Here is a 72,089-nt window from a genome sequence, read left to right as displayed (position 1 = left end):
TGATCGCCCCGACGCGGAGGGCCCGCCGCCGGATACGGGAGTCAAGATTGTCCCGTCTACAGAAGGCTCGAGGCCCCCGACCGCGGGAGAACAAAGAAGGGAAGAGATTTAACTTTTTTTTGCCTTCCATCACAGTGAGGAATGTGGAGGAGTCACTGTGGTGGATGTTTATGTTAAAATGTATTTTGTGTGTTCTGTTGCTTTTTATTTGTATGACTGACTTGGCAAATCAAATTCCTCATATGTTTCAAATCATACTTGGCTAATAAAGTATGATTATGATGATTATGAAAGTAAATTAATGCTGTTCTTTATTACAGAAAGGTTGGAAGAGAATCAAGATAGCAAGCTTTGGGAACATCATCGCTGGTGTGATGCATACAGTTCACATTTCCTTGGCTATGGAGGGACATGCAGCAGTTCAGCAGAATTATTCCTGAGATAGAAGTCTATTGCAGGTGGAGAGATGAATTGTGGAATAGACTAGTATTCTAGGGAGAGTGGGTATGATTTCATTGCAATTTAAACAATTCTCATTGCAGAGTAAATTGCAGAGTAAATACCGTGAGGTGGTTTCTCCTGCTTGCAGAATCTAAAACTAGGCAGTCAGTCTCACTAGAAATTCAGTCTCACTTTTTTAGCAAACTGTTGCAATAACTAGTCAAACTAATTTCATTATTATATTGCAATTTCAATGCCTCATAACTGTACTTGTTGACTCTTGGCAGACCAATTTCCTTCTGGGATCAATGAAGTCGTATCATAAACATATACTGCTACACTTTGTGAGATACTTATGAAACTGATTTTCAATGATTTCAGGTTACAAAGTCTTCCATTTATTTAGCGCTGTCACTTGGAAAGCCATCACCAGGATTCTCCTCAATTTCCTCCTTGCAGTGGTCAATACGATGTTCCCAAATCACCATGTGATTCAGTCCACATAGAAGCACAGTGAGTGTAATGGCTCCTTTCGTCTTTTTTTGGTTATTTTTAGTGTGTTTTAAAAGTGTGTTAATGTTCTCTGGTTTGAATGGCGCTGCTGGCTCGAAGGGCCGAATAGCCTCCTCCTGCACCTGTTTTCTATGTTTCCATGTTTCTATGTTTTTATGTTTCATCGTACTAGTTTTACCGTCATCCTGTTGAGTTCCAATGTCTGTAATAACTTGTTATCACCTATCCCACAGCCAAAAATGGACCCTGTGGGCTCTCTCCACACCGTTCATTCGCTTGTCTTAAGTAGCATCTATATCTCTCGTTCCCCTTTCCCCTTCTCTCAGTCTAAAGAAAGGTCTCGACCCAAAACGTCACCTATTCCTTTTCTCCAGAAATGCTGCCTGACCTGCTGAGTTACTCCAGCTACTTTTTGTCTGTTTTCTATAAAGCCACTGCTGCTTGGTTTCACATTTACACATCAAATTGTAACCACAATATTTCCAGCAATGACTAATGTTCACACCCTGCAGAACCATTTCAATCAAAGCTTATCTGAAAATGAAACTGACATGTACCAGGAATAGGCAACAGACACCTAAACCACAGAGGAGTCAAGGGTATAGGAACAGAGCAGATAGACAGACTTGAGACCAAGATTGGATGCCTGGAATTTCCTGAATGATAGTGCATGCTTGAGGCACCTTCTAGTCTACTCTTGCTGCTCGTTCTTATATTCTTAAGAGAGAGCTGCACATTTCACTAAATATGTGGGAGTTCACGAAAGCTGTTTGTTCGGACAATGGAAGAGAAACTTGGCAGAGTTATCCATTTTGCATCCTCCCCAATCCACCCACTAACTAAACAATCTTTTAATTGTTACTTTAATAGATTACAATAGTTCAACCTATTTTTAACAGACTTTCATATGCTGCACGCAGGACAAATGCTTTTACATTACGATACCAACAAGTAGAGCAGTAGGTGCGGGGGGGGGGGGGCAAATCCAGAATTAAATTATTTTCTTGCATTCAGCTCAGCAATGTATTGCCATACCCAAGCACAATCCCCAATTAGCAAAGTGTACATAGAAACATAGAAACATAGAAAATAGGTGCAGGAGTAGGCCATTCGGCCCTTCGAGCCTGCACCGCCATTCAATATGATCATGGCTGATCATCCAACTCAGTATCCTGTACCTGCCTTCTCTCCATACCCCCTGATACCTTTAGCCACAAGGGCCACATCTAACTCCCTCTTAAATATAGCCAATGAACTGGCCTCAACTACCTTCTGTGGCAGAGAATTCCACAGATTCACCACTCTCTGTGTGAAAAATGTTTTTCTCATCTCGGTCCTAAAAGACTTCCCTCTTATCCTTAAACTGTGACCCCTAGTTCTGGACTTCCCCAACATCGGGAATAATCTTCCTGCATCTAGCCTGTCCAACCCCTTAAGAATTTTGTAAGTTTCTATAAGATCCCCCCTCAATCTTCTAAATTCTAGCGAGTACAAGCCGAGTCTATCCAGTCTTTCTTCATATGAAAGTCCTGACATCCCAGGAATCAGTCTGGTGAACCTTCTCTGTACTCCCTCTATGGCAAGAATGTCTTTCCTCAGATTAAGAGACCAAAACTGTACACAATACTCCAGGTGTGGTCTCACCAAAACCCTGTACAACTGCAGTAGAACCTCCCTGCTCCTATACTCAAATCCTTTTGCTATGAATGCTAACATAAATAGACCACAGAGAACGCATGCAAGAGATGCCAGGTTCAAAGTCCAGTCTGAGCTCTAGGTCTTATGAGTGGCGTCCAATCCAGGCAATCCCCAGGCTGCTTCAGGGCCTCAAACCAACACCTCTCTTGGACGGTAGATAAAAATGCTGGAGAAACTCAGCATTTATGGAGCAAAGGAAATATGCAACGTTTCAGGCCGAAACTCTTCTTCAGACTGATGTGAGGGTGGGGAGGGTGGGGGGGGGGGGGGGGGGGGGGGGGGGGTGCTGGAAGAAGAAAGGAAGATGCTGCCTCACCCGCTGAGTTTCTCCAGCATTTTTGTCTACCTTCGATTTTCCAGCATCTGCAGTTCCTTCTTAAACACCTCTCTTGGATGTCTGGATCAACCAACAAACTGATATCCCTCTCCTCACCCTTCCACCTTTGTGGCCCGGGGGTTGCTTCCACAGCCGGCCTTGAGGGCCAGACCCTGGTTCCCTCTCCTACTGGCCTTGTTCCTCATGTCCTGGTGTCCATCGTTGCCAGCTCCATTCTCTCTTGTCTCCAGAGCACGAATAGGGACCAGCTTGGCAGCCCGCCGGGTGTGTGCGTTCAACCTAGTGGCCAAGCTGGGTCTTTGTAAAAGGGAAGGAGAGCACAGGAGAGGTTACTGATATCTCCAGAAAAAGTAATAGGACAAAGTTTAAGAAGGGATAAGAGTCTATGGTCAGGCAAAATGGGGACCAATTTGGGAAGGGGGTGGTGAATACTGAACTAAAGGTGGTATACTTGAATGCATGCAGGAACAAAGTAGATGAACGTACAGCAGAGAGTGGTTAGGAATTGATAGGTATAACACTGAGACGTGGCTGTCTGAGGATCAGAATAGGATCTGAACATCCAAGGATACTCATCCTATCAAAAAGACAGGCAAGGGGCAGAGGGGGTGAGGTGCGTCTGCTGGTAAAGAATGAAATTCAATCCTTAGCTAGGGATGACAGAGGATTGGATATAGATCTGAACGTCACCCATTTCTTCTCCCAGAGATGCTGACTGTCCCGCTGAGTTACTCCAGCTTTTTGAGTATCTTCAATCAGATATAGAATCCCTGTGGGTAAAGCTAAGAAACTCCAAGGGTAAAGATACTCCAAGTATACATAGGTCTTGTGTAATGAACCGGATTTGATTCGAGAGCTTGTAAAGGAACCCCTTGGATGCAGTGGCCATGACATGTTAAAATTCAACCTGCCGTTTGAGAGGGAGGAGATTAAATCAGATGTGAGTAAAGGTAACTACATGAGGGAGGAGCAGGCTAGAATCGATTGGAAAGGGACCCTAGCTGGAATGATGGTGGAGCAGCAATGGCAGGAGTATCTGGGAGTAATTCAGAAGACGCAGGATCTTTTCATCCCAAAGAAGAAAGATTCTAAGGGGAAAATGGGGCAATCGTGGCTGACAAAATAAATCAAAAACAGCATAAAATTAAAGAGACGGCATATAATATTCAAAGATTAGTGGGAAGCTAGTGGATCGGAAAGCTTTTAAAAACCAACAGAAGGCCTCTTAGTTGAGGAGGGATCTACTGGCATTGGAGAGGGTCCAGAGGAGATTTTCGAAAATGATCCTGGTGATGATTGGGTTAATGCATGATGAGCGTTTGATGGAACTGGGTCTTTTAGAAGGATGAGGCGGGGATCTCATTGAAACTTATTAAATAGGTATGTTACAATACTTACCTTCAGCGGCGCTGCAATTCTGCCACTGGCCGTGTGCGCGATTTTGGCGTCTTTGAGGGGGGGAGCGGGGTTAAAACGCGTTTTTTTTCCTACCTTGTCCTGGATTATATTTGGTTGGAGTGCAAGCTTTTGCTGAAGAATCGTTCCGACGGGCGTTCTGTCTATTTTTTTTTGTAAATCGCCCGACTCGTTCAGCACTGGAGTCATTTTAAAATCAGCTTCTAAAGCAGTCAACGCCGACAACGGGGACGGATTCCAGGTAGGTGACAGGTAAAAGAAAGCGGTTTATTTTTATGTATAAAAGTGGTCCTTAAGATACCTTTAGTTCACATTTTAACTTGCGAAACGGTGATTTACTCCCCATACCAACCGGCAGTGTTTTCCATGCAGATATGGGGATCTAAATCACTGCAAACCGCAACGTTCCAAATGGTCGCGTCCTAGAAAAACCCACTCGCAAGATGATTTAAATGGCCATTAATTTACAGGTATTAAACATTAAATTCCTTCCATTTGGCCTTTAAATCCATGACAATGAGATTTAAAAATTATGTTATATTGTGAATTCGTGTGTGAATGTTATTTGGACACTTAGGCTATTTAAAAATGTTAATCTATTCTTAAGAAATTGATAGATGTTTAGATCTAGTAATTGAATTTTGTAATTAGCTACAATTAGGTAACTAACTAATTATATGCTTTAATTTCGTCATCTAAGTAAGATTGTTTCAAATTTGTTTCAGAATGCTTCAATCTATAATAACTGAAAATTTCTTTTAGTTCTCTTAATTTTTAAGAAAGTTATGGGCTTTTGACTGTCCGCGATCACAGCTTTTGTGTTAAGTCAATGGAAAAGCAATAGGGAACAAGATGCTAATTTCCGAGTATGAAAATGGCCATAACTTTTTTAATACTGAAGATATGAAAGTGGATTAGGTGAGAAATTAAACTTCTTTTTATGCTTTATCTGATGGGATAAATTACAGACTTGATTTTTTAAATCTCAAAATTTTGTAATAATACTATAACAGTGAAAGGCTTGGATAGAGTGGAAGTGGCGAGGATGTTTCCACTAGTGGGAGAGTCTAGGACCAGAGGGCACAGCCTCAGAAAAAAGGACATACACCTTTCACACATTGCCTCTTCATAAAAAGTAAACATAGGAAGAACCCAGGATTATGTTCAGCTTTTTAAAAGATGAATGAACTAATACATTAACACTGGTTCACACTCCACAGATACTATTTGACCAGTCAATTGCTTTGCCGCAATTTCTGCTTTAATTTGGAAATTAGATCTGATGTTTTTCTAACAAAAACCAAGTCTCTTATTGACACTTACCTTCTTGGTTAACTTAGGAAAATGGGACAATGAAGCGTACTTTACTCCCCCTCCTGCTGTACTCACTCTATACTCATGACTGTGTAGCCGGACATAGTGCGAACTCCATCATCAAGTTCGCCGACGACGCCACTGTTGTGGGACGAATCACTGATGGGGACGAGTCAGAGTATAGAAGTGAGATCGACCGATTGACCAAATGGTGCCAGCACAACAACCTGGCTCTCAACATCAGCAAAACCAAGGATTGTGGATGTTGGAAAGGGTAGGATAGGGACCCACAATCCCGTTTATATCAATGGGACGATGATGGAAAGGGTCAAGAACTTCAAATTCCCGGGCGTGCATATATCTGAAGATCTTTCCTGGCACCAGCACACTGATGCAATTATAAAGAAAGCACATCAGCGCCTCTACTTCCTGAGAAGATTACAGAGAGTCGATATGTCAAAAAGGACTCTCTCGAACTTGTACAGGTGCACAGTAGAGAGCATGCTGACTGGTTGCATCGTGGCTTGGTTCGGCAACCTGAACGTCCAGGAGCGGAAAAGACTGCAGAAGGTTGTAACCACTGCCCAGTCCATTATCGGCTCTGACCTCCCCACCATCGAAGGGATCTATCACAGTCGCTGCCTCAAAAAGGCTGCCAACTTCATCAAGGACCCACACCATCCTGGCCACACACTCATAGAAACATAGAAACATAGAAATTAGGTGCAGGAGTAGGCCATTCGGCCCTTCGAGCCTGCACCGCCATTCAATATGATCATGGCTGATCATCCAACTCAGTATCCCTCCGCTGCCATCATCTCTCCGCTGCCATCAGGTAGAAGGTTCAGGAGCCTGACATCTGGTGTGTCCAGGTTCAGGAACAGCTACTTCCCCACAGCCATTGGGCTATTAAACTCGCCATCAAACAAACTCTGAACTATAACAGCCTATTGCACTTTATCTGTTTATTTATGTGTATATATATGATCTATGCTATACAGACACACTGAACTGTTCTGTATTTATGCTTACAATATTCTGTTGTGCTGCAGCAAGCAAGAATTTCATTGTCCTATCTGGGACACATGACAATAAACTCTCTTGACTTGACTTGACTTGACATGACATGATGTGACGGTGAGGAGTAAGGGTCAATAAATAGTGAGTGGTGGGTGGGTGGAGGGGAAGAGGAGAATTGATAGAAAAGACAAATATTTTTTAAACTTATTTTATTGCTTATTTACTTCCATGGAGAATTGATTCCCTACAAACATCATCTGTTGCAACAGCAAAGACACAAATCCTAACCAGGTGAGAGCAACTTAAAAAACTTACAACCCATGACAGGCAGGCTCCAAACAAAATCGATGTTTTGACAACATAATTATGAGGGTGTGGGGAGTATGATTCCAAAAAGAACAACTTGTTTGTTTTGGTTCCTTTCCAATTCGTCAGCCTCTATCTTTCAGCGAGTACTTGTAAATTATAAAATATCATTGCTTTTGGTAGAACATGTCAACTATTCTGCCAGATGTCACTAGGTTTCATATTTCTTGAGTAATAATCCCATCTTCATATCCTCCATCGTTTTGAGTGACGTATATTGGGCTGCACGGGCGAGACTGATCTGGTATCCCAAAAAATGGACATCCAAAAGGTACCAGACCACTGGCAGCACCGAGAATGCAGGCAACTGCACTTTGCAACCTCACAGAAGAACAAATCTTTCTATCAATCCAGGTAATGACCCTAGCTCAATACTGAGTGCAGAAAGGCATATTGGGAGCAGTACCTGGCCAATCTAAAATTGGTAATGATGCAACATAAGACTGCCTGCCTGCATGCTATATAGCAAGACTGCATGCGGTAGACAAAGCTAAGTAATCTCTTGACTAACAGATGTGATGAATGGTCTATGGTCCAGTCTCACCTAGTTGCAAATAGTAGTGGTCATCAAAACAGCTCCAGAAACATGCCGTCCACAATTCTGGCAAAGCCCAGATTGGAGAGCGAAATGGAAGACTCAACGACATTCAGTTAGAGGTTTCAAGTCTCAAGGTTGCCTCCTGAGAACCCCGCATTAAATAAGTTAGCCTTCAACAAATACAGTTCACAAGAAGATTTAAGCAATGGTTGAGAGCATAGGTTACAGCAAAAGTTAACAAACAAGCCAGCATTGGGTAAAATAGTGCCCAATCCTTCTAATCTGAATGATCAACAAAGTGGTGGAAGATATCATCAACATTGCTAGGAATTCAGCAAATGCTCATCAAAAATCTACTTACTGATGCTCAGTTTGCATTTCACCAGGACAACTTGGATTCAGGCCTCGTCGTAGTCTTGGTCAAAGCATAGGCTAAAGAGCTGAATACCTGACGTGAGGCGAGAGATGATGCTGGGCAAAGGGAAGCATTTGTCTAAATGTAGCATCAATGAATCGTGGTAACATTGAAGTCAATAGTGGAATACGCCAGTCATGGTTACTTAAAGCACACAGTATTGGGGGTTCAACTTAAAGCACACGGTATTGGGGGTTCAGTATTGATGTGGATAGAGAACTGGCTGGCAGACAGGAAGCAAAGAGTAGGAATAAACGGGTCCTTTTCACAATGGCAGGCAGTGACTAGTGGGGTACCGCAAGGCTCAGTGCTGGGACCCCAGCTATTTACAATATATATTATTAATTTGGACGAGGGAATTGAATGCAACATCTCCAAGTTTGCGGATGACACGAAGCTGGGGGGCAGTGTTAGCTGTGAGGAGGATGCTAGGAGGCTGTAAGGTGACTTGGATAGGCTGGGTGAGTGGGCAAATGCATGGCAGATGCAGTATAATGTGGATAAATGTGAGGTTATCCACTTTGGTGGCAAAAACAGGAAAGTAGACTATTATCTGAATGGTGGCCGATTAAGAAAAGTAGAGATGCAACGAGATCTGGGTGTCATGGTACACAAGTCATTGAAAGTAGGCATGCAGGTGCAGCAGGCAGTGAAGAAAGCAAATGGTATGTTAGCATTCATAGCAAAAGGATTTGAGTATAGGAGCAGGGAGTTTCTACTGCAGTTGTACAGGGTCTTGGTGAGACCACACCTGGAGTATTGTGTACAGTTTTGGTCTCCTAATCTGAGGAAAGACATTCTTGCCATAGAGGGAGTACAGAGAAGGTTCACCAGGCTGATTCCTGGGATGTCAGGACTTTCATATGAAGAAAGACTGGATAGACTCGGCTTGTACTCGCTAGAATTTAGAAGATTGAGGGGGGATCTTATAGAAACTTATAAAGTTCTTAAGGGGTTGGACAGGCTAGATGCAGGAAGATTGTTCCCGATGTTGGGGAAGTCCAGAACAAGGGGTCACAGTTTAAGGATAAGGGGGAAACCGAGATGAGAAAAACATTTTTCACACAGGGTGGTGAATCTGTGGAATTCTCTGCCACAGAAGGTAGTTGAGGCCAGTTCATTGGCTATAATTAAGAGGGAGTTAGATGTGGCCCTTGTGGCTAAAGGTATCAGGGGGTATGGAGAGAAGGCAGGTACGGGACACTGAGTTGGATGATTAGCCATGATCATATTGAATGGTGGTGCAGGCTCGAAGGGCCGAATGGCCTACTCCTGCACCTATTTTCTATGTTTCTATAAATGACACTGGGAAAGATGGTTGTGTAAACCAGCATTTGTAGTTCCTTATTTCCACAAGATGGTTGTGCTTGTTGGATATCAATACTCATCGCCTCAAGACATGACTGCAGGTATTTTGCAGAGCAATGTCATCGGCTCAGCCATCTTCCGCTGCATCATCAAGTTTTCAAACGATGGAAAGGGGGAGTATTTGCTGAGCAACACAATGTTCAATTTCAATTAGAAATCCTCAGAAAATGAAGAATCCACACCTGGTTGCAATAAACCCTTCACAACATTCAGACACAAGCTCATCGATGGAAAGTTGCATATACACCACAAACGAACGAGGCATGGACTATCTTCTTCAAGGTGGAATCTAATCGCCTGTCCCTGATATTTAATTGTATTACCATCAAATACCCCATCAAAGCAGAATGTAAAATAGTACAGCACAGGAAGAGGCCCTCCTGCACATTATGCTTGTGTTGACCATGATGACAAATTAAAATAATCCGATCTACCTACACATGATCCATTTGCCTATTTTCCCTGCGTATCCATGTGCCTATATAAATGCTTCTTGAACAGTGCTATCATATTTGCCACGTCTGGCAACACATTCAAGGCATTTGGCTCAAAAATCTCCATATCACCTTAAACCTGTGCCTACTTGTATTTGGCATTTCCTCCCTTAGAAAAAGACTCCGACTATCTACCCAAACGTATGGCTCACTTAATTGTACATGCTTTTATCAGATCGCCTCTCAGCCTCTGACACTTCTGAGAAAACAAGCCATGTTCGTCCAACCTCTCCTTTTGCTAACACTTTCTTATCTGATGAACCTCTTCTGCACTCGCTCCATAGCTTCCATATCCTTCCCATAACTCAGCACCAAAACCGCACATCAACGGCAACATGGCGTCTCAACTTTCATTGTCAAATGAAGGCAAGTATACTATACGCCTTCTTTATCACCCTTTTCATTTGTGTTCCTCAAGATTCAAGCAAATTCCTTGGGGCACAACCTGACACTCAACCAAACAAACCACATTGCAAGAGCATCCTGCAGCAAGTGGCTCACAATCAGACTCCTCAGGACTTTCAACCATCTGCAAGGCACAAGTTGAGAGTGCAATGGAATACTCTCTGCAGTAACTCACTTAAGGGCCTGTCCCACGAGCATGCGCCTGCATGCAGCAAGCGTGACCTAATGTGGTCGCTTGCGCTGTACGGCCTCGCGGGGCCGGTCCCACTTCGACCGCCGGAGTTGTGCAGAGCTGGTCCCGACATCGCGCGGGGCTCCGAAAAACTGACCGTGTTTAAAAATTCCGCGCTGCAACGGCCTGCCGGCCCACAGCCGCCTCGATGCCGTGTCACTCACTCGACCTCCGCGCGGCTCCCGCTTCTGGTTTAGTCGCGCTTGCTGCATGCCGTACGGCTCAAGCTGGTGGGACCGGCCCTTTAGGTCGCGCTTGCCACATGCAGGTCGCTTGCTCGTGGGACAGGCCCTTTAGGCTTTTGAAGCAGCACCTCCCAAACCAATAACTTCAACCAAAAATGGTATAAGAATACCACCCTCTTGTACATATCTACAAAGGCAAATGCCATTGTAACTGCAATGTATCACTAGTACTTCATCATCACCAAGTCCAAATCCTGGATTTCCATGCATTATGGGATTAACTTTGCCAAAAGGATTGCAGCATTCCAAATCCCAAGAGCAGAAGGGACAGATGGTGAATGTTGGTGATGCCCAGAAACTGAAACTGAACTAAATTAAGATTTTCATTTTGAAGATCAACACTTACGGGAAAGCTTGACTTGTTTTAACTTCAATAACAAAGAACATTGGATGCCAACATTAATAGCCCAGAGCAAAGGCAGATGCCATCAAACTTTGAGTTGACCTTTCGATTTACCTGGATGAATGCTTCTACAGTAAATAGACATGCCCTTTACTCAAAAGAAGAACTACATTGTTGTTGAAAATTTGAGTACAAATAAACATGCCAACATTAATTAAATGTCGCAACCTTAATTAAATTGCAATTTGCCTCATCTGATAGAACATGGCTCTATTTTTGGAGTGCTCATGTTGCCAGTTTTTTCAGCTCTGCTTTTCAAGGGGATCTTGTCAAAAAATTCAAAATGTCCTTTTTTAAAAAAAAGATAATTGGCAAAAGTTTTGTTCTTAATCTTTTTTTCCAATGTTCTCCCATTAGCCTGGAATCAGTCCATTACATCTAGAGGACCCAGAAAAACCGATGTGATTTTCTTTCGCCTTCCACTAGCTGAGCAAAAGCCAGGATAACCTCTCCCAAGTTTTATCATGGCTTAGGCACTTTCCTTTGTGTGGCAATGGCTTTAATGAGATATGCACCTAGAAGAAGAGTCATTAACAATGTTTTTTGTAATAATCAGAGTTTGGGACCTTGACTATTCAACATTTTATAATTAAACAACTCTTTATCCAGCACCAATTAAATTATATAAAACTTTCTTCCTTTAATCTAGAGAGTTTTCCAGTAGGACTATATCTTCTCCATTTCAGAATATTTCTCAAAAAGTTAGAGACATATTGAAAATGGACATGTCCGTACCACAACCCCCCCCCTCTCCCATATCAACTCCTGTTTGTCAGCTATAAAAACCTGGATGCAACATAATTTCCTCAAACTCAACAGCGATAAGACAGAATTCCTCCTCATAGGCTCCAAAGTCACACTCAGCAAAATCAATAACCCCACTCTCACCATCGACGGCACCACTGTCTCCCCATCTCCCCAGGCCCGCAACCTTGGCGTGATCTTTGATTCCACCCTCTCCCTTGAGCCTCACATCCGCCATGTCATTAAAACCTCCTTCTTTCATCTCCGCAACATCGCCAAACTCAGACCCTCTCTCACACCGCCTGCTGCTGAAAGACTCATCCATGCCTTCATCTCCTCCCGACTGGACTATTGCAACTCACTTCTCCTTGGCATCAGCTCCACCTACATCAACCGACTCCAACTGGTCCAGAACGCAGCCGCCCGACTCATCACCCACACCAAATCCTGGCATCACATCACTCCAGTCCTCAAAAAACTTCACTGGCTTCCCATCTCCCACCGGATCACCTACAAAATCCTGGTCCTCACCTACAAAGCCCTCCACCATCTGGCACCCCCATATCTCACTGACCTCCTCTCCCCCTACCAACCCTCACGGTCCCTCAGATCCACATCAGCCGGTCTCCTCTCCATCCACAAGTCCAACCTCCGCAGTTTTGGGGACAGAGCCTTCTCCAGGGCAGCTCCCAGGCTCTGGAACTCCCTCCCCCAACTGATCCTCAATTCCGTGTCCCTCACCATCTTCCAGTCCCGCCTCAAGACCCATCTCTTCACCTCTGCCTATCCTTAGCCCCACGTCCCCGTCCCTTTTCATCTGTGCATTAATTGCCTCATACTGTGTTTTGTATTGAATTCTGTCTTTACTTTGTGTACTAGTCATGTCTCTACTATTTATTTCATTCCCCTTACATGTTTTTCCTCTACATGCTCAATTTTTGTAAGGTGTCCTTGAGACTCTTGAAAGGCGCCCATAAATAAAATGTATTATTATTATTATTATTATTATTATTATTATATATCTAGCAAAGAAGAGGCCCAGATAATTCAAATGGAGGGACAATGTCATTCTATTTTTCTTGTTTACATGATATATGAACCTCATGTAACTCATGGAGGCTTTTGAAGCAGCATCTCCCTAGATCCTTAATACATCACCTTTCAAACTGCTGGTGGGAAACAACTACTTCATGATTCACCAGCAAGCTGGAATCAAGAATATTGTATTACGCATGTGAGAGTCGTCAATGTGTCAGAATCACTTAGCAAATCATTAGTTATAGCAGGACTATTCATATGGGGCTTACCAGGAATTGATTAGATTGGACCAATATGGACAGAGCAAGCAAGCAATGTCTGTGTTTTGTGTAATTCTTCATCACACATACTGATCAACACTAATAATGCATAATCAGAAAGGTACAGAGAGAAAAATTGAAAAAAGTTAGTAACCCCTTTAACGCCTTTAATTTTCCAACATCACAAATATAACCACTTGACAAGCTCCCCTTAGCTTCATTTCTAACCAAATACCCAGGAAAACCCCTACAAGTAGGGGAAAGAGTCTTCCAATTCCTCCATCTATGCCATATCGGCACCCAAGATGAGGTGTTCCATACCAGGACATCCAAGATGTCCTCATTATTTAATGTCCTCATTCTTTAGGGAACGGGAATTGTCCTCTTACAGTTCACAGCATTGGGTTATAAGCTACCCAAGTGGAATACAAATTGTTGTTCCTCCAGTTTGTGCATGACCTCACTCTGGCAGTACAATGCTGTAGAATCATCAGGTCAAAGACTGTGGCGATGAGATCATGAACAGTTTGGGAGATGATGGCCTGGTATTTGTCTATGGGTCATGGTCAAGGTTTGGGTAGGAGATGTCCTAGAGCTGGAGCCTGGCTTCAGTTTGGTTGAGGTCAGCCTGCCTGCCCTCAAATTCACCTGGACTATATCTGAAAACATCTTTCCTCTTTCTTGATCTTTCTGTCTCCATCACAGGGACAGACAATCGACTCACATATACTGTAAACCTACAGACTCCCACAGTTACCTGGACCACACTTCCTCTCACCCTGCCTCTTGCAAAGACAATATCCCCTACTCTCAATTCCATCATCTCCACTGCGTCTGCGCCCAAGATGAGATTTTCCATTCTAGGACATCTGAGATGTCCTTTTCCTTTACTAAACTTGGATTTTCCCCCTTCTGACAATGATGGGCACGCATATCCTCTGTGACCCATAGTTCTGCTCTTGCTACCCCTCCCCACAGAAGGAACAAGATAGATTTCCCCTTGTCCTCACCCATCACCCCATCAGTGGAATGGCCCCAGGGATATCCTGCAGTTTCTGCCTTCTCCCTTTCCTGGTGGCCCCTCATCTACTTCCTGCCTGTACCTTAGGTGTGACCTCCTCACTGTAACTCTTCTCTATGAAACTCACACAACCCCAAATAATCTAGACGTCATTACCTTAACCTTCTATGACCCTTTTCTCAGCTCTCGCATCACTCGGTCGGTGTGGGCGCTGCAAGCCGGCGCCCTGTCAGCAGCGTGTCCGTTTTTTTTCAACTTTTTTTGTTTTTTTAGTATGTTTTAAGTGTGTTTTTTGTGTTTCTTTGTGTGTCTTGTGTGGGGGGTGGTGTGGGGGGAAACCGTTTCGGTCACCTCCTCCATGGAGAGGCGACTTTTTCCAGGTCGCCTCCCCCGTGGCCTAACAACGAGGATCGGGCGGCCTTTCACGGAGACGCGCCCGGGGCTTCAGCGGCGGGCGCAGCGTGGACTCTCAGCGTGGAGCGGGTGAGCCCTCGCCGGAGGGGAGCGCTCCGTTTCGCTGGCCCGCGGCAGCCGGCAGCCTGTAGTCGCGGTCTACAGAGTTCCAGCTGGCGCGGCGTCTACAGCCCGGCATCCCTCGTGGGTGACCCGGGGGGAAGAAGAAGCTCCAAATGCCGGCCCGCGGCCAACTTCTACCACGGACCCGGCGTGGACTTACCATCACCCCTAGAGGGGAGCTTCGACCGCCGGTCCTGCGGTCTGCGGTGCTTCTGGCTGTGGCGGGGACTTTAAATATCGACCGCCGGCCTGCGGCCTACACCAACCTAAAGCCGCGGTCTCCAGTGAGGAAGAGCCGATCCTGGACTGACTCTGGACTCTGGTCCCGACCACGGGGGGGAAATGGAGGAGGACTGGCCAAATTTTGTGCCTTCCACCACAGTGATGAATGCTGTGGTGGATGTTTGTGTTACATTTTTATTGTGTATTGTGTGTTCTTTATCATTGTATCACTGCTGACAAATTCATTTCACTTGCACTTTATGTACAATGTGACGAATAAAACTGATTGTTGTTGATTGTTGAAAGCCGATTCAGTCACTAGCAAGTTGGAATTAGAAAGTTTTATTACGAATATACATGCGTCAGTGCACTAAAATCTCTCAATAAATCATGTTATTGAAGGACTATGGGTCTTACCAGAAATTAATTAGATTGGACAAATATTGACTTTTTGTTCACTTTACCGTAATAGCAAAATTGGATCAGAATGTATATATTTTTTAATTAATTCCCCTACATGAGCTCAGCTATATATGCACACTTTGTTTTATTACAACTTTGCAGCCATTACTCTATGTTGATCTTAGCTTCCTAACTGAATTTTCCCCATTAGTTTAAGAAAGAACTGCAGATGCTGGATAAATCTGCAGCTGGAAAAATCGAAGGTAGACAAAAAATGCTGGAGAAACTCTCGGGTGAGGCAGCATCTATGGCGAGAAGGAATAGGCAATGTTTTGGGTCGAGACCCTTCTTCAGACTGATGTCGGGGAGGGGGCAGGAAAAGGTACAGAAGAGGCAGAGACAATAGACTTTGTGGGAGAGCTGGGAAGGGGGAGGGGAAGGAGGGAGAAAGCAAGGGCTATCTAAAATTAGAGAAGTCAATGTTCATACTGCTGGGGTGTAAACTGCCTAAGTGAAATATGAGGTGCTGTTCCTCCAATTTGCACCTCCTCACTATGGCAATGGAGGAGGCCCAGGACAGAAAGGTCAGATTAGGAATGGGAGGGGGAGTGCTGAGCAATCGGTTAGTTAGTACGAACTGATCGAAGGTGTTGGGCGAAGCGATCGCCGAGCCTGCGCTTGGTCTCGCCGATGTGGAGAAGTTGACACCTAGAACAGCGGATGCAATAGATGAGGTTGGAGTAGGTGCAGGTGAACCTCTGCATCTCCTGGAAAGACTGCTTGAGTCCTTGGATGGAGTTGAGGAGGGAGGTAAAGCAACAAGTGTAGCATTTCCTTCTGTTGCAAGGGAAAGTACCAGGGGAGGGGGTGGTTTGGGTGGGAAGGGACAAATTGACCAGGGAGTTACGGAGGGAACAGTCTCTGTGGAAAGCAGAAAGGGGAGAAGATGGGAAGATGTGGCCAGTGGTGGGATCCCATTGGAGGTGGCGAAAATGTCAGAGGATTATATGTTGTAGACGACAGCTGATGGGGTGGAAGGTGAGGACAAGGGGACTCTGTCCTTGTTACGAGTGGGGGGATGGCAAGTAAGAGCGGAGCTGCGGGGATATAGAGGAGACCCTGGTGAGAGCCTCATCTAAAATAGAAGAGGGGAATAAAGAATGAGGACATCTCTGATGCCCTGGTATGGAACACCTCATCCTGGGTTCAGATGCGGCGTAGACAGAGGAATTGGGAGTAGGGGATCGAGTCCTTACAGGAAGCAGGATGGGAAGAAGCGTAGTCAAGATAGCTATGGGAGTCAGTGGGTTTGTAGTAGATGTTGGTCAGTGGTTTGTTACCTGCGATGGAGGTAGTGAGGTCTAGAAATGGTAAGGAGATGTCGGAAATGGTCCAAGTAAATTTGAGTGCCGGATAGAAATTGGTGGTGAAATGGATGAAGTCAGTGAGTTCTGCATGGGTGGAGGAGGTAGCACCAATGCAGTCATCAATGTAGCGGAGGTAGAGTTCGGGGATAGGGCCATGGTAGCCTCGAAAAGGGATTGTTCGACGTACCCTACAAAGAGGCAGGCATAGCATGGATTTGGAGGAAATGGGAGGGGTCAAAGGAAAGGGGTCAAAGGTTGTTGAGAGAGTTAGTTTGTTCACTCTTAAGAAATCTTTATTTTCCCAGTAAACCTAGCAATTATAGACCTGCTAGTTTGACGTCAGTGGTGGGCAAATGAATGGATAGGATACTTAGAGATAATATATATAAGCATCTGGATAAGCAGGGTCTGATTAGGAACAGTCAACATGGATTTGTGCCTGGAAGGTCATGTTTGACTAATCTTCTTGAATTTTTTGAAGAGGTTACTCGGGAAATTGATGAGGGTAAAGCAGTGGATGTTGTCTATATGGACTTCAGTAAGGCCTTTGACAAGGTTCCTCATGGAAGGTTGGTTAAGAATGTTCAATTGTTGGGTATTAATGGTGCAGTAGCAAGATGGATTCTACAGTGGCTGAATGGGAGATGCCAGAGAGTAATGGTGGATGGCTGTTTGTCAGGGTGGAGGCCAGTGACTAGTGGGGTGCCACAGGGATCTGTGTTGGGTCCACTGTTGTTTGTCATGTACATCAATGATCTGGATGATGGTGTGGTAAATTGGATTAGTAAGTATGCAGATGATACTAAGATAGGTGGTGTTGTGGATAATGAAGTAGATTTTCAAAGTCTACAGAGAGATTTAGGCCATTTGGAAGAGTGGGCTGAAAGATGGCAGGTGGAATTTAATGCTGATAAGTGTGAGGTGCTACATCTTGGCAGGACAAATCAAAATAGGATGTACATGGTAAATGTTAGTGAATTGAGGAATGCAGTTGAACAGAGGGATCTAGGAATAACTGTGCACAGTTCCCTGAAGGTGGAATCTCTTGTAGATAGGGTGGTAAAGAAAGCTTTTGGTATGCTGGCCTTTATAAATCAGAGCATTGAGTATAATAATAATAATAATAAACTTTATTTCGGACTCAAGGTCCAGACAAGGGGCAACATTACATTAAAAATGCATTGCATATCAAATATCATAAATACATATAAAATCATGGTATATCACATAAAAACATCATAATTTATATATTTTTTAAACCCACAATACTTAAGTTAAAAATCCAGATTAAAAGATGATCAATGTCCTACAACGAGACAACGATACCAGTGTCTCCACAGCTGGGATTCGTAGCGTGTAGTGCTAACCCTTATGTTTGTCAAGGCCACAATAAGCACATTTTTAGAGTCATTTATCCTGCAAATGAATTTATACATGTGGTGTCTTAGGATAGCTTCTAAAGTACTGACTCCTGCAGCCACAAACATATTACTGGCACTACACCATCTAGGTTGCCTTAGCAGTGTTCTCATGGCATCGTTATAAGCCACCTTTAGTCTCTGCATACTTGTCTTTAAATAGTTCGACCACAGGTGCGCAGTGTAGAGGGGTGTGCAGTATGCTCTAAATAGCGACATCTTCACCACATTTGCACACGCACCAAATTTACGCAAGAGGATATTCGCCTGTACATACAGCATGCGTCGTTGCCTATAAATATCCTCATCCTCCCTGCACGGGAGACCCGACCTTTTCTTTGTCGGGTCTCCGTTGTCGTTGGGGCTGCAACGAGGAGCGGCCTCCAACAGGAAGACCGGGGGCTCTGGTGCCGACTACTCACCTCACCGTCGCGGAGCTGGCCGAGTCCAGAGCGGGTGGAGCGGTGGTGGAGCGCTGCTGCGGCCCGACCTCCGGAGGTTCGGTGGCTGCAACTGTGGGTCTGCGGACGGCAGCGCCGGGAGCCCGCGGGTCCCTGGAGGGAGACCGCTTTTCAGGGCTCCCGCAACGGCGACTTCTCCCGCCCGAGTTGCGGGGTTGAAGAGCTCCTGGAGCGGGGCCTTACACCATCGCCCCGCGCGGCTTGGAATGGCCGCGGGACTCTGCGAGCGCACGCCGGGGGCTCTAACATCAAGAACCCGGTGTGCGACCTTGCATCACCCGGCGTGGCTTTAATGGCCGCGGGACAATTCGCCATCGCCCGCCGGGGGCTTTGACTTTGACTCTGACATCGGGGGGGAGAGTGCAGTGGAGAGATAAGTTTTTTTGGCCTTCCATCACAGCAATGTGATGGATGTTTATGTAAATTATGTTGTGTCTTGGGTCTATTTGTTTGTAATGTATGGCTGCAGAAACGACATTCCGTTTGGACCTCAAGGGGTCCAAATGACAAATAAATTGTATTGTATCGTATCGTATCGTATCATCTGTCATTTGTTCTGTGATAATATGCCCTAGATATTTTATCTTATTACAGACACCAAGATTATTGTCAGACAATTTAAAATCAGGATATTTTAGGCATTTATCCTCTTTGGTTCTACAGATCATAACAGCACTCTTACTAGCATTACATTTAATGTCATGTTCCACACCATACACAGAATATATAGTAAGGAGCTGCTGGAGACCAGCGCTAGATGGACTAAAGACCACAAGATCATCTACATACATAATATGGTTCACTAAAATATTACCAATCACGCACCCAGTGTTACAGGCTTTCAATTGTTTAGACAGATCATCAATATATAGATTAAAAAGGACTGGGGACAAAATTCCCCCTTGTCTAACACCATTGCTAACCCCAAACAGAAGTTGGGATGTAATGTTAAAATTGTACAAGGCATTGGTGAGGCCAATTCTGGAGTATGGTGTACAATTTTGGTCGCCTAATTATAGGAAGGATGTCAACAAAATAGAGAGAGTACAGAGGAGATTTACTAGAATGTTGCCTGGGTTTCAGCAACCAAGTTACAGAGAAAGGTTGAACAAGTTAGGTCTTTATTCTTTGGAGCGCAGAAGGTTAAGGGGGGACTTGATAGAGGTCTTTAAAATGATGAGAGGGATAGACAGAGTTGACATGGATAAGCTTTTCCCACTGAGAGTAGGGAAGATTCAAACAAGAGGACATGACATGAGAATTAAGGGACAGAGGTTTAGGGGGAACTTCTTTACTCAGAGAGTGGTAGCTGTGTGGAATGAGCTTCCAGTGGAGGTGGTGGAGGCAGGTTCGATTTTATCATTTAAAAATAAATTGGATAGTTATATGGACGGGAAAGGAATGGAGAGTTATGGTCTGAGTGCAGGTAGATGGGACTAGGGGAGAATAAGTGTTCGGCACAGACTAGAAGGGCCGAGTTGGCCTGCTTCCATGCTGTAATTGTTATATGGTTATATGGTTATAAACACAAAAAGCTGGAGTAACTCAGCGGGTCAGGCAGCATCTCTGGAGAGAAGGAATGGATGACATTTCGTCATGAGACCCTTCTTCAGCTGGTTATGGATAAAGGGAAACGAGAGATAGAGACGTGTCTGTCCTGCTGAGTTACTCCAGCTTTATGTGTCTATCATTGGTTTAAACCAGCATTTGCAGTTCCAGCGTACATATTTATTTTCCCAGTCCTGTTCTGAAAATGCATGTACCTAATTGTTTAGATTATTACAGACAATCTACCTTTGGGAGCGTCACCAATGGACAGATTCTCCAAGGGAACATTAATGGGTGTCTCATCAACTAGCTGTGACATAAACAGAAATAGATAAATAATATTAAAGAGCAAATTGAATGATAGTTTTATATTCAGAGATCTGGAATAAAGGTAGCTGTAAGGTACAGTATATAATGTCTGTGTGACTCCCTGGTTGAATCATGAGGGGGGATCTTATAGAAACATATAAAATTATAAAAGGACTGGACAAGCTAGATGCAGGAAATATGTTCCCAATGTGGGGCGAGTCCAGAACCAGGAGCCAGTCTTAGAATAAAAGGGAGGTCATTTAAGGCTGAGGTGAGAAAAATCTTTTTCACCCAGAGAGTTATGAATTTATGGAATTCCCTACCACAGAGGGCAGTGGAGGCCAAAACACTGGATGGATTTAAGAGAGTGTTAGATAGAGCTCTAGGGGCTAGTGGAGTCAAGGGATATGGGGAGAAGGCAGGCACGGGTTATTGATAGGGGACGATCAGCCATGATCACAATGAATGGCGGTGCTGGCTCGAAGGGCCGAATGGCCTCCTCCTGCACCTATTTTCTATGTTTCTAAATGTGAATTCCTGGTCCACCATTGCTACAATGTTATATACTTGCCTTTGTTTCCAAATCTCTCCATGTTTTTGTATGTCCATGATCAAGAAATTAATTTGTTTCCGAACAGGACCGTTTTACCGACATGTTCCTTTGAAAAGTTGTCTACGTATCCCCAATCACAATCCCAATGGCATTTCCAAGTGGCACGTCCTAAAATGCTGCCAAATTAATTTCATTCAAACGAACACTACTTCGCTGTACAACCACAACATTGTGGCTGCAGCAGTTAAAACAGCTGAAAAGACAAGGAAAAAGGCAGGCGACGAAAAGCTTCACTAGGGGAGACTTCAGTGCTTTTGTGGAGAGGGGGTCCTGTGTGGCACTGGTCAAATGGTGACCAACAGCCTGACACAGCTGGCAGCGGAGGCTGCACAGTGAAACTTTTTAAGCAAGACTCTCTAAAACTAGGGGCAATGCAGGCAATCCGCTAAAGTCATCAACAGCCAGAAACTACCTCCGCCCATGACACGCCGACAGTCAAAAATAGGCTGTCAATTATTTTTTTTGAAAGATACAATGTATTCTGCTTCTGTCACCCTGCCGCGGAGCGAATGCACACAGTGCGTTGACAGAAGATATATTTTCTTTAAGCCAGTAAAGCGTCCGTTATTCCACCGGTTTGTGTCATCATGCATCGTGCAAATACTAGTTGTCAAAGATCATAGAGCGGGTTGGTGTGTTCTTCCTCCCCTCGCCAGCACCAGCGGCCAGTGACTAGTTTTCATCTGCTGTCAATCAAGCTCCGCTCCGGAAGGCGGAACGTGGTTGTTTCGCCCGGGTCCCGTTCGAATTTGGAACGCAGGTAAGCAATGGTCTCAGCAGGTGAGCAGTGGTCTCAGCAGGTGAGCAGTGGTCTCAGCAGGTGAGCAGTGGTCTCCGCAGGTGAGCAGTGGTCTCAGCAGGTGAGCAGTGGTCTCAGCAGGTGAGCAGTGGTCTCCGCAGGTGAGCAGTGGTCTCCGCAGGTGAGCAGTGGTCTCAGCAGGTGAGCAGTGGTCTCAGCAGGTGAGCAGTGGTCTCCGCAGGTGAGCAGTGGTCTCCGCAGGTGAGCAGTGGTCTCCGCAGGTGAGCAGTGGTCTCCGCAGGTGAGCAGTGGTCTCCGCAGGTGAGCAGTGGTCTCCGCAGGTGAGCAGTGGTCTCCGCAGGTGAGCAGTGGTCTCAGCAGGTGAGCAGTGGTCTCAGCAGGTGAGCAGTGGTCTCAGCAGGTGAGCAGTGGTCTCAGCAGGTGAGCAGTGGTCTCAGCAGGTGAGCAGTGGTCTCAGCAGGTGAGCAGTGGTCTCCGCAGGTGAGCAGTGGTCTCCGCAGGTGAGCAGTGGTCTCAGCAGGTGAGCAGTGGTCTCCGCAGGTGAGCAGTGGTCTCCGCAGGTGAGCAGTGGTCTCCGCAGGTGAGCAGTGGTCTCAGCAGGTGAGGAGTGGTCTCAGCAGGTGAGGAGTGGTCTCAGCAGGTGAGCAGTGGTCTCAGCAGGTGAGCAGTGGTCTCCGCAGGTGAACAGTGGTCTCCGCAGGTGAGCAGTGGTCTCCGCAGGTGAGCAGTGGTCTCCGCAGGTGAGGAATGGTCTTTGCAGGTGAGGAATGGTCTTTGCAGGTGAGCAAGGGTCTTCGCAGGTGAGGAATGGTCTCCGCAGGTGTGCAAGGGTCTCCGCAGTTGTGCAAGGGTCTCCGCAGGTGAGTGCGGGGCAGCGACCGGGACCGCGCAGTAAGTAACAGGATGCACCTGTTACTTGGTGCAATGAGTGTGGAGGCACCTCCTTAAGCTTTGGGTGTCTGTCTGGAAGCTTCCCATTCATTCTGATGTGTAACCAGAAATCAAAGTTGCAGAGAAACGATGCGGCTTTGCGACGAGACGGGGTTTAGGGGGTCTCATTTCCCACAAACATAGAAAAATAGGTGCAGGAGTTGGCCATTCGGCTCTTCGATCCAGCACCGATAATTCAATATCATCCTCATTGCAGCTCACACTGCCACCCAGCTTTATGACATCTGCAAACTTGGAGATGTCACATTTAATTCCCTTCTTAGTATTGTAAATAACTGGGGTACCAGCACCGAGCCTTGCTTAAGTCAATATCTGCCATTCTGAAAAGGACTGGTTAATTCCTACTCTTTGTTTCCTGTCTTCCAACCAGTTCTCTATCCATGTCAATAACCTACCCCCAATACCATGTGCTCTAATTTTGAACACTAATCTCTTGTGTGGGATCTTGTCAAAGGCTTTTTGAAGGTCCAGATATACCACATCCAGTGACTCTCCCTTATCCATTCCACTTGTTATATCCTCAAAAAAATCCAGAAGATTAGTCTGCGATCCCTGCAGATTAACACTATCCTACACACACTAGGGACAATTTTTACATTTACCAAGCCAATTAACCTACAAACCTGTACATCTTTGAAATGTGGGATACTTACACATATTATCTCTTGTGCTGCTCAATAAACAGAGGTGGCTTGAGTACTTGAAGGAAAGTATAATGTTTTTTTATTTTTCATTTTCCCTGAAACCTTTCTCCGTTGCTTGCAGCATCTTCATGTTCGCTTCTGGTGACGTACAGTATACACAAAATACCGAGTTACCTTTGCACATCAACATTTCCATCCTATCACCTATCAGAGAAGGTTTAGAATTGTTCCATGTGGAATTAAGGCATAGGCATAGCTGGGGCCCGAGGCTGCAGCTTTAATGTAGGAAATAAGAAGTATCAAAAGAGAAGTTTACGTTTTAGAGATACAGTGCAGAAACATGCCCTTCGGCCTACCGAGTCCATGCCAACTTGTGATCCCCGCACGCTAGCACTATCCTACACACACACTGTGGATAATTTACAATTTTTCCAAGCCAATTAACTTACCAGTAGGTCTTTGGAGTGTGGGAGAAAACCGGAGATCACGGTGAAAATCCATGCAGGTCACGGGGAGAATGTACAAACTCTGTCCAGACATCACCTGTAGTCAGGATCGAACCCAGGTCTCTGGAGCTGTAAAGCAACAACGCCACTGTGACGTCCTAGTTCAGAGCAAGAACATTCATTCCTCTCATTATCTTAAACACTTCTATAAAATCACCCCTCATCTTCCTGCTTTCCAAGGAAGAAATCCTAGCCTGCTCAACCTCTCTATAGCTCAGGCACTCAAATCCAGGCAACATCCTTATACATTCTCTCTGCAACCTATCCAGCTTAACAATAGCTTTCCAATAACAGGGTGACCAAATCTGAACACAACACTCTAAATGTGGCCTCACAACTGTAAAATGTGGTCTTGCACAACTAAAATGTTACAGTTGAGCAAGAACATGCACAACTCTGACTTATGAAGGCCAATGTGCCGAAAACCTTCTTGACCACCCTGTCTAATTGTGATGTAAAGGAACTATTTAGCATTAATCCTAGATCACTCAACTCTACAACACTCCCTAGAGCCCTGCCATACATTGTGTAGCTCCTGCCTGGACTGACTTGTCAAAATGCAACATCTCGCACTTATCTGTATTAAACTCCATTAACCATACTTCAACCCACCTTCCCAAACGATCAAGCTCCTATTGCAATTTTTGACATACATCTTCGCTATCTACTACAATACACCCACTTTAATGTGATTCTACAATAATGCCCACTTTAGCGTCATATTGCAGAAAGAAACAGGGACTTTCATGATGTGTATGTAGTTGGACATCCATCATGAAGATGGGCCTGAGGCGTCTAGGGGATTGGATGCTGTCAAAACAGTGGAGAGGCTTTGACATATTTCGGATGTAAGGGGGACGAGACTGCTTAAGGGGAGATCTCCTGATCTGATGAGATGTGACAGTGCGAGAGACAGTGAACTAGTGTTTGTTGGGGCAATGGTTTAGGGGTAGGTATAGAAACATAGAAATTAGGTGCAGGAGTAGGCCATTCGGCCCTTCGAGCCTGCACCGCCATTCAATATGATCATGGCTGATCATCCAACTCAGTATCCTGTACCTGCCTTCACTCCATACCCCCTGATCCCTTTAGCCACAAGGGCCACATCTAACTCCCTCTTAAATATAGCCAATGAACTGGCCTCAACTGCCTTCTGTGGCAGAGAATTCCAGAGATTCACCACTCTCTGTGTGAAAAATGTTTTTCTCATCTCGGTCCTAAAAGACTTCCCTCTTATCCTTAAACTGTGACCCCTTGTTCTGGACTTTCCCAACATCGGGAATAATCTTACTGCATCTAGCCTGTCCAACCCCTTAAGAATTTTGTAAGTTTCTATAAGATCCCCCCTCAATCTTCTAAATTCTAGCGAGTACAAGCCGAGTCTATCCAGTCTTTCTTCATATGAAAGTTCTGACATCCCAGGAATCAGTCCGGTGAACCTTCTCTGTACTCCCTCTATGGCAAGAATGTCTTTCCTCAGTTTCCTCAGTATGATGAGGCGAACAAGAACTGCCATCTTGTCTCTGGTCTTGGATTTGTGGGTTTGATGCCTAGTTTAAGATTGGTACAAAATGAGTGGAGTGCTGTGCTTTTGGATGAGGTGAAGTTGGATGGGTTAAGGGGAGTGGAGAGATTGAGGCATCTTCTTAATAATAATATAATAATAATTTGTTTATAGGGACAGTGCATATTAATGAACATTTGCATGTAAATATGCGAGATTGTAGCCAATCAGTAGCTAATTTCCGTCTCTAGTCCCAGGCAAAGGTAGGTGAAGTGTCTTGCCCAAGGACACAACGACAGTACACACTCCAAGCAGGATTCGAACCGGCCACCTTCATGTTGCCAGCCGAACACTTAGCCCATTTTGCCATCTGTTGTCCTTCCACACTTTCCTACAGTAACCGCATGAGCTGAAAATCCTGCACTTTCATCTTTTCCTTCCCCATCATCAAAGGATCCAAATCGTCTTTCTTGGTAAAACTGCATTTCTTTCAGTCTAGTGTAATCCATGCTCATCGTGTGGTGTCCTCTGCTTTGGGGAAACCAGATATAGCTGAGTGATAGCTTTGCAGAGCTCCTGTTCTTCACCTTCAGTGACCTTCCAATCCTCACTGCTTTCATTCATCATCTGTAACCTTCTGCACTGTTATAATGAGGCCCAATACAGGTTTTGCATAATATTTTCCAAATGGGAAAGGTTGCACTATTCTGGATTCAATCCCAACTTTTACAAATTGAGTTAACTTGTTTTCTCTCTCTGTAACAGACGGAAGCAGTTCTAATGTAAATCATTGAGACTTGGGTTTTCATTTGTACAGTCTGACCTGCTGAGTGTGTCCCACAGCCCTGCTATTGCCAATACAAAACACAAGTAACGCAAGTGCCCCCTCTAACTGCCCTCTTTAGCCCCTTTAACATGGCCTTGCCCTATTAGAGATATTCAATTTCTCCAATTCGTCCCTTTTGCTCCTCCTCTGCTCTTAAAACTATTCTTTTTTTTTGTTTATTTATTTTTCTAAAGGGGTCTCCGAAACCTTAACTGTTTGTCTTTCCACAAATGATGCTTGGCCTGTGGATTCTTTCCAATGTTTTGTGTAAAAATTCCAGCACTCTAGCTGTTGCCTAAAAGAATAAAGTTCACCTTTATTTTTGCAGCTTAATGGATTTTCACCATCTTGCTGCTTTTACAACTATTCACTTATCTCAATCTTAGAGCATTGTGTTAATTAGTGTCTAGCTCTGCTCAGTGGTAAAACAGTAAATATAAGAACATTAGACCTTGCAATCTATAAACATGAGCAATGTCATCATTTTATTACATTAGAATAAAGGGGAGGTCATTTAAGACTGAGGTGGGAAAAAACCTTTTCACCCAGAGAGTTGTGAATTTATGGAATTCCCTGCCACAGAGGGCAGTGGAGGCCAAGTCACTGGATGGATTTAAGAGAGAGTTAGATAGAGCTCTATGGGCTAGTGGAGTCAAGGGATATGGGGAGAAGGCAGGCACGGGTTATTGATAGGGGACGATCAGCCATGATCACAATAAATGGCGGTGCTGGCTCGAAGGGCTGAATGGCCTCCTCCTGCACCTATTTTCTATGTTTCTATGTTTCTATTAGTAATTTATTTGATCTAAATATTTACCAGCATGGAAAAATACTGCAGATAAGCATTGTGGGAGAAGAAATGTGAAAGATTACTGGTAAATGATTGAAGAACACTTATTGGAGACACAAGAAACTGTAGGTGCTAAAATCTTGTTCAAAATACAAAATGCTGGAGGAACTCGACAGGTCAGGCAGGGTTTAGGGTGGGAATTGATAGACCACATTTTGGTTTGGGACCCCTCTTTAGGCTCTTATATCAGTACATAATCTGCCCCTGTGATGGAGATGGGATATCGAGAAAGGGGAGAGAGGTATCTGAGATGATCCAAGTGAATTTGAGGGCAGGGTGACTGTTATTTGTAAAGTTGTTGAAATCAAAGAGTTCGACATGGGTGTAGGAGATAGCTCCAATGTAGTAGTTGAGATAGTGGATGAAATTATGCCTCGGTCCCACTTAGGAAACCTGAACGGAAACCTCTGGAGACTTTGCGCCCCACCCAAGGTTTCCGTGCAGTTCCTGGAGGTTTTTGTCAGTCTCCCTACCTGCTTCCACTACCTTCAACCTCCGGCAAGTATTCAAGGTAACCAACAAAAAGACTGGCACAGCTGAGGCCCATGCGAGTGCCCATGGCCACACCTGTGACTTGAAGAAAGTGAGGAGTCAGAAGAGAAATTGTTAAGGGTGAGGACAACTTTCACCAGGTGGAGGAGAGTGTTATTTGAGGGGAACTAGCTAGTTGAGAAGAACACATTGTTTGGCTTGCCAGAAACAATGACTGAATTCTTTAATGTATACATTGAGAATTTTAATGAAAGTTTAGAAAGAATGGCAGCATTTTTTATAATGTTATCACTTTATAAGGGAATCGTACTCTGACCCATTCTTATTTCCTAGTGGCACAATTCTGATTCTCTATCCTCAATGACGGGAGGAACCAGCATCTGATTGCCAAAGAGTAGACTGAAGTATTTGTGACCATGTTCAGCAAGAAACATAGAAACATAGAAAATAGGTGCAGGAGTAGGCCATTCGGCCCTTCGAGCCTGCACCGCCATTAAATATGATCATGGCTGATCATTCAACTCAGTATCCTGTACCTGCCTTCTCTCCATACCCCCTGATCCCTTTAGCCACAAGGACCACATCTAACTCCCTCTTAAATATAGCCAATGAACTGGCCTCAACTACCTTCTGATGCAGAGAATTCCAGAGATTCACCACTCTCTGTGTGAAGAAAGTTTTCCTCATCTCGGTCCTAAAAGATTTCCCCCTTATCCTTAAACTGTGACCCCTTGTTCTGGAGGTTGGGACTGTTAGTGGAGATGTCTTGAGGTCAATCCCTGTATTGTGGTCATGGTGGTGGTGGACATCCTAAGGCATATGAAGATAGATAAATCTCCTAGGCCTGATCAGATATATCCAAGGACACTGAGAAGCTAGAAAAGAACTTGCAAGAACCCTGTCTGAGATATACAAATCATCATTTGAAATGGGCGAGGTGTGTAGGAAGGAACTGCAGATGCTGGTTTACACCGAAGATAGACCCAAAAAGCTGGAGTAACTCAGTGAGTCTGAGAAAATCGTTGGTGAATCTGCCAGAGATGCTGCCTGACCTGTTGAGTTACTCCAGCTTTTGGTGATTCGTCCATTGGTGTTTGTGGTGTATATTGGCGATTTGGATGGGACTGTACAAGGCATACAGATCTACAGATGACACTAAAGTGGGTGGTATCGTAAATAATGAAGATGGTTATCAAAAATTACAGCTGGATCTTGATCTGCAGGTCATGTCAGCTGTGAGTGCTCGAGCAAATGAATTGCCAAATTGATAAAAAATAATTGAAATAGATTTTGTGTCTATAAATGGAAACCAGCGAGAGAATAGGGTCCCTCAGAAACAAAAGTGGTTGTCTATCCGTGGTGCTACAAGAGATGGGCAAGGTCCTAAATATTTTTCTTATTTTGCTTTAACTGTGGAGAAAGACATAAAGCCAAGGAAATGGGAAAGTTAATGGTGATGTCTTGAGGACTGTCCGTACCTGAGGTACCAGATCTAAAAAGTGTGAATGTAGATGAACCTCCCAAGCCTGATCAGGTAAACCCAGGGGCATTGTGGAATTCTGGACAATAACTTGCAGAAATATGGGTGAGGTGCTGGGAGACTGGAGGATGGCTAATGTCATGCCTCTATACAAGAAGGGCTACAAAGCAAAACCTAAGAACTGTAGATCAGCACGTCTAACATCTGCGCAGGAAGATTACATCCATTTGGAAAGACGGGGGCTGATTAGGGATCGTCAGCGTGGCTTTGTGTGCGGAAGACTATCTGATATTAATTTGATTGAGTTTTTTGAAGAAATAATCAAGAAGAATTACAATGGGATCTTGATCAGCTGGGCAAGAGGGCTGAAGAATGGGAAATTAAGTTTAATTCAGAAAGTGTGAGATGTTGCATTTTATGAAGTCAAACCAGGGCAGGACCTTCAGTAAACAGTCGGGCCCTGGGCAGTGTGTTAGAACAGAGAAATCTAGGAGGATTATTATATAGTTCCTTGAAAGTGGTGCTGCACGTGGATGGGGCAGTGACGAAGGCTTTTGGCAGATTAGCCTTCATTAGTCAGACTACTGAGTATAGAAGTTGGGATGTTATGTTGCCATTGTACAAGACGTTAGTGAGATCACAGATGGATTATTGTGTTCACTTCTGGTCACCCTAAGTGGCAAAGACAAAGGCACCCAAAGGCAAATAAGCCTATACGCTGGAAAGAGTGCAGAGAAGATTTACTAGGATGCTGCCAGAACTATACGGAGAGGTTGGGCATGTTAGGACTTTATATCTTGGAGCATAGGAGGCTGATGGATGCCCTTGTAGAAGTATAGAAAATAATGAGGGGAATGGATCGGGTGAAATAAGAGGGTTTTTTCTCCCCCGAGATAGGGGAATCAAGAACTAGAGGGCATGGGCTTAAGGTGAGAGGGAAAAGTTGGATGAGTTGGGTTGAGGGGACTATTTCCGTGATGTATAACTATGAGAACATTGTAATTTTTCTACTGATTTGCCTGTTGTCTGCTAAGGGCTCAAACAGCTGCTCCAAATTTAACAGTCACTTACACATAGGTTGGTTGCTGCATCCAAGGTTATTCCTTGTCGTTTAGCCCAGCTGCTTGTGCTTACTATTGCATTGGCCTGGAAGGCTGTCAACATACGTTATCCAGTGCGTTTGTATGCTGATGCAGCAGTTTTGAAAAGTTGGCAGCGTGCACAAACTATGAACAATAGTTGTGATTTATGCAACATTGCCAGGCATCGGATCAAAGTCCTGACTGACAGAGACTGGTAGTGGTAACCTTTGTACCATTTGAGTGGCTGACAATTAATAGACAATGAAGACAGACACAAAAGGCTGGAGTAACTCAGTGGGTTACGCAGCATCTCTGGAGAAAAATATAATTCGCAGACAACCTGAGGAAAGATCGCAACCTGAAGCGTCACCTATTCCTTTTCTCCAGAGATGCTGCCTGACCTGCTAAGTTACTCCAGCTTTTTGTATCTACCTTCGTTGTAAACCAGCTTCTGCAGTTCCTTCCTACAGTTAATATACACTGCTGGGTACAGTATGTATGTGGTGAAACTCTTCAATCCTTATGCGCTTTATTGATGCTTCCAACGCCTTTGATCGTGTTAATCATAGAAAGTTGTTTGTTAGATAGTCAAAGAGGGGTGCCTAAATACATTGTGAGAATTCTGGCTTAGACAATAGACAATAGGTTCAGGAGTAGGCCATTCGGCCCACCGCCATTCAATATGATCATGGCTGATCATCCCCAATCAGAACCCCGTTCCTGCCTCACTGGTATGCCCACCAGACTATGCAAGTAAAATGGTGCATAGGGTCTCAGCCCCATTTGGGGTTAGCAATGGTGTCAGACAAGGGGGGATTTTGTTCCCCAGTTCTTTTTAATCTTTATATTGATGTATGTACAAGCAAACATTCTCTTACGCAAGTTTAGTGCGTGTACAGATGGAGTGAAGGTGCCTCTGTTCAGAGCATATTGTACACCACTCTATACTGCACACCTGTGGTCAAACTACAGAAAAACAAGCTTACAGAGACTTAAAGTAGCTTATAATGATGCCATGAGAATATTACTTAAGAGACCTAGATGGTGTAGTGCAAGTGAAATGTTTGTGGCTGCAGGAGTCAATACTTTACAAACTGTTTTAAGAAATCTCATGTATAAATTTATTTGCTGGATTAATGACTGAAAATGAAATCATCTTGGCCTTGATTGGGGATGATCAGCCATGATCACAATGAATGGCGGTGCTGGCTCGAAGGGCCGAATGACCTCCTGCACCTGTTTTCTATGTTTCTATGTATCAGACTTATGATTTAGCACTACACGCTGTGGAGACATTGGTATAGATCTCATTGTAGGACATTGATTTTTTAATTAAATTCTTATCTTAAACCATGTATTGTGCTTTTGTATGCAATTTATTCTATGTAATGTCGTCTTTTATCTGGTCCTTGAGCCTGTAATAAAAAGTTAAGTTAATATCTGAACTTATTCTCACTGATTATTGGCTGCATTCCCCAAAGTTAACTGTGCATCAAGTTGAACTTCATTGCATTACAGTATCTGGGTCATGGGGACGTCTGGGATTTACAGCCACAAGTGTCTGCTATCACAGCTTCCTTGGTTGCATCTTATAGACGCTCTTGCTCCCGTTCCTCCACCTCCAGAAAATCTTGGTTGATTGAATTGATTGATTGAAGGATACAGCATGGAAACAGGCCCTGCGGCCCACAGAGTCCACGCTGACTATCGATGGCCCATTCACACGAGTCCATGTTATCTCACTTGCGTATCCATTCCTTGCACACTAGGTACAATTTACAGAAACCAAGTAATCTACAAACCCACATGTCTTCGAGATGCAAGGGGAAACCGGAGCACCCAGAGGATAGAGAACGTGCAAATGTGAACATACAGAACTGTGGTGAGGATTGAACCTGGGTCTCTGGTGCTGTGAGGCAGCACCTCTACCAGCTGCACCACTGTGCCGCTTGCAGTTCTTGCTCAATTCTCAGCTTCTTCTCGATCAGACTGTCGTTCAGCAACTGCTGACAGCTCTTGGCAATTTTATTTCCAACTAAATAGCCTGTCCCACTTTCACAACCTAATTCACGACCTTTTTTACTCGTGGACATTTTTCATCATGCTAGAAAAACACCCCGACCTACTTGATGCCACAAGCACCAACGACTAGCATCACGGCCTGCTACAACCTACCTACGACCTTGTGATGGCCATGCTGCGAGTATGATTCAAGGGCAAACTCGGCCGAGGTCGTGAAAGTGGGACAGGCCCTTAACTTGGCTTGTGGCTGCCTTACAGCGCTTGCAGCGCCAGAGATACGTGGCCGATCCTGACTATGTAGGTTAATTGGCTTGTTATATGTGTAAATTGTCCCTAGTGTGTGTAGGATAGTGTTATTGTGTGGGGATCGCTGGTAGGCACGGACCCGGTGGGCCAAAGGGCCTGTTTCCGCGCAGTATCTCTAAAACTAAACTCCATGCAATATTAACCACTTTCTGTGTTGTCAATCTAATAGTACCTTTAATGTTGGGAGTATAATCCTGCCTTTCAGCAGAAACCATAAAACTGGTGCCCTATCAAGATTAGAATGAATGAGGGCTGATTAATCACATGTTGCAATGTCTGCATTCGATTTTGGAGACTATTGAGTCTAGCTTTCCCTGTTCTGATCTGATTTGAATTTCAGCACTAATGACTAATTAAACCAACGTTGAGCTCTGCAGATTTTTTCCTTGCTTGAGAGTTATGATTTGTGTGGCTGGAGCATATGATGGGTGGAGCTTCAGGATTTACGGGCTTTTAAAACCAATCGAGTGGCAAGGTTGAATACATTACTCAGCATAACTCTTCTTGCTTTCAGAAGCAGCACTGCAGTCGGCTCACCAGAGTGATGGCATATCTACCAAAACTTTTCAAGTACATAGATGACAATCAAGAATCGTACGTAAAAGTAAGTGCCTGGTGTTTCTGCATTTTATCTGCTCACCACAAAGAGGTACATTTTGCTGTTTTTAGAGGCAATATTTTTCCATGCTGAGAGTATATGCAAAGGGTTTATTGTGCTAATCAATTGAACATCCAGTATGGTTTAATGTTTGGAGCACCCTTTTTATTTTGGGAAGCAGATTGCCATAAATAGAGGCATAATGGCAGTAATCTATTTAAAAATGTATTGGCACCCAAGCTCTATGCAACTTGCGCAACAAAGTTTTTTTTTAAATAGGGAGATCATACATGACGTCCTCTGAATGTATCAGAGAAAATGGGTGTATGATACTTATTAAAGAATTGGGTTTGTGAGAAGATTGACTTTAATGCTCGGCTCTGTTGATATGTCTAATGAGAAGGAATATGAAGCTAATCCTTAAAACAGTTTCTGTGCCTGAATCCATATTTTTGGATGTGATGAGTCAAACTCTTTAGGACTGAATTTGTGGAAATGTGTTACAATATAACTCGTGTGACAAGCATTTTTTAAAATATATTCTAGCTACGTTGTGTACCTACAGGCACATGTAGAGTTTGACATTTGAGAAATGATTATTTTAAAGTGGCAATATCTCTTTATTTGAATTTGGCTCTCCAAGCAGTGGAGACAAGTCCAGCTTGATGCTTCAAACAAAATATTTCCACATACCTAATAATAACATAATTGGGAATCATTGTGTACATCTCTTCTACATATATCGTCCTCATTCCTTTTAATTATATCTTTCTACACAACGTTGTATTTTGCTGACCATTCTACACTTAAAGCAATCAATCACGTCAAGACTGTTTAAGGAAGTGTCTAAAGTATCGAATGTAGCTGCTGATGGCTTCCTGTTCCATTGAGCACTTTTCTTTAAAACAAAACATATTGAGATCTCATTTGTTCCCAGTCGTGTTTCTGCAGAAAATGGCAAAACTATTGCGATGTTTCTAGCTCATTCTACAACCTGCCACTTAGTTCTAAATTACCCATTACTTTCTCTCTAAACTTATATCTGGGTGGGGAAATTCCAATTAGAAAATGATCACAAGACTGAGTTGGATTTTTGTTTGGTGGTTTCAGCTAGCAATTAATTAACCAAGTGCTTTGAAACTCATTCTTAATGAATAAATATTTTTCAATCCTTATACGGCTACTGTCTGTATAGAGTATAATAGGGGGGGGGGGGCGGGGTGGATGTTGGTGGGAATGGGGGCAAATGGATTACAGGGTTAGGAAATGAGGTGCAGTGATCTGTGACCACATAGATCTATGTCGTAGGAAGGTTGTATAGATAAAAGATCAGCCATGCTGAATGGAAGAGGAAACGTAAAGAACCAAACACCAGATTCCTGCTTCTATTTCTTATTCCAAAAGACTGAAAAGGCAAGGTTCTGGAGTCATCCTTGGTGATTGATGTATTTCATCTGTTCTGGTAATGTAGTGATTGGAGCAGGTCTCGGTAAACAAAATTTAGTACTAGTTGAAAACGTTGTTGTTTTTCATTTTGTAATGTATTTCACAAGTAGTAGCATCAATTTGTTTTATAATTGTTTAAGAAGGAACTGTAGATGCTGGAAAATCGAAGGTACACAAAAATGCTGGAGAAACTCAGCGGGTGCAGCAGCATCTATGGAGCGAAGGAAATGGGCAACGTTTTGGGCCGAAACGTTGCCTATTTCCTTCGCTCCATAGATGCTGCTGCACCCGCTGAGTTTCTCCAGCATTTTTGTGTACCTTTATTTCATAATTGTGTTTGTTTTATTTAGTGTTGTGAACATTTTTTTTAAGTTAATATCTGGTAATTAGTTATCCATGTATGTTGTACAGATTATCTATTTTAGATGCTTCTGGTTTTATTAAAAAGCAGCTCTAATCTCCGCTATCCAGATTCAGCCAGGCATGAGGTTACATTTTACATAGACACAATGCTGGAGTAACTCAGCGAATCAGGCAGCATCTCTGGAGAGAAGGAATGGGTGACATTTCCGTCAAGACCCTTGTTCAGAGACATCACCCATTCCTTCTCTCCAGAGCTGCTGCCTGTCCTTCTGAGTTACATCAGCATTTTGTGGCTATCTCTGGTTGAAACCAGCATCTGCAGTTCCTTCCTACACATGAGGTTTAATGCCACAGGTAGAAAAAAATGAACTTGTTTCTCTGTAAACTAAGTTGAAGAGTGATTAACTTTGTCTTTAATTTATGAAAGTAGCTCTAACATGTATTTATTTCTTCAGCGCCTTGCAGAATGGGTGGCAATACAGAGCGTATCCGGGTTGCCGGAGAAGAGAAGCGAAACCATAAAAATGGTGAAATTCGTTGGCAAAGAGATAGAAAAACTGGGTGGTTCAATAGAGCTGACTGACAATGGTCAGCAAAAGGTGAGAATGAATAGACCATGTGCTTTGCAATCTTCTGTCTTAGAAACATAGAAAATAGGTGCAGGAGTAGGCCATTCGGCCCTTCGAGCCTGCACCGCCATTCAATATGATCATGGCTGATCATCCAACTCAGTATCCTGTACCTGCCTTCTCTCCATACCCCCTGATCCCTTTAGCCACAAGGGCCACATCTAACTCCCTCTTAAATATAGCCAATGAACTGGCCTCAACTACCTTCTGTGGCAGAGAATTCCACAGATTCACCACTCTCTGTGTGAAAAATGTTTTTCTCATCTCGGTTCTAAAAGATTTCCCCCTTATCCTTAAACTGTGACCCCCTGTTCTGAACTTCCCCAACATCGGGAACAATCTTCCTGCATCTAGCCTGTCCAATTCCTTAAGAATTTTGTAAGTTTCTATAAGATCCCCCCTCAATCTTCTAAAGTCTTGTGAAGTTTCAGTTTTTCTTTAGTGTTGAATCTTGTGTTGTGGTGTCCCACATGCTGAGAGCCCTCTTGCGCCTGTTGGTGGTTTCACAGTTTATTTCACGTAATCAATAGCATGTATTAGTAATTGAGATGATACAATTCTCTCCACAACAAGTTTCACAGTTGGTCATTGATATGCTTTGAATTAGCTGCCAGATGGAACAGAGATTCCCTATCCTCCAATCCTATTGGCCACGCTTGGCTACGACGCATCCAAGAAAACCTTGTGCATCTACGGACATCTGGATGTCCAGCCTGCTGAGATTGAGGATGGATGGGATACTGACCCCTTCACTTTGGTGGAAAAAGATGGTAAGGTTCTTTGTTAATAATATTTATTGGAATTCCATGTCTGGCATAAGCTGGAAAATCATTTCATCAAATACATACTCTCATGTTTTTCCATCTCATCTTTGGTCCAAAACCTTGATTGAGTAGTGAAAACGTTTGAATATTTTGACAGATGAATGTCACACACAAATGAAGGGCGTTTAATGGAAAGCACCATGGCCGCATTTTAATTCCAAAAATGCTTTAAATAATTTTTTTTTAATACAGTCAAGTTTGTCTTTGAATGCCTCGCTCAAAGGTGAAAGATAAATAGTACTTCAGTGATTATAGGTGAGCTGTGGGCCTTAAGGATGTATCAATCAATATTTATTACATGTCATTTGAACCTCAGTGAGGCGCAAACGAAACTCCGTTTCCACAGCCATACAAACAAAGACAATTTCCTACAGACATACACACAATTCAATTTACAAACACATCCATCACAGTGAACCCACTGTGATGGAAGGCAAAGTCTTTTCTTTCCCCTGTTCTCCATTTCTCTCCCGATGTCGAAGCCCCAGGCAGGCGATGGTGAGTCCCATTTTAGGCCGCGCCGGGCGATGTACGGCCCCGCTCCCGGTCTAAATGTCACAAGGTTGGAGCCCCCGGCGGGCTCTGGAATGTCCCACGGCCATGAAGCCATGGGACAGTATGGGATGGTCTTGAGAAACAAACTAGCCGATATGAGGTGCTGATATGAGGTTAGGTCTCATCTGGGATATAAAATCCCGATAATATGTGGGTGAAAATTAACTGCTGTTTTGGACATAATTACAGTTTTTGTTTAAAATTGAATCATTTTTGCTCTATGGAAAACATGTCAAGAAAATTCCTCGATTGAGCAATGAGAGGGAACCTGACTGAAATTGTTCTCCAAAATGGACTGGCAGGACAGGAGGATTTGCTTTGTTTCTGCACTATGACAACATTTTCAATGATGGTCATTTTATGGAAAAGAATTCACAAGTTCATTTTTAAACCCGAGGTGAATCTATTTTAAGCATGATTCAGTCAATATTTTAATGGTGCCTCTGTGTGTAAATATAAGGGTGTGGTCTCATTTGATACTACAGATCCTACTCCCACCTACAGGAAGAGTTCTCCACAGTGTTGTTGCTTATAATTATTTATCGTACAACATTATTATCATCCATCTCATTGCTTGTTGGGGAGCCATGCTATGTCCAACTACTGTGCATTTGCCCTCAAAGCGGCAACAACACCTCAAATATATTTCATCAGTTGTAAAGAACTTTGGGATATCCCAATGAAATTTTTTTTCTATTAGAAACATAGAAAATAGGTGCAGGAGGAGGCCATTCGGCCTTTCGAGCCAGCACCGCCATTTATTGTGATCATGGCTGATTGTCCCCTATCAATAACCCGTGCCTGCCTTCTCCCCATTTCCCTTGACTCCACTAGCCCCTAGAGCTCTATCTAACTGTCTCTTAAATCCATCCAGTGACTTGGCCTCCACTGCCCTCTGTGGCAGGGAATTCCATAAATTCACAACTCTCTGGGTGAAAAACGTTTTTTTTCACCTCAGTCTTAAATGTCCTCCCCTTTATTCTAAGACTGTGGTCCCTGGTTTTGGACTCGTCCAACATTGGGAAATTTTTTCCTGCATCTAGCTTGGTCCAGTTCTTTTATAATTTTATATGTTTCTATAAGATCTCCCCCTCATCCTTCTAAACTCCAGTGAATACAAGTCTAGTCTTTTCAATCTTTCCTCATACGACAGTCCCGCCATCCCAGGGATCAATCTCGTGAACCTACGTTGCACTGCCTCAATCACAAGGATGTCCTTCCTCAAATTAGGAGACCAAAACAGTACACAATACTCCAGATGTGGTCTCACCAGAGCTGGAGTATTATATTCTGAGATTATGAATGCCATTGACACTGTGCTTGTAACTGAAACCAACTATATGGTTGATTATGGAGTTCCATAGTAAGTCTTTCTTTGAATCATTCGTGAGTTTTGTGAAAACAAGATTGCATCTTTCATGATTCAGTCCACATTACATTTATTGTTGCTGTCTCATTTATACAGAAATATCCTCTGCTTGCCTATTATCAATGAAGATCTTTCATCTTTGACCAAGGCATTCAAAGACAAAGATGGATTTACCCTCCCCATTTCTAGCTTGTTATATCATTACTGTGACCACATTCCTTCTGAGCCCTTCTCCCCAAAATCAGCTTGGAATAATTAGAAGTGAACATATGCCATGATTGACCTTTTATCCAGTCTTTACTGGTAAAGATTAAATCTGAACTCAAAGCTGTGGTGTTGTATTGTATTTATGACACAATTGCCTTAGACCAATGGTCTCCAAACTATGGCCAAACGTGGCGGGCTACATCCGGCCCGCCACGAGATTTTATCCGGCCCTCAGCAAGGTCTCGACACTTTCCGTGCGTCGGGCTGTTTAGCGGGTTCTGTGGCAGCGCAGCTTTAGAGATACAGTGCGGAAACAGGCCCTTCGGCCCATCGAAGCGATGCCCGTACGCACGAGTTGTGCTAGTGCGCACACACACTCGGGACAAATTCATTTAACTGGAGTGTGGGAGGAAACCAGAGCACCCGGAGAAAACCCACGCAGGTGCAAACTCCGTACAGACAGCACCCGTAGTCAGGATGGAACCCGGGTCTCTGGTGCTGTGAGGCTGCTCCTGTGTTGCAAAGGCAAGTTGTGTGGGGTGGTAACGTGGGGTGGGGAGTGGAGCGAGAGGGTGAGGTAGGTGTGTAGCAGTCTCCCGTGAACAGCTCTCTCTCTTTTTCTCTCCCCCCCCCCGGATGGGTGAGCATTATGCATGTGTGGGTCTTTGTTAATATGCCTGAGGTGTCATCACAGTGCGTGTGTGTGAGGGGGAGAGAGAGATAGAGAATGTGAGCGAGCCTGTGTGAGTGTTTGTGTGTGTGTCTGTTTGTGTGAATCTGTGTGTGTGTGTGTGTGTGTGTCGGTATGCGGGTCTATGTGTCTGTGTGTGTTTTGGTATGTGGGAGTCCACGTGTGCGTTTGTGTCGGTGTGTGTGTGTGTGTGGGTGACATTTCTTTATTTTTACCTGCGTCGTGCAAAAATGTGCCAAATATATAATGTGGCCCTCATGCTGAAAGGTTTGGGCCCCCTGCCTTAGACAGTTGTTTTGACATACTTCTCCCAGAGAAAATGTAATTTAATGCTGAAACTCCCCTTCTTGTAACATGTTTCAGAGTAGTCATGTCCTGTTTTTTTTGTACTAGCAATCAAAATGCTAAGGAAAATGCAGTATTTGCATTAGGACATTAAGGGCCACGTGAGGCGTTGTCATAGTGGATTGTGGTTAACTTAAAAAAAAAAATTTAGCTGAGGACGAGTTTTAAGGAAATGAGTAAAACTGATCCACAGAGTCTGTAAACCTGGTAATCCAACTTTACCCTCATTCCATTTCATCATCTGAGCCTTCATTACTTATGCTTCTACTTTACTGCATACAGTCTTCTGATTGCATTACTACACACTTTTCTATTTAGAAGAAATGTTCATGCTTCAAATAGTGGGGAAAAAATGATGGAGGAACTCAGCAAGCCAGGCAACATCGTTGAAGGGAAGTGGACAGAAGATGTTTTTGGTCAGGAGCCTTCTTCAGACTGGTTGTTTAAGAAAGAACTGTGGATGCTGGAAAAATCGAAGGTAGACAAAAATGTTGGAGAAACTCAGTGGGTGAGGCAGCATCTATGGAGCGCAGGAATAGGTGACGTTTCAGGTTGAGACGTCACCTATTCGGTGATGTATCGGTTGACGTTTGACGGTAGACGGTACACGGAAAGTATTGAGAGCTTGCTGAGGGCCGGATAAAATCTACCGATACACTCCTCCGCCTAGCGAAGCTGGTCCTTACCCTCAACAACTTTTCCTTTGACTCCCATTTCCTCCAAATCCAAGGCGTAGCTATGGGCACGTGCATGGGCCCCAGCTATGCCTCTTTGTAGGGTACCTCGAACAATCCCTGTTTGAGGCGTACCGTGGCACTATCCCCAAACTCTACCTCCGCTACATTAATGACTGCATTTGTGCTATCTCCTGCATCCATGCAGAACTCACTGACTTCATCCATTTCACCACTTACTTCCATCCGACACCCTTGTCCTCACCTTCCACCCTACCAGCCGTCAAATACAACAGATAATCCTCCAACATTTTCGCCAACTCCCACAGGATCTCACCACCGCCCACATCTTCCCATCTCCTCCCCTTTCAGCTTTCCACAGAGACCGCTCCCTCCGTAACGCCCTGGTCAATTCGTTCCTTCCTACCCAAACCACCCCATCCCCTGGTACTTTACCTTGCAACCGCAGGAAATTCTACACTTGTCGCTTTACCTCCCCCCTTGACTACATTCAAGGACCCAAGCAGTCTTTCCAGGTGAGGCAGAGGTTCACCTGCACCTCCTCCAACCTCATCTATTGCATCCGCTGCTGTAGGTGTCAGCTGCTCTACATCGGTGAGACCAAACGCAGGCTTGGCGATCGCTTCACCCAACACCTCCACAAAGTTTGCATTAACCAACCTGATCTCCCGGTGGCTCAGCACTTCAACTCCCCCTCCAATTCCGTTTCCGACCTTTCTGTCCTGGGCCTCCTTCGTGGCCAGAGTGAGTCCCACCGCAAATTGGAGGAGCAGCACCTCATATTTTGCTTGGGTAATTTACACCCCAGTGGTATGAACATTGACCTCCAATTTCAGGTAGTCCTTGCTTTCTCCCTCCTTCCCCTCCCCTTCCCAGCTCTCCCACAGCCCACTGTCTCCGCCTCTACCTTTCTTCTTCCCGCTCCCCCCCCCCACCCCCAACATCTGTCTGAAGAAGGATCTCGACCTGAAACGTCACCTATTCCTTCGCTCCATAGATGCTGCCTCACCCGCTGAGTTTCGCCAGCATTTTTGTCTACCTTCTTCAGCATGGTAGTGAGAACATTTGGGTGAGAAAATTATGTTGTCTGGCACATTGAGTTCCTCCAGCAGTTTTTCTTTCTTTTTTGCCCAAGATTACAGCATCTGCAGTCCCTTATATCTCCAAGCTTAGTTTTTCCTTTTCCCCACAAATGCTCCCTGAGTGTTTCCAGGAATTCCTGTTTTGTTGACATTTTAAGGATCATCTCCACTCTTTTTTAGATTCTACCAATATTTGACCCAACACGACAAGCATTCACCAATGAACTACATACTCCTAGCTGACTTCCATTGCATATGTATGCACTCTCTACTTGGACAAGTTTTTTTTTTAAATGGTTAGGAAACCATTAACATACAGAATTAAATGTAAACAATGATATGCATATCAAGTCATCAAGAATAATTTAGGGAGGTTTGTACTGTCTCAACATTCCTGAGGTTGGAGGCTCACATTGATCCAGGCAGGGTACATACAGCTGCAGTGTCAGTCAGAATTAACCCTGCAATATTTGTTGCAGGTCAAGGCTAAAGGAAATGTCACAATAGAGGATTATCAGAATGGTTTGCTGACTCGTTGGAATTACTCTGCCCTTTCTGTCTAGGAGGTAGTTCTGTGTTTGGACGAGCAATCAAAAAGGAATAGTTAAGATCTTAATTTTAACTAAATGAAACAATTGCCTTTCTGTCACTTTATCTTGAGTGACTCTTGGAGGGAAAGAGTTGCTGAGCTTGACCTTGAGTTAACAGTTTCCTTTTTAAAAGGTTTCAAGTCACTGCTTCAGCAAGCAGTGCAATTAAATCATTTATTTTATCTTGATATCTGATACTATCAATAGTGCGATAATGTCATTGCACAACATATTGTAAGAGTTAATGATTGCTTTTTACCTCTTTATTGTGTTTGTTGCTAACCTGTTTTGTCTCCGCTGAATTAACACTAAGAAATATTTTGCCGTGCTGGCAAAAATCATGATGCATTAATTTTGTACATTGCCCAAATTTAAAGGGCCAGTGGGACAATCAGAACTGCCTTTTGTGTATTCTTTAACAGAGGGGGTGGAACAAGGGTGCCTTCATTTAAAAGTATGTACTTTCCTGCCTGCCCACTGTACACCTTTTCCCAAACTTGGCCAGTGTTCCTCTGAAGCCAGCTTAATAAGCATATCAGTTCTCAAAGGTTAACCTGATCTGACGGTGGAAGTGAATTTTCAACTGTTTCCATGGTGTAATGTCTGTGTTTTTTGAATGAAGATGTGACTGTACCTAGTATTCGACTCTCTTAACAAATTCCTAATCTAAATGCTTCAAGCTGTCTCAATTGTGTTAAACACTAGAATTCTTTTATTTGTTTTTTTTTTTTGCATAAGCAAATTAAGTAATCATATAACCATATAACTGTTGCAGTCAGTGCACAGAATGTACTGTGCTCCTTAATAAAACTCTCCGGAGACGTGTTCTCTCGATATTTTGTCATTACCGATGCAAAAGATCACCCCACCTTTCATTCCGTCTGAACCATGGTGAAGTAAAACTTCTGTTCAGCCAACGGGCTGTCCATCATACCTACGTTTAGATTAGATACTGCATGGGAACAGGCCCTTTGGCTCACCGAGTCCGTGCTGGCAGCGATCACCACACACACACTCCATCTTTGATGCTGCAATATTTTGTCGCTCCATGAACAGGTTCCAATCAGATCAACAGATCTAAACTGTCTGGTCCCTTCCATATTTTGACAGGAGAGGAAGAAGGTTCTATTTATTTGTCGAATGAACTGGCTTAGCTTCTAAATATATCTATATCTCCTTCCTTTTTCATGTTTCTGTAATTGAGCACTAGTTTTTCATTGAATGTACTTAAGTCCATCTTTTACCCTTGCCTATCTGTTTCTGCACAATACAATACTATAACCATATAACAATTACAGCACAGAAACAGGCCATCTCGGCCCTACAAGTCCGTGCCGAACACTTATTTTCCCCTGGTCCCATCTACCTGCACTCAGACCATAACCCTCCATTCCTTTCCCATCCATATACCTATCCAATTTATTTTTAAATGATAAAATCGAACCTGCCTCCACCACTTCCACTGGAAGCTCATTCCACACAGCTACCACTGAGTAAAGAAGTTCCCCCTCATGTTACCCTAAACTTCTGTCCCTTAATTCTGAAGTCATGTCCCCTTGTTTGAATCTTCCCTACTCTCAATGGGAAAAGCTTGTCCATGTCAACTCTGTCTATCCCTCTCATCATTTTAAAGACCTCTATCAAGTCCCCCCTTAACCTTCTGTGCTCCAGAGAATAAAAACCTAACTTGTTCATCCTTTCTCTGTAACTTAGTTGCTGAAACCCAGGCAACATTCTAGTAAATCTCCTCTGTACTCTCTCTATTTTGTTGACATCCTTCCTATAATTAGGCGACCAACATTGTACACCATACTCCAGAATTGGTCTCACCAATGCCTTGTACAATTTTAACATTACATTCCAACTTCTATACTCAATGCTCTGATTTATAAAGGCTAGCATACCAAAAGCTTTCTTTACCACCCTATCTACATGAGATTCCACTTTCAGTTTTCATTCATTCAAGTAAAACTGTTCTCATGGTATACTCTAATAGGTCCTTATCCCTCTATGCCTTCCCTAGTCAAACACATTTTAAAGATTGTATTTATATCTGCCTCCACCTCCTCTTTTAGTAGCTCGTTCCAGATATCTTCCACCATCTATGTGAAACTCATACCCCTCAGATTCCCTTTAAGTTTCACCCCTCTCATCTGAACCCAAGCTCATTAGTTCTAGACTCCCCTGCCCAGAGAAAGATTCTGATCATCTTCTAGCCCATCTTTGCCCCTCACAGATTTCATCCCTCAACCTCCGACATTTCAGTGAGAATAAACCCAGCCTATCCAATCTTTCTCTAACAGCTTCCCCGTTCTCTACTGCTGCTACATGCTTCCTGTAGTCTTTCAGCCAAAACAGTACCCAATGCTGCACACATTGTCCAAGCAATATTTTGTATATTTGCCACAACTCCACCCAACCTTCCTCCCGATTTATATCCTGCTATATCCGTAGACATCCTTCTTCACTATCTACAATAATATGTGGGCATCCTAAATTATACCACCCATGTTCCCATCCAAGTCATTTATATGCGTTACAAGCAGGTAGCAATACAAACTCAAGGAGAGCACAGTGGCATTTCAGACTTACAGCGACAATGACCGGAGTTCGTTCCCTACCATGGGTGCTGTTGGTACGGAGTTTGAAGTTCTCCCTGTGACTGTGTGGGTTTTCTCCAGTGCGCTGGTTTACTCCCAGACTCCAAAGACGTACAGGTTTGTAGGTTAATTGACTCGGTAATATTGTACATTGCCCCTAGTGTATAGGATAGTACTGGTGTACAAGTCTCTTGTGCGAGAAGGCAGCAACTCTACCACAGCTGCTCTAATTTCTTTACCATAATGTTCCAAATGGAATGTTGAATAGCTATTGAAGAACGTTGTTTGGAGTCTGAGGAAGTTTTAGCAACCCAATTAAAAACTGATCGCATATCTAGTTCTCTCTTTGGTCAGTACATGTATTTGGCCATGTAATAATGAAATAATGCCTATGAATCTAGACTTTGGCTTCTTGACCATCATATCTTACTCTTTTAAATAACTGTTGGTGATGACTCGAGAGGCGGTTTGAAAATTTGCAAGGTTCCATGGACTCCTATGTTTATGGGTGGGCACACACGTGTATGTCCTGTTTCTCTTAACTTTCCATTCTTCATTCTAACCTTTACACATTGTTTACAGTTTGCATCTACTAATTTATTGTAACGGTTGTGTAAGTATTGAGGTTTTATCAGACCAATTAACAGTATTTATGGCTATTTCATTATAATATATTGATGTCTTAGTCAGGACTCCAATATGTAGCAATTTCATTATTCACATCTTCTCACTTTTATTTTGTAACAATGAAGTGTTCTTGTTTAAGAACAACTGGTGTAGGATGTAATTTGAATGTATTTAAATATAAATATTCAAATATGTGTGTCATAATGAAGTTAGTCTCTTCTTTCATTCCCAATTCGATAAAGAATTCTAAAATGTAGAGCTTTTTTGTAGGAAAGCTATATGGAAGGGGCTCCACTGATGACAAAGGACCAGTGTTGGCATGGCTAAACTGTATTGAAGCTCTTCAAAAATTAAAGCAGGTAATAAGGTTTATTTAGTGTTTGACTCTGGGTGTGCTGCCATGCCTTATCTCTGGAAGGCAAAGACCAATTAAAAGATGTATGCTTACAACAGTCATTCCTTGCAATTGTTAAAGCAGTAGATTCAGCTGATGCATGGATCTGACTTTGACCTTCCTGCAGGACATTCCAGTTAATATCAAGTTCTGCTTGGAAGGAATGGAGGAGTCTGGGTCACATGGTCTTGATGACTTGGTCTATAGCCGCAAAGACACATTCTTCAAGGACGTGGATTTTGTCTGTATTTCCGATAACTACTGGCTTGGCAAGAAGAAGCCCTGTATAACATATGGTCTCCGTGGTAACAGTTACTTCTTACTGGAGGTACCTTTTACTTTCGCTTTTTGCTTCACGTATATTCTGCATGTTCAAGTGGTTTTATTTAATTTATCAGCTGTTCAGGGTTAACTATGCTTCTTGGAGTCAAAGGTACACAAAAATGCTGGAGAAACTCAGCGGGTGCAGCAGCATCTATGGAGCGAAGGAGATCGGCAACGTTTCAGGCCGAAACCCTTCTTCAGACCCTTCTTGGAGTCAAAGTTGCTTTAAAAAGATCACTACAATATTTAAATTCCATGTGCAGTATATGATAGAATGTTAAGTGTAAAAACTTATGAGAATACCCGGGGATGATTGGGTTAACATATGATGAGCATTTGGCAGCTCTGGGCTGGTACTCACTGGAGTTTAATAGGATACAGAGGGGGAGGAGGGGGAACCTTGTAGAAACTTACCGTATAATGAAAGGCCTGGATAGAGTGGATGTGGATAGGAAGTTTCTACTAGTGGGAGATTCGAGGACTAGAGGACACAGCCTCTGAATAAAAGGATGTAGGGGTGAAAAGGGGTGAAGAGATATTTCTTTAGTCAGAAGATGGTAAATCTGTGGAATTCATTGCAACAGGCTGCTGTGGAGGCCAAATATTGGATGTTTTTAAAGTGGATATTAACACGTTTTTCATGGGTATGGGTGTCAAAGGTTACGGTGAGAAGGCAGGGGAATGGGGTTGAGAGGGAATGATAGATCAGCCATGATTCGATGGCAGAGTAGACTATGGGCCAAATAATCCAATTCTGCTCCTATGAGTTACACCTGAAAATGGTGGAAATCCTTGGATCAGGCAGTATCTGCGAAAAGAGAGAGTGGAAGATAATATTTCAAATTGACGAACAGATTTTGAAACTGCAGATTTGCATTTCTGAGAAAATACACAGGAGAAAGAAGCAGGTGGGGAAAAGAAGGTCAGTGGTTGGCCAAAGGACAAAAATATTTGATTCAAGCACAAGATCCCAAGGAATCATTGCACAATTAATATGGAGGGAATGTTTCTTGTGGAAGAATCTGGAGCTATTGTCTCTAGTTGCCAATGCACTGAAGTGGAGAGAGAGGTTATTGTCGGACAGATGGGAATAGAAACATAGAAAATAGGTGCAGGGGTAGGCCATTTGGCCCTGATCATCCAACTCCGTATCCTGTACCTGCCCTCTCTCCATACCCCCTGATCCCTTTAGCCACAAGGGCCACAATGTCACGTTGAGGCTATGAATACATCGGTCATCATCTCAGTGAATTTCAGACTTGCGGGGCTAAATGGCCTCCACATTTTGTGTGGATACCTTGTACGAAAGTGTTAACATGTCATGATTCCACCATCTAGGTTGAATGCTCAGACAAGGATCTACACTCTGGTGTGTTTGGTGGTACAGTGCATGAAGCAATGACGGACCTGATTTATTTACTGGGTAAGAACTTATTGCTCATTCCTGGATTATTATGAATGAGATGGGGTGAGGTAATCAATTACATTTTGTTATTAATGGGGCAAATCTTGTAAAAGGCTCAAAGTAAATTAAGTCAGTTAAGAGCATATTTCCTGTAATGCACTTTAATAATCTATACATAACTATAGCTCTGATCTTGTGCTCTTCCGGTTTGCGTGGTTTTTCTATTTGCTCAAAAATGCTACGCAAGGGCGCTACGATTTTTCGCCCGCTTACTCATCGTTCTCCTGTGCTGCGAGTGCACCAAATTTCGTTCCAATCGGTGCTCTAATGTAAAAGTTAGCGAGGATTAAAAATCATAAAAACCACGCGTGCGCAGATCAATCTCCTCTCCTGTCAGTGGGGGAATAAAGTGAGATGAGGGCAGTAGGGCGGCATAGTGGGGGGGTGATAGGGAGAGGTGAGGAGTGGGGAATAGGAGGGGGTAGGGAGGGGAGAGGAGTTATGGAGGGAGGGAGGGAGAGGTTGGGGGAATGAGAGGGAGAGAGATGTGAGGGAGGGATTGGGGAAGGAGAGGGGAAGGAGAGGGGAAGGAAGAGGGAGGGTGAAGAGGAGGGGAGAGAGTGCTAAGGATGAGGGGAAATGAGGCGCACCTGTTACAACTTAATCTTTTTTTTCCCAATCAGGCAAGCTGGTGGACAGAAAGGGAAAGATCCTTATTCCTGGTATTGATAAATCAGTGGCACCAGTTACAGACGAGGAAAGGAAATTGTATGATAAAATAGACTTTGATATTGCAGAGTACTGCAAGGATGTGGGCACCAGTCATCTGTTGCACACCACAAAGGTGCGTTTATAATGTAACCACACTCTTGATTCGGTGGATTGTTCTGTGTTGTGTTTATAATGTAAATGGAATGCACCTTTTCTTGACAATTTTTCACAATTGCATCTTTGTTCCCTTGGGGTCACTTTGCTGCATAAGAATTTGACGGTAACTGAAATTACAGTTGTGTCCATAATCATAGACACTGGGTGCAGGAGTAGGCCATTCGGCCCTTCGAGCCAGCACCGCTTGCTGGTGGTTTTAAATTGAGTTATATATGCAGTGACAAGTTAACCTTTTGTATTTACTCTATTAAAATTGATACTTGTCCCACTTTGCATGACATTTAAATAAAAGGGCATCTTGAGTTTAAACTGGGCCATGGAACAAAAATTGAAAATGAACACAATCAATCAATCAATCAATCAAGCACTTTATTCATCCCCGAGGGGCAATTTAAAGGGCGCATTACAGTAGCTTTAAAAAAAAAAAAGGGACACAATCAACGAAGAGACAAACATTCAAAGCTACTCTCAGCACCGACCGGTCGACCGCACGAGCAGTGACCCGGCAAGGATTGGGTTGTCAGCAGCGATACAATAATAAAGAACACACAACATGTAACACAAACATCCACCACATCATTCATCACTGTGGTGGAAGGCACAACATTTGGCCAGTCCTCCTCCACTTCCCCCCCGTGGACAGGACCAGAGTCCAGAGTCAGTCCAGGATCGGCTCTTCCTCACCGGAGACCGCGGCTTTAAGTTGTTGTAGGCCGCAGGCCGGCGGTCGAGATTTAAAGTCCCCGCCGCAGCCAGAAGCACCGTAGACTGCAGGGCCGGCGGTCGAAGCTCCCCTCCAGGGGTGATGGTATGTCCATGCCGGCCCCGCGGTAGAAGTTGGCCGCAGGCCGGCAGTGATGGCTCCTTCTTCCCCCGGGTCCCCCACGAGGGATCCCGGGCTGTAGACGCCGCACCAGCTGGAGCTGTGCAGACCGCGGCTTCAGGCTGCGACTTCAGGCTGCCGGCTTCCCCGAGCCAGCGAAACGGAGCGCTCCCCTCCAGCGAGCCCCAGCGAGGGCTCACCCGCTCCACGCCGAGAGTCCACGCTGCGCCCGCTGCTGAAGCCCCGGGCGTGTCTCCAGGAAAGGCCGCGTCGATCCTTGATGTTAGGCCACGGGGGAGGCGACCTGGAAAAAGTCGCCTCTCCATGGAGGAGGCGACCGAAGCGGTTTCCCCCTTACCCCCCCACACCACCCCCCACACAAAACACACAAAGGAACATTAAATACACACTTTAAAACAAACTAAAAAATAAAAAAAGGTTGAAAAAACTGACGCGCTGCTGACATGGCTGCTGCCAGAACAGCGCCCCCACTTTCAGTAGGGACAGCACAGAGGTAGAGTTGATGCCTTACAGCACCAGACACACGGGTTCGATCCTGACTACCAGTTCTTGTCTGGACGGAGTTGTACGGTCGTCCTGTGACCTGTGTGGTTTTTCTCTGGGATCTCTCTGTTTGTATGCAATCCATTACAAACTCAAGAGTGAATCATCCGTCTTTTATTAAGATATAAAGGAGAGAGACAACCATACACAGCCATGCATTTCAAAATCAACTATGTTCTGACCGCAGAAACCAAAACTGACAGGCTGCCAACAGCAGCCCAAAACCCAGACTGGACTACTAGGTGGAATGTGTGGCATGCATAATATGTGTAGTGGAGATTATATAGACATGGATTCATATATTTAATCTACACGCCGAAGACATACAGATTTGTAGGCTAATTAGCATGTTTTATTTCTAAAGTGGCCCTAGTGAGTGTAGGATACTGTATGCGTGAGGGGATAGTTTGTTGGCACTGACTCGGTGGGCCGAAGGGCCTGTTTCTGCACTGTATCTCTAAACTAAATGAAGTGTGGCAGCACATGGCTGATTTCTGACTCCAGAGTTCGCTGCAAGTGTTTGGATGTCTCTTGCAAAATTAATTGGCATGTTGACACTAAATCAAATCATGATGACAGACTGAACAAGTTGTGTCTAATGATAGAAACATGAATTTTGGTGATCGTTTGCAATTCATCTATGCATTGGTTTTCACTTCATTTAAGCTGTCTTTTTAATCAAAACATATTCTGCTTCCAGGAACAAATTCTGATGCACCGATGGAGATATCCATCCTTGTCATTACATGGAATTGAAGGGGCTTTTTCTGGTACAGGAGCTAAAACTGTCATTCCCAGGAAAGTTATTGGCAAGTTTTCTATTCGATTGGTGCCAAACATGGATCCAGAAGTGGTTCAGAAGCAGGTATTGAGCACTTGTTGGAAAGGCAGTAGATAATTGCTTTATGTATGTCCCACCATCTTGGCCTTTGATACATTTGTACATCTACTTGGATCCTGTACACCCTCAAGCAATCGAGTTGATTTTCTATTCTTCACCTAATTATCTATACTCCTTATTTCCTGCTATATTGTAGAGACCCTATAAAATGTCACAAAAAATATTCAGTAAAAGTTCACAATCGCTAAATACACTGCAGGCCACCTATGTTAACGTTGAGCATTAATGGTTAATTTTGGGGCTGTGATCAAGCTGATACAAATGTTTGTGTCACAGACCTTTACATTCACTGCCAAGTAACTTTATGAAAAGCCACCCACTTGCATCAAGACTTTTAGCTCTTAAAATGTATTCCTGAGAATAATGGACTAATCGGTTAAACCCAAAACTGGATGGTTGTTAGGAAAGTAGTTCCTATTATTTTCAATGTACTGTTACATTCCTACAAAACGCATAACATTCAGATACAACTGTTCTAGCTAAAATACAGATATAACTAATATACCAGATGCACAACAGCAACAATGGATTGTTCACTTCCTTTCTACTGAAAAGCTATCTAGATCACGCTATCTGATTTAAAAACTGATATCCATATCAAATTTACAGTACGATTACAGCTGAAATTTGTAAAGATTTAAATTGGGTAATTCTGATTGCATTAGGTTTTGAAAGAATGAGCAATTTGTTAAAAAGTTATTTGCCTCTCACAAAACACATTCGAGCTGATAAATTACTTTGGAAGTATAGGCACGATGCACAATAGGGTCACACTAACATCAATCAAGTGAATGTTTTTTATTGCTTAATGATACATTGCATTTGGGGATATTTTGGCAGTGATTATATGAAATAAGTGTATGCTTTCCTCCGTTTCTCTTGTTAACTTTCACTGGGTAACAATGTGAACCAGCTCAGTGCAAAAATTCTATCAATAAGTCACAAAGGGAATGTATTTCTTTTGTATGTATAAAATTCCACTTCTCTGGCTCCTATCAATTGTTTTAAAATCTCTCTTCATTTGACATTTGGTCTTTTTAGGTTGTGGATTATGTCCAAAAGGTATTTTCTGAGTATGGAAGCCCAAACAAGATGAAGGTGTACATGCTTCATGGTTCCAAGCCCTGGCTAGCAGACTGCAACCACCCACACTATACTGCTGGCAGGGCTGCAATGAAAAGAGGTTGGTAGTAGGAATTGCAATCAAATACTGAATTCTATTGTTACAACCACCATAAAAATATTGATACTTTCCTGTGATTAAAGTTTTATGAACTTCCAGTTTTAAGAACTTCCCTGCTTTAAGAGCCTTATCTAGCTCTCTCTTGAAAGTATCCAGAGAACCGGCCTCCACCGCCCTCTGAGGCAGAGAATTCCACAGACTCACAACTCTCCGTGAGAAAAAGTGTTTCCTCAACACGTTATCTGTTTCACTGACACTGTATCTGTTTTGCTCCTGTAAATGAATGTAAGGGAAGTCTGAGGTCATTGATTTCGGGGAACTTTGTGAAGAGTGTATTTCCAATAAATAAGAACTCTATTTCGTACAAGATATTGACTGCATTCCCAGGATAATTATTGGATGTAGCTAGATGTTCATAACGATACAGCTATCCTTTGGGCTAGTTATATTAATATGTATAGCAATTTAAGGGTTTTACAATAAATAATCTGCTGGATTTCCTGAATTTCAAGTGCAGATCTTGCGGAGCCTCCAGTAAGTGATGCTCTGTGCCAAAGATTTTCCCAGCTATTGATCAAACAAATAATTGGAAATATGCAGGTGAGGTTATAAGGAAGTGGATAATCCTCATTCATATAATGAAGCTGGTGAAACTGAGTAACAATCAGATTATCAAGAATTAATATTAATGTATTATTAGGTGCTGAGATACAGTGGGAAAACATTGTTTTGTGTTTGTCCAAGTAAATTGTAACCTACACTTATCAGAGCAAAAAAAGTAAACTTAGTGCAGAAAATAGTGTCCCTGCTACAGAGTGAGTGCAGTTTAAAATGTGAGTGCCACAACGAGGTTTGTTATAAGATCAGGGATACATCCTTGGCATATGAAAGATCTGTTCAAGCATCTAAAGCAGCAGGGAAGAAGCTGCTCTTGAATCTGGTGGTGTGTGTGAAAAAGTTCACTTAAAAGATAGATAAAGTACAAATTCTTAAGACCATACAAAGCTTTAATTTAACGTCTGATGGGTGTGGACTTAGAGACCCAGAGGCAACAGTTTCACGTCTGAATCTCCAGCAGCACATACAAGACATACCAGAAAACGCGAGTTTATATACGTACAGAAATAAAACCAATTGCATGATGTAATGTACGAAAACCATCATCTACCTCCAAATATGGAGTTGTTTTTCACTCTTTGCCAAAAGCCAGTTACCCCAGTGGCATCTGAAGAAGGGTTTCGGCCCGAAACGTTGCCTATTTCCTTCGCTCCATAGATGCTACTGCACCCGCTGAGTTTCTCAGGCTTTTTTGTGTACCTCAATGGCATCCTCTGGGCCCCTTCTTATCTGATTAACCTCTTCAACTTACATAAAAAACCTTGCAAGAGAGCTGTGAACTATTCAACTTAAGTTAAAAAAAAAACCTTGTCACGATGGGAGTTGTTCATATCCCATCATGCATTACAATTGGCCTTTTACAACAGGAAAGCTTAAATATGACAACAATCAATTAATAACTAACTCTTTCATGTGCTTTCAAAAATGTATCTTCTGCCCAATGGAAGAGGGGAGAAGAATGGCCAGGGTATGAGTGGTTCTTTCTGTTGGTTGCTTTCCTGAGGCAGCATGAAGTATAGATGGGATGGGGAGGAGGCTGGTTTGTACAATGGACTGAGCTACGTTCACTATCCCCACAATTTCTTGCATTCTTTAGCAGAATGGTTACCACACCAAGCTATGGTGCCTTTCGATAGGATGCGTCTGTAGAATCCTATATGGGACTAATGTAGGGTTCAGGTAGCTGTTGGGGGAGTCCAGAGCCAGGGGCCACTGTTTAAGAAAAAGGGTAAGCCATTTAGACCGGAGACGAGGAAACACTTTTTCTCACAGAGAGTGGTGAGTCTGTGGAATTCTCTGCCTCAGAGGGCGGTGGAGGCAGGTTCTCTGGATACTTTCAAGAGAGAGCTAGATAAGGCTCTTAAAGCAGAGTCAGGGGATATGGGGAGAAGGCAGGAATGGGGTATTGATTGGGGATGATCAGCCATGATCACATTGAATGGCGGTGCTGGCTCGAGGGGCCGAATGGCCTCTCCTGCACCTATTGTCTATTGTCTATACTTGTATACTACATAAATATGGGAATGAAGTCAGTCAAAACAGACCAGCTGACACTGATCTTCCTTCTGTAAAGTTGATGATATTGTTCTTGGCAGTGAGATGACATTTTAAGAAAGGACTCGAGAATATAAGTGAAAACCTTGGAGCATTGTTTTGGATTTTGAAATTTGTTTGATTTAGTGTTTTAATTGCACAATATGCAAATCATTCTTTTTTAGTATTTGGAGTTGAACCAGATATGACCAGAGAAGGTGGCAGCATTCCCGTTACCTTGACATTCCAGGAAGCTACAGGAAAGACTGTCATGTTGCTGCCTATTGGAGCTTCAGATGATGGTGCTCACTCCCAGAATGAGAAGATCAACCGGTAAGGAAACAGATGCTTTGAAAGCATTGTCCTTGTAACAAAATTAAGCTGACTTGCATGTTTTTAATTTGGTTGCTTCAATCAATTTTAAAGAGGATAAATTAATTTGTGGTGAAGAATTGGCTGAAGAAGAGTTATTTTCAGTGTGTATTTAATTAGAAGGGACACTGACAAGATTTGGATGGAGGCTAACAGGAGTTTCTGTGGTGCATCAGGACCAGCACAGATCATTCGGGCTGAATTTTTCTTTTGTTATAAACTCTTTGTTTCATTACCACATTGCTCCAGCTATAAACCACAGCATGGACATTCAGAGAATAGCAGTTTCAATCACTTATCCATATGATATCATTTAGTTCCTCAAGGGTATTTTGGTGGTATTACATCCTATGAAAAGTTTAAACGCATGCTCAATAAAATGAGTATTATTTGCCTCAAGTGAAGTTATGTATAGTCTCTCGCAAGCCAATTTTTAATATGGGTTAGACACAATTCTGGAGTAACTCAGCAGGACAGGCAGCATCTCTGGAGAGAAGGAATGGGTGACGTTTCGGGTAGAGACCCTTCTTCATATGGGTTCATCAATATCAAAGCTGGCAAGAAGAATTGACAGCATTATGAATGTCGCAAGGGTACATTTATAAGGAATAAAAACCTAATATGACTGTAATGAAAAATCTACAATTGGTCTCTGCGATTTGAGCCTGAACTTAGGAATGGAACAGGAGTGGTTGGAAAATGGTAGATAATTACAAAAAATGGCACAAGATCATACTTTTCTTTGCTCTCTCCTTCCAACAGGGGGCAGCAAAAGCATGCTCCAATGCCCTGTCGTTTCAAGAGGAATGGAAAGGTTGAAAGGAACTTAGAAACATAGAAAATAGGTGCAGGAGTAGGCCATTCGGCCCTTCGAGCCTGCACCGCCATTCAATATGATCATGGCTGATCACATAACTCAGTATCCTGTACCTGCCTTCTCTCCATACCCCCTGATCCCTTTAGCCACAAGGGCCACATCTAACTCCCTCTTAAATATAGCCAATGAACTGGCCTCAACTACCTTCTGTGGCAGAGAATTCCAGAGATTCACCATTCTCTGTGTAAAAAATGATTTTCTCATCCCGGTCCTAAAAGACTTCCCTCTTATCCTTAAACGGTGACCCCTAGTTCTGGACTTCCCCAACATCGGAAATAATCTTCCTGCATCTAGCCTGTCCAACCCCTTAAGAATGTTGTAAGTTTCTATAAGATCCCCCCTCAATCTTCTGAATTCTAGCGTGTACAAGCCGAACTTAAAACTATTGCATGAGAACGTATCAGAATTTTAAAGTGAATGTTTTTGAATCTTGCGTTGCTTTATTCTGGAAATTAGTATGTTTTAACCTGATCCTGGACTTGTGCCAACATGGAAGCATGGAAACATTAAAAATAGGTGCAGGAGTAGGCCAATCGAGCCAGCACATTCAATATGATCATGGCTGATTATCTAGAATCATTACCCCGTTCCTGCTTTTTCACCATATCCCTTGATTCCTTTAACCCTAAGAGGTAAATCTAACTCTTGAAAACATTTCTCAAGACAGTTTGAAAATAATTTGCATTTATGGTGTCATAGAGTGTGGAAACAGGCCCTTCGGCCCAACTTGCCCACACCGGCCAACATGTCCCGCTACACTAGTCCCTCCTGCCTGCGCTTGGTCTGCATCCCTCCAAACCTGTCCTATCCATGTACCTGTCTAACTGTTTCTTAATGATTGGAAGTCCCAGCCTCAACTACATCCTCTGGCAACTTGTTCCATACACCCACCACCCTTTATGTGAAAAAGTTACCCCTCAGATTCATATTCAATCTTTTCCCCTTCACCTTGAACCTATGTCCTCTGCTCCTCGATTTCCACCCATTCTGGGCAAGATATCTATCCCTCTCATGATCTTATACACCTCTATAAGATCGCTCCTCATCCTCCTGTGCCCCAAGGAATAGAGGCCCAGCCTACTCAACCTCTCCCTATAGCTCAGACCCTCTAATCCTGGCAGCATCCTCGTAAATCTTCTCTGTACCCTTTCAAGCTTGATAATATATTTCCTATAACATGGTGCTCAGAACAGAACTGGTGCTTCTTCTATAATGTTTTTATGTAAAGAAACTCCAAGCAGTTGGCTGAGGAGTAATCAAACTTGAGGGGACACAGAGGGCCGATTTCATAGAATTACTATTTGAAACCTGGATGACTGAAGTTCAGGTTTTGGGTTGAATGTAAAAGGAAAAGCATAAGTGATAGACTGTGAGCTGGAGGGTTAGAAAAGAGAAGAAGGAAGTCTATTGTGGCATTTATTATGTTATGTTTTATTATCCCAACAGAAGCAACTATATTCAAGGCACCAAGGTGCTGGGTGCTTACTTCCATGAACTTTCCTCATTGAAGTGACAACAGTCTGGATTGATAGAATTGCTGAAGTGCTTTCCAAAACTCTGCATCCAACAAGATTCCCTTTATCACAGTGTGCAGAGACATAATGGGGAACAGTGGTGTTATTGATAAAGTTCGATGGGTGTATAATTCAAATGTAAATAATAAAGATCAGCTTTATTTCTTGATTGCAATGTTAATTTTATACTTACTGTACAACCAATCCTTGTGGAGCATAGAACAATGTGATGACTTCTGCCTGGAGAGTTGGTGGAAGCAGATTCTACACTATCTTCCATAGAGCTATTGTATACGTACTTAAAGCTAAAACATTGAAGGCCAGTGGGACTAATTAGGCAGCTCCCATCAAAAATTGTCTGAATGCCCTCTTCCTAAAGTCTTCATTCTCTGCTTCAATAAAAATATAATTGAATCCAATAAGTGTGGTGATTAAATTTGTGTGTTAATTAAAATCGGTGAATTTCACAGCCTCTCATCAGAAGCAAAATGAAGCTATAACATTGTAAGTTAATAAAGTCGCCTCTGGCAAAGAGAATTTACCGCTTCAATCCAGGCTGATCTGGAGGTGTTTTTATTTGCAATGCTGATCTTTTAATTCCTATGGCAAGCTAAATGACGACTTGCAAGTATGGCCATATCTTGAAAATAAGAATGTATGCGTAAGTCAAATAGCTTACCAACAAATGCACATGAGGAATGCTTGTAAAGTCCGAACGTGAGGAATGTCTGCATTGACAGCACATGGTAGGCCTGCTGGTGATGATCTTTAAAGCATAGCCCTTTAGTTTTCAACACTGCAGAGGAGGATTTCCGTGAGTGTATACGGGATGGTTTAATAAGCCAATATGTAGAGAAACCAACTAGACGACAGGACATCTTAGACTAGGTATTGTGTAATGAGGAAGGATTAGTTAGCAAAACTCTGCATCCAACAAGATTCCCTTTATCATAGTGTGCAGAGACATAATGGGGAACAGTGGTGTTATTGATAACGTTCGATGGGTGTGTAATTCAAATGTAAATAATAAAGATCAGCTTTATTTCTTGAATGCAATGTTAATTTTATACTTACTGTACAACCAATCCTTGTGGAGCATAAAACAATGTGATGACTTCTGCCTGGAAAGTTGGTGGAAGCAGATTCTACACTATCTTCCATAGAGCAATTGTATACGTACTTAAAGCTAAAACATTGAAGGCCAGTGGGACTAATTAGGCAGCTCCCATCAAAAATTGGCTGAATGCCCTCTTCCTAAAGTCTTCATTCTCTGCTTCAATAAAAATATAATTGAATCCGTCTGAAGAAGGGTTTCGACCCGAAACGTTGCCTATTTCCTTCGCTCCATAGATGCTGCTGCACCCGCTGAGTTTCTCCAGGTTTTTTGTGTACCTTAATTAGCAATCTTGTTGTGCAAAGCCCCTTGGACAACGGTGACCATAATATGGTCGGATTCTGCATTAGGATGGAGAGTGACAGTTAATTCAGAGACGAGGATCCTGAACTTAAAGAAAGGAGACTTTGATGATATGAGACTTGAATTGGCTAGGATAGACAGGCAAATTACACTTAAACAGTTGACAGTGGAGAGGCAATGGCAAAGATTTAAAGACCACATGGATGAACTCCAAAAATTGTTCATCCCTGTCTGGCGAAAAAAATAAAACGGGGAAGGCGGCTCAACCGTGGCTAACGAGGAGAATCAAGGATAGTGTTAAATCCAAGGAAGAGGCAGATAAATTGGCCAGAGGAAGCAGCAAACCCGAGGACTGGGAGAAATTTAGAGCTCAACCGAGGAGGACAAATGGGTTAATTATGAGGGATTGGAGGGGGGGGTGAAAGAAAGCTTTTGGTGAACATAAAAACAGACTTAAATTTTCTTCAGATATGTAAAAAGGAAATGATTAGTGAAGACAAATGTAGGTCCCTTACAATCAGAGAGGTGAATTTATAATGGGAAACAAAGAAATGGCAGAACAGATAAACGAGTACTTTGTTTGGTTCTGTCCACTAAGGACGATGCAATCTCCCAAAATAGGAATGGGGACTGAGGATCCAGCGGGAGGAACTAAAGGGAATCCACATTAGACAGAAAATAGTGTTCAGTAAATTGTTGGGACTGAAGGCAGATAAATCCCCAGGGCCTGATGATCTGCATCCCAGAGTACTCAAGTAGGTGGCCCTAGAAATCATGGATGCATTGGTGATCATTTTGCAATGTTCTCTCGACTCTGAATCAGTTCCTGTGGACTGGAGGGTAGCCAATGTAACCCCACTTTTTTAAGAAAGGAGGGAGAGGGAAAACGGGGAATTATAGACCAGTTAGCCTTACATCAGTAGTGGGGAAGATGCTTGAGTCGATTGTTAAAGATGTTCTAGCAGCGTACTTGGAAAGCAGTGACGGGATCGGTCAAAGTCAGCATGGATTTATGAAGGGGAAATCATGCTTGACTAATCTGTAATTTTTTGAGAATTTACCAAGTAGAATGTATAAGGGAGAGCCAGAAGATATGGTGTATCTGGACTTTCAAAAAGCCTTTGGCAAGCTCCCACACACAAGTGTGCAAAATTAGAGCACATGGTATTAGTGGTAGAGTATTGACATGGATGTAGAACTGGTAGGCAGACAGGAAACAAAGAGTAAGAATTAACTGTTCAAAAAGGAACTGCAGATGCTGGAATATCGAAGGTACACAAAATTGCTGGGGAAACTCAGCGGGTGCAGCAGCATCTATGGAGCGAAGGAAATAGGCGACGTTTCGGGCCGAAACCCTTCTTCAGACTCTGAAGAAGGGTTTCGGCCCGAAACGTCGCCTATTTCCTTCGCTCCATAGATGCTGCTGCACCCGCTGAGTTTCCCCAGCAATTTTGTGTACCTTCTAGTAAGAATTAACTGGTCCTTTTCAGAATGGCAGGCAGTGACTAGTGGGGTGCCTCAAGGCTAGGTGCTGGGACAATATATATTTACAATATACATTAACAATTTAGACAAGGGAGTTAAATGTGACATCTCCAAGCTTGCGGATGACACAAAGCTGGGTGGCAGTGAGCGCTGCAATGAGGATGCTATGTGGCTGCAGGGTGACGGATAGGTTGGGTGAGTGGCAGATGCAGTATAATATAGATAAATGGCAGATGCAGTATAATATAGATAAATGTGAGGTTATCCACTTTGGTGGCAAGAACAGCAAGACAGATTATTATCTGAATGGTGTCAGATTAGGAAAAGGGAAGGTGCAACGAGACTTGGGTGTGCTTGTACATCAGTCACTGATAGTAAGCATGCAGGTACAGCAAGCAGTGAAGAAAGCTAATGGCATGTTGGCCTTCATTGCGAGAGGATTTGAGTTTAGGAGCAAGGAGGTCCTATTGCAGTTGTACTGGGCCCTGGTGAGACCACACCTGGAGTATTGTGTGCAATTTTGATCTCCTAATTTGAGGAAGGACATGATTGCTCTTGAGGGAGTGCAGAGTAGGTTCACCAAGTTAATTCCCGAGATGGCGGGACTGACATATGATGAAAGAATGGGTCGACTGGGCTTGTATTCACTGGAATTCAGAAGGATGAGAGGCAATCTTATAGAAACATATAAAATTCTTAAAGGATTGAAAAGGCAAGATGCAGGAAAAATGTTCCTGATGTTGGGTGAGTCCAGAACCAGGGGTGACCGTTTAAGAATAAGGGGTAGGCCATTTAGGACTGAGATGAGGAAAACCTTTTCACCCTGAGAGTTGTGAATCTGTGGAATTCTCTGCCACAGAAGGCAGTGGAGGCCTATTCACTGGATGTTTTCAAGAGAGAGTTAGATTTATCGCTTAGGGCTAAAGGAATCAAGGGATATGGGGGGGAAAGCAGGAACGGGTACTGATTTTAGATGATCAGCCATGATCATATTGAATGACGGTGCTGGCTCGAAGGACTCAATGGCCTACTACTGCACCTATTTTTAGATGTTTCAACAAATCTTTTGAATTTAAATTTTGGCAATATTTACCCATCATATTATGAATATGATTAATAGTCAAATTCATGACATTTTTAGAACATTTCATGACTTTTAATTGTTCTGCAGCAGCTTAGAATGCAACAAATTTAAAGACACTTTTTATGTGGAATGGAACGGTTTTATAAGTGGAATGCATATTTCACACATTTTTAGTACGTCTTTTGTATAGGTGACCAAGTGGACTACGCATCTATAACTATTATCTATTCTATATCTTCTATCTACAACTAAAACTCATCTTGTCCTCTTCCGGTTTGTGATTTTAAAAATTTGCGCAAAAACAGTACCCTATATTGCTAGGATTTATTTGCCACGTTACTCACCGTTCTCCTCTGCTCCAAGTGCACCAGGTTTTGTTCTGATTTATAATCAATCATGGATCAGATCTTGTTCTTTCAAATCAGGCGAGGCAGGGTCCTGTAGGAAGTCCAAGTACCACCTCGGTGAGGCCATCAGAAAAGCAAAGAGATACTATCAGTGTAAACTGGAGGATGAGATGCATGTTTGGCATCTGTGCTTTCATGCCATCACTTCCTGCAAGGGGAAACCAAGTGGTAGCTTGAGCTAAACAAGCAATCACTCCAAGAGAAGTTCAATGTTTTCTGCTCCCATTTCATGAGGGAGAACACCTGAGAGATTACAGACTGGGATAGACAGTGCCTGGTTCATCACAGGTCCATCACCTCCCCATCATTGAAACTATCTTTAGGAGATGCTACCTTAAAGAAACAGTCAATGTCATCAAATGCATACACACGATCCTGACCATACTCTCATTTCACTATCAAAGGTATCAAAGGTATTTTATTAGTCACATTCACATACACCCAGGTGTAGTGAAGTGAAATGCTTTTTGCCATTTTGCAGCACATAAAAAAAGAATACAGACATAACACCAATGAGAGTCTTAAACACATAGAACATCCCCCCACAATGGCTCCCACCATGAGGGAAGGCACAAAGTCCAGTCCCCAACCCCAGTTCACCCGTAGTCGGGCCTATTGAGGCCTCCACAGTTGCCTCTACGGAGGCCTGATGTTCCAGGCCGTTCTCGCCGGGTGATGTTGCTCCGGCGTCGGGAGAGTCCTCCCAGCGGCCTGGGAACCCTGGAACGGCCGCTTCCGCACTGGAGGCCGCGGCTTCCGAAGCCAACAAGGCCGCGCCGGTTGGAGCTCCACAACTGGCGATCTCGTCTGGAGATCCCAGGCTCCCGGTGTAAAGTTCAGCGCCGCCGCCCGCAGCTGGTCGCTCCTCAGACCCGCAGCTCCGCGATGTTGTTCCCGGCGGTCTCAGCTCACCGGAGCTCCAGCGCGGCGAACCAGGCAAGGCATCGCCCGCTCCGCGATAGCGCTCCAGCGCTGTGCCGCCGCTGAAAGCCATGGTTCTGGGCGGTCCCCGACAGGAAACGCCGCTCCAGGCCCGCTGGTAGGCCGCGAGGACGGGTCGAAGCTGCAGCCCGGAGAAAAGCCGCCTCTCCAACCAGGTAGGGACCCTGAAAGGTAGTTTCCCCCCCCCCACCCCCCATATAAAAAAAGTCTAGACCTCCAACAGAACACTTTAACTAACTTAAAATAAAAATGAAAAGATGAAGAGACAGATACCTGCTGGCTGGGCAGCCGTGCACAGGACAGCGCCCCCTAGCATCAGGAAGAAGGTACAGAAGACTGAAAACCATGACCACCAGTTTCAAGACAGCTACTTCCCAGCAACTATTAGGCTCCTGAACACTAGACAACAGTAACCTCAACATCTATGATATTCCATGGACTGTGTCTTTGGTTGCACTATGAACTTTTTTTTTCATCTCTTATGGTTACCTAACATTACGGTTATTAATTTATGGTACTATATTTTTAATTGTTTCTAGACCAAGTTACTAGTTGCGGGGGGCGGGCATTCAGCGACACACACACACACACACACACACACACACACACACACACACACACACACACACACACACACACACACACACACACACACACACACACTAACGCCCCCTTGATATACGAATATTATTCATTCGCTCCTTTGACCCCATCACCCGCCCTATCCACTCACGCATAACCGCCAACTGCGCAGGCATGGCTAGAGCCATGACTCCAGCACTCACCCATAGGTCCCAATATTCACCACTCCCTAGAGAGGGAGGGGGGGGGTAGAGATGAGGGGGGCGGGGCAGAGAGGAAGGGGGGCAGAGAGGGGGGGGGGCAGATTCCATTGTACAATTGTCAGTATACATGACAATGAAACACTTGTGCCTCTTGATACTCTTGGGACATGTCAAATCATTTTATACCTCTAAGAAAGTGAAGGTGCTGGTGCGCTTTCTTTATGATTCACACAGAAGGTGGTGAGTACATGGAATGAGCTGCTAGAGGAAGTGGTAGAGGTGGGTACAATTATGACATTTAAAAGACACTTTGGCATGCATGGATAGGAAAGATTTGGAGAGATGCAGTGTGTGCCAAGCATAGACATGTGGAACTAGCTTGGTTTGGCAATTGGGTTGGCAGGGAGGAGTTAGGCTGGGGGCTTGTTTTCGTGCTGTATAGCTCTATGACTATGACTCAAATGTATCATCACAAACAAAAGGACAAAACAATATGGGTTGATAACGTTTTTAAAATGCAGATTTATAATATGTTAACTAACCTTTTTTAAGAAAAAATGTTTTCGCTTCAAGAGTTGTGAATTTGTGGAATTCCCTGCCAGAGGGCAGTGGAGGCCAAATCACTGGATGGATTTAAGAGAGAGTTAGATAGAGCTCTAGGGGCTAGTGGAGTCAAGGGTTATGGGGAGAAGGCAGGCGCGGTTTATTGATAGGGGACGATCAGCCATGACCACAATGAATGGTGGTGCTGGCTCGAAGGGCCGAATGGCCTATTTTCACCTATTTTCTATGTTTCTGTGTTTCTAAAATACATCATAGTTTACCCCTTAAATACAGACCATTGTAACATTAGCTATAGGTTGTAGTGAAAATGTTTTCTTCAGTAACTCTTTGAGAAGTCTTAAATAAGATGCAAGCCTGCACAATATGAATGTCAAGAAACATCCACGCATTGGAAATGAAAGACTCTGATCCCGGTTTAATTTGTTATATCACTTGTGCATTGGTTTGTGATTTATGAGGCTTAATAAAACAGTGAAACGGCATCTCATCTCTTCCACACACTTTGTCCCATACTTTAGTGACAAAGCAAATCTAAATAATGTCATTATCACTGCGCTACATGCAAATGCAAAGGTAGATTGCAGAAGTGAAACATTCACAAGGTCATTAAAATAACCAAACCATGATATAAATCATCCAGCAATTTAATTACAAGCAACTTCTCATCCATTCATCCAATTTGTTAATTTGCCAGCGTTATTGCTGGTATAATATTATGAACGTCATTCCTACCTTCTGCACTGCATCTGAGTGAAAATTGGCCTTAAAGACTCATTTAAAGACTTTTATAGGTGACTAGACCAAGTGCAGACCCGTTGGGTCTGTTTCCCTAACGGCGTTTGCGGGGGGGGGGGGGGGGGGGGTCTGCGGCATCACACTCACATTAACCACCCCCCAAACACACAGGTAGGGGGAGGGGAGGTGAGAAGAGGGGAGGGAGGGGAGAGGAGGAGGAGGAGGAGGAAACGGGACAGATTTGGGAGGGAAAGGAGAGCGGGGTAGGAGGTGAGAGAGGGGGATCGGGAGAGAGACGTGGGGGAGGGGGGGATGGGGAGGGAGGGGAGGATGGAGAGGGAGAGGGGTGGGGGGAGAGAGGGGAAGGAGTGGGGAAAGAGGAGGGGGAAGGGGGAGAGAAGAGGTAGAGTGGGGAGGGAGGAGGAGAGGGGTAGGGGGAGTGATGGAAGAGGGACAGAGGGGTAGGGGGAAGGGGGCGGGGGGAGAGAGGGAAGGGGGTGGGTAGAGAGGGAAGGGGGTGGGGGAGAGAGGGAGGGGATGAGGAGAGGGAGAGGGGGAGAGGAGTGGGGAGGGAGGGGTAGAGGGAGATTTAGAGGGGTAGCGGGAGTGGTGGAAGAGGGACGGGGGAGTGGTGGAAGAGGAACAGAGGGGTAGGGGAAGGGGTAGGGGAGAGAGGGAAAGGGAAGGGAAGAGAGAGGGGTGGATGAGGAAGAGGGGTGGGGTAAGGGGAGAGAAGTGGAAGAGTGGGGAGGGAGGGGTAGGGGGAGTGGTGGAAGAGGGACAGAGCGGTATGGGGGAAGGCGGCAGGGGGGGAGAGATGGAAGGGGGTGGGGGAGAGAGGGATGGGTGGGAGAGGGAGAGGGGTGATGAGAGGGAAACATAGAAATTAAGTGCAGGAGTAGGCCATTCGGCCCTACGAGCCTGCACCACCATTCAATATGATCATGGCTGATCATCCAACTCAGTATCCTGTACCTGCCTTCTCTCCATACCCCCTGATCCCTTTAGCCACAAGGGCCAGATCTAACTCCCTCTTAAATATAGCCAATGAACTGGCCTCAACTACCTTCTGTGCCAGTGAATTCCAGAGATTCACCACTCTCTGTGTGAAAAATGTTTTTCTCATCTCGGTCCTAAAAGATTTACCCCTTATCCTTAAACTGTGATCCCTTGTTCTGGACTTCCCCAACATCTGGAACAATCTTCCTGCATCTAGTCTGTCCAAACCCTTAAGAATTTTGTAAGTCTATAAGATACCCCCTCAATCTTCTAAAATCTAGCGAGTACAAGCCGAGTCTATCCAGTCTTTATTCATATGAAAGTCCTGACATCCCAGGAATCAGTCTGGTGAACATTCTCTGTACTCCCTCTATGGCAACAATGTCTTTGAGCATTGGGCATTGTGACATCACACGATGGAACTTTCACCAGGGGCTGGGGCTGCTTCTATGGGTGAAAAGGCAGTATTTTTGAAATATTGGGGGGGGGGGGGGGGGGGGGGGGGGGGGCTGCGGCATCAAACTCACATTAACCACCCCCTCAAACACACAGGTACAGGTGGGGGGAGGAGGGGTGAGAAGAGGGGAGGGAGGGGAGAGGAGGAGGAGGAAACGGGACAGATTTGGGAGAGAAAGGAGAGCGGGGTAGGGGGTGAGAGAGGGGGATGGGGAGAGAGATGTGGGGGAGGGGGGGTGGGGAGGGAGGGGACGAGGGAGGGAGGGGGAGAGGGGTGGGGGAGAGAGGGGAAAGAGTGGGGAGGGAGAGTGGAGGGGGTGGGGGGAGAGAAGTGGAAGAGGGGAGGGAGGAGGAGGAGGGGGGTAGGGGGAGTGATGGAAGACGGACAGGAGGATAGGGGGAAAGGGGCGGGGGGAGAGAGGGAAGGGGGTGGGGGAGAGAGGGATGGGAGAGGGAGAGGGTGAGGAGAGGGAGGGGGGAGGAGAGAAGTGGAAGAGTGGGGAGGGAGGGGTAGCGGGCGTGGTGGAAGAGGGACGGGGGGATGGGTGGAAGAGGAAAGAGGGGTAGGAGAAAGGGGTGGGGGAGAGAGAGGGAAAGGGAGTGGCAGAGAGCGGGTGGGGGAGAGAGGGAAAGGGAGGGAAGAGAGTGGGGTGGGGGAGGGAGAGGGTGGGGTAAGGGGAGAGGTGAGAGTGGGGAGGGAGGGGTAGGGGGTGGTGGGAAGAGGACAGAGGGGTAGGGCGAAGGGGGCGGGGGGAGAGAGGGAAGGGGGTGGGGTAGAGAGGGAAGGGGGGTGGGCTAGAGAGGGATGGGTCGGAGAGGGAGAGGGGTGAGGAGAGGGAAGCATAGAAACAGAGAAATTAAGTGCAGGAGTAGGCCATTCAGCCCTTCGAGCCTGCACCGCCATTCAATATGATCATGGCTGATCATCCAACTCAGTATCCTGTACCTGCCTTCTCTCCATACCCCCTGATCCCTCTAGCCACAAGGGCCACATCTAACTCCCTCTTAAATATAGCCAATGAACTGGCCTCAACTACCTTCTGTGCCAGTGAATTCCAGAGATTCACCACTCTCTGTGTGAAAAATGTTTTTCTCATCTCGGTCCTAAAAGATTTACCCCTTATCCTTAAACTGTGACCCCTTGTTCTGGACTTCCCCAACATCTGGAACAATCTTCCTGCATCTAGCCTGTCCAACCCCTGAAGAATTTTGTAAGTCTATAAGATACCCCCTCAATCTTCTAAAATTTAGCGAGTACAAGCTGAGTCTATCCATTCTTTATTCATATGAAAGTCCTGACATCCCAGGAATCAGTCTGGTGAGCCTTCTCTGTACTCCCTCTTTGAGCATTGGGCATTGTGACATCACACGATGGAACGTTTAGCAGGGGCTGGGGCTGCTTCTATGGGTGAGAAGCCAGTATTTTTTGAAATATTGGGGGGGGGCTGCGGCATCACACTCACATTAACCACCCCCCAAACACACAGGTGGGGGGAGGAGGGGTGAGAAGGGGGGAGGGAGGGGAGAGGAGGAGGAGGAAACGGGACAGATTTGGGAGAGAAAGGAGAGCGGGGTAGGGGGTGAGAGAGGGGGATGGGGAGAGAGATGTGGGGGAGGGGGGGATGGGGAGGGAGGGAGGAGGGAGGGAGGAGGGAGGGGGAGAGGGGTGGGGGGAGAGAGGGGAAAGAGTGGGGAAGGGTGGAGAGAAGTGGAAGAGTGGGGAGGGAGGAGGAGAGGGGTAGGGTCTGTGTGAAAAATGTTTTTCTCATCTCGGTCCTAAAAGATTTACCCCTTATCCTTAAACTGTGACCCCTTGTTCTGGACTTCCCCAACATCTGGAACAATCTTCCTGCATCTAGCCTGTCCAACCCGTTAAGAATTTTGTAAGTTTCTATAAGATACCCCCTCAATCTTCTAAAATCTAGCGAGTACAAGCCGAGTCTATCCAGTCTTTCTTCATATGAAAGTCCTCACATCCCAGAAATCAGTCTGGTGAACCTTCTCTGTACTCCCTCTATGGCAACAATGTCTTTGAGCATTGGGCATTGTGACATCACACGATGGAACGTTCACCAGGGGCTGGGGCTGATTCTATGGGTGAGAAGGCAGTATTTTTTGAAATATTGGGGGGGGTGGGGGGAGGGGGCTGCGGCATCACACTCACATTAACCACCCCCCAAACACACAGGTGGGGGGAGGGGGGTGAGAAGAGGGGAGGGAGGGGAGAGGAGGAGGAGAGAGATGTGGGGGAGGGGGGATATGGAGGGAGGGGATGAGGGAGGGAGGGGGAGAGGGGTGGGGGGAGAGAGGGGAAAGAGTGGGGAGGGAGAGTGGAGGGGGTGATTGGACATGTGTGAAAATTGGGCATTGTGACATCACACAATGGAACGTTCACCAGGGGCTGGGGCTCCTGCAAAGGCATATATAAATGAATCCATTCCGATTGGACATATGTGAACATCGGGCATTGTGACATCACACGATGGAACGTTCACCAGGGGCTGGGGCTGGTGCTGCTTCTATGGGTGAGAAGCCAGTTTATTTTTGAAATATTGGTGGGGGGGAAGGATTTGATTAAAAACGTGTACTTAAACACGACGAAATGTAATGAGGAGCGGATACTTAGAAAGAAAAGTGAAATCTCTACCGAAATGGAAAAGATGTCGGCGATTCTGCGTCTGGTTTCGGAGTTGCAGTGAATCAAAGGAAGAAATGCAGCCGGCAGCCGTCCATGTAAATGGATCCATTCCGATTGGACATCTGCGAGCATTGGGCATTGTGATTGGACATCTGCGAGCATTGGGCATTGTGACATCACACTTCTATGTTTCTATATATTTAAGAGGGAGTTAGATGTGGCCCTTGTGGCTAAGGGGATCAGAGGGAATGGAGAGAAGGCAGGTACGGGATACTGAGTTGGATGATCAGCCATGATCATATTGAATGGCGGTGCAGGCTCGAAGGGCCGAATGGCCTACTCCTGCACCTAATTTCTATGTTTCTATGTTTCTATGTTTCTACATGATGGAAACGAATCAAAAGGAAGAAAGGCAGCCGGACGGACGGCAGGTGACAGGCACAGACTTTTATATAATAGTCTAGACCAAGTGCAGACCCGTTGGGTCTGTATCCCCAACGGCGTTTGCGGGGGGGGGGGGGGGGTGCGGCATCACACTCACATTAACCACCCCCCAAACACACCGGTGGGGGGAGAAGAAGGGAGGGAGGGGAGAGGAGGAGGAGGAAACGGGACAGATTTGGGAGGGAAAGGAGAGCGGGGTAGGGGGTGAGAGAGGGGGATGGGGAGAGAGATGTGGGGGAGGGGGGTGATGGGGAGGGAGGAGGGAGGGGGAGAAGGGTTGGGGGGAGAGGTGGAAGAGTGGGGAGGGAGGAGGTGAGGGGTAGGGGGAGTGATGGAAGAGGGACAGAGGGGTAGGAGGAAGGGGGCGGGTGGAGAGAGGGAAGGGAGTGGGGTAGAGAAGGAAGGGGGGCGGGGGAGAGAGGGATGGGTGGGAGAGGGAGAGGGGTGGTGAGAGGGAAACATAGAAATTAAGTGCAGGAGTAGGCCATTCGGACCTTCGAGCCTGCACCACCATTCAATATGATCATGGCTGATCATCCAACTCAGTATCCTGTACCTGCCTTCTCTCCATACCCCCTGATCCCTTTAGCCACAAGAGCCACATCTAACTCCTTCTTAAATATAGCCAATGAACTGGCCTCAACTGCCTTCTGTGCCAGTGAATTCCAGAGATTCACCACTCCCTGTGTGAAAAATATTTTTCTCATCTCGGTCCTAAAAGATTTACCCCTTATCCTTAAACTGTGACCCCTTGTTCTGGACTTCCCCAACATCTGGAACAATCTTCCTGCATCTAGCCTGTCCAACCCCTTAAGAATTTTGTAAGTTTCTATAAGAACCCCCCTCAAATTCTAGCGAGTACAAGCCGAGTCTATCCAGTCTTTCTTCATATGAAAGTCCTGACATCCCAGGAATCAGTCTGATGAACCTTCTCTGTACTCCCTCTATGGCAACGATGTCTTTGAGCATCGGGCATTGTGACATCACACGATGGAACGTTCACCAGGGGCTGGGGCTGGTGCTGATTCTATGGGTGAGAAACCAGTTTATTTTTGAAATATTGTGGGGGGGGGGGGGGGTGGAGGAAGGATTTGATTAAAAACGTGTACTTAAACACGACGAAATGTAATGAGGAGCGGATACTTAGAAAGAAAAGTGAAATCTCTACCGAAATGGAAAAGATGTCGGCGATTCTGCGTCTGGTTTCGGAGTTGCAGTGAATCAAAGGAAGAAAGGCAGCCAGCAGCCGTCCATGTAAATGGTTCCATTCCGATTGGACATCTGCGAGTATTGGGCATTGTGACATCACACGATGGAACGAATCAAAAGGCAGAAAGGCAGCCGGCAGCCGGACGGACGGCAGGCAGCAGGCACACAGTTTTAATATATAACTAGACCAAGTGCAGACCCGTTGGGTCTGTTTCCCCAACGGCGTTTGCGGGTGGGGGGGGGGGGGTTGGGGGGGGCTGCGGCAACACACTCACATTAAACACTCCACAAACACACAGGTGGGGGGAGGGGGGTGAGAAGAGGGGAAGGAGGGGAGAGGAGGAGGAGGAAAAGGGGCAGATTTGGGAGGGAAAGGAGAGCGGGGTAGGGGGTGAGAGAGGGGGATGGGGAGAGAGATGTGTGGGAGGGGAGAGAGGGAGGGGGAGAGGGGTGGGGGGAGAGAGGGGAAAGAGTGGGGAGGGAGAGTGGAGGGGGAAGGGGGAGAGAAGTGGAAGCGTGGGGTGGTAGGGGTAGGGGGAGTGGTGGAAGAGGGACAGAGGGATAGGGGATGGGGGCGGGGGGAGATCGAAGGGGGTGGGGTAGAGAGTGAATGGGGTGGGGGAGAGAGGGATGGGTGGGAGAGGGAGAGGGGTGCAGAGAGGGAAACATAGAAACATAAGATTCTATAAGATCACCCCTCAATCTTCTAAATTCTAGCGAGTACAAGCCGAGTCTATCCAGTCTTTCTTCATATGAAAGTCCTGACATCCCAGGAACCAGTCTGGTGAACCTTCTCTGTACTCCCTCTATGGCAAAAATGTCTTTGGGCATTGGGCATTGTGACATCACACGATGACACGGTCACCAGGGGCTGGGGCTGGTGCAAAGGCATATGTAAATGAATCCATCCCGATTGGACATCTGCGAGCATTGGGCATTGTGACATCACACGATGGGAACGAATCAAAAGGCAGACAGGCGGACGGACGGCAGCCGGACGGACGGCACGAGGGTTTTATATAATAACTAGACTAAGTGCAGACCCGTTGGGTCTGTTTCCCCAACTGCGTTTTGCGGGGGGGGGAGGGGGGGCTGCGGCATCAAACTCACATTAACCACCCCCCAAACACACAGGTGGGGGGAGGGGGGGTGAGAAGAGGGGAGGGAGGGGAAAGGAGGAGGAGGAGGAAACGGGACAGATTTGGGAGGGAAAGGAGAGTGGGGTAGGGGTTGAGAGAGTGGGATGGGGAGAGAGATGTGGGGGAGGGGGAGGATGGGGAGGTAGGGGAGGATGGAGGGAGGGGGAGAGGGGTGGGGGAGAGAGGGGAAAGAGTGGGGAGGGAGAGTAGAGGGGGAAGGGGAGAGGTGGAAGAGTGGGGAGGGAGGAGGAGAGGGGTAGCGGGAGTGATGGAAGAGGGACAGAGGGATAGGGGGAAGGGGGTGGGGGGAGAGAGGGAAGGTGGTGGGGTAGAGAGGGAAGGGGGGTGGGGGAGAGAGGGATGGGAGAGGGGTGATGAGAGGGGGAGGAGAGAGTGGGAGAGAAGTGGAAGAGTGGGGAGGGAGGGAGGGGTAGAGGGGTAGCGGGAGTGGCAGAAGAGGGACGGGGGAGTGGTGGAAGAGGGACAGAGGGGAAGGGGTGGGGGAGAGAGGGGAAGGGAGCGGAAGGGAGAGGGGTGGGGGAGGGAGAGGCGTCGGGTAAGGGGATAGAAGTGGAAGAGTGGGGAGGGAGGGGTAGGGGGAGTGGTGAAAGAGGGACAGAGGGGTAGGGGTAAGGGGGTGGTGGTAGAGAGGGAAGGGGGGTGGGAGAGAGAGGGATGGGTGGGAGAGGGAGAGGGGTGATGAGAGGGAAACATAGAAACATAGAAATTAAGTGCAGGAGTAGGCCATTCGGCCCTTCTAGCCTGCACCACCATTCAATATGATCATGGCTGATCATCCAACTCAGTATCCTGTACCTGCCTTCTCTCCATACCCCCTGATCCCTTTAGCCACAAGGGCCACATCTAACTCCCTCTTAAATATAGCCAATGAACTGGCCTCAACTGCCTTCTGTGCCAGTGAAATATTGGGGGGGGGGGAGGGGGCTGCGGCATCACACTCACATTAACCACCCCCCAAACACACAGGTGGGGGGAGGGGGGGAGAAGAGGGGAGGGAGGGGAGAGGAGGAGGAGGAAACGGGACAGATTTGGGAGAGAAAGGAGAGCGGGGTAGGGGGTGAGAGAGGGGGATGGGGAGAGAGATGTGGGGGAGGGGGGGATGGGGAGGGGGGGGAGGGAGGGGGAGAGGGGTGGGGGGAGAGAGGGGAAAGAGTGGGGAAGGGGGGAGAGAAGTGGAAGAGTGGGGAGGGAGGAGGAGAG

The 72,089-nt window shown here is 44.9% G+C and overlaps 1 protein-coding gene across 3 annotated transcripts; it reads left to right on the top strand.

Moving 5' to 3' along the window:
• The first annotated feature begins 21,771 nt into the window (after window positions 1-21,771).
• cndp2 (carnosine dipeptidase 2) lies at window positions 21,772-57,859 on the top strand. Of its 3 annotated transcripts, none has more exons than XM_033018914.1 (12): window positions 21,772-21,884; window positions 33,062-33,151; window positions 35,410-35,553; window positions 36,191-36,353; window positions 45,439-45,527; window positions 45,690-45,890; window positions 47,225-47,309; window positions 47,975-48,135; window positions 50,267-50,431; window positions 51,509-51,650; window positions 53,987-54,134; window positions 56,497-56,986. In XM_033018914.1, the coding sequence occupies exons 2-12, from the start codon at window positions 33,092-33,094 to the stop codon at window positions 56,561-56,563; spliced, it is 1,425 nt and encodes a 474-aa protein (XP_032874805.1). In that variant the 5' UTR covers window positions 21,772-21,884; window positions 33,062-33,091; the 3' UTR covers window positions 56,564-56,986. The 3 variants fall into 3 exon arrangements, 2 of the variants coding, with proteins under 2 accessions (XP_032874805.1, XP_032874806.1); XM_033018915.1 differs by lacking the exon at window positions 21,772-21,884 and adding an exon at window positions 29,081-29,140; XR_004411625.1 differs by lacking the exon at window positions 21,772-21,884 and adding an exon at window positions 57,530-57,859 and having other exon boundaries at window positions 33,020-33,151; window positions 56,497-56,648.
• The last annotated feature ends 14,230 nt before the right edge of the window (window positions 57,860-72,089 follow it).

Source organism: Amblyraja radiata, chromosome 4 (assembly GCF_010909765.2).
Source record: "Amblyraja radiata isolate CabotCenter1 chromosome 4, sAmbRad1.1.pri, whole genome shotgun sequence".
Classification (NCBI taxonomy): domain Eukaryota; kingdom Metazoa; phylum Chordata; class Chondrichthyes; order Rajiformes; family Rajidae; genus Amblyraja; species Amblyraja radiata.
The sequence above is the reverse complement of the archived record's forward strand: the minus strand, read 5'-3'. Positions and strand labels throughout refer to the sequence as shown.

Bases quoted from the DNA above. Each gene is read 5' to 3' on its own strand.
- cndp2 (XM_033018914.1), top strand. From the start codon at position 33,092: ATGGCATATCTACCAAAACTTTTCAAGTACATAGATGACAATCAAGAA. The intron at 45,891-47,224 runs GTACCTTTTACT...TCCACCATCTAG, and splicing joins ACAGTTACTTCTTACTGGAG to GTTGAATGCTCAGACAAGGA. The intron at 47,310-47,974 runs GTAAGAACTTAT...TTTCCCAATCAG, and splicing joins GGACCTGATTTATTTACTGG to GCAAGCTGGTGGACAGAAAG.